General features: G+C 42.8%; 5 protein-coding genes across 9 annotated transcripts in view; 4 read left to right on the top strand and 1 right to left on the bottom strand.

Annotated features, from left to right (window-relative positions):
• Positions 1-10,521, top strand: part of nhsl2 (NHS-like 2) — a 25,747-nt gene extending 15,226 nt beyond the window's left edge. For both annotated transcript variants that reach the window (XM_044022321.1, XM_044022323.1), the window contains exons 5-10: positions 3,467-3,664; positions 4,584-5,649; positions 5,760-6,915; positions 6,995-7,304; positions 8,604-8,718; positions 9,363-10,521. In XM_044022321.1, the coding sequence (XP_043878256.1) occupies positions 3,467-3,664; positions 4,584-5,649; positions 5,760-6,915; positions 6,995-7,304; positions 8,604-8,718; positions 9,363-9,708 (3,191 nt within the window). In that variant the 3' untranslated portion in view covers positions 9,709-10,521. The remainder of the gene's footprint in view (positions 1-3,466; positions 3,665-4,583; positions 5,650-5,759; positions 6,916-6,994; positions 7,305-8,603; positions 8,719-9,362) is intronic.
• A 7,534-nt stretch (positions 10,522-18,055) lies between these two features.
• Positions 18,056-44,833, top strand: arhgap36 (Rho GTPase activating protein 36). Of its 3 annotated transcripts, none has more exons than XM_044022550.1 (12): positions 18,056-18,253; positions 34,982-35,138; positions 38,512-38,580; positions 40,656-40,951; positions 41,037-41,253; positions 41,347-41,402; positions 41,607-41,757; positions 41,841-41,989; positions 42,366-42,536; positions 42,675-42,763; positions 42,842-43,059; positions 43,454-44,833. In XM_044022550.1, the coding sequence occupies exons 1-12, from the start codon at positions 18,185-18,187 to the stop codon at positions 43,753-43,755; spliced, it is 1,944 nt and encodes a 647-aa protein (XP_043878485.1). In that variant the 5' UTR covers positions 18,056-18,184; the 3' UTR covers positions 43,756-44,833. The 3 variants fall into 3 exon arrangements, with proteins under 3 accessions (XP_043878485.1, XP_043878484.1, XP_043878486.1); XM_044022549.1 differs by having other exon boundaries at positions 42,839-43,059; XM_044022551.1 differs by lacking the exon at positions 18,056-18,253 and adding an exon at positions 27,766-27,886 and having other exon boundaries at positions 42,839-43,059.
• Positions 44,834-45,142: 309 nt separating this feature from the next.
• Positions 45,143-51,275, bottom strand: usp12b (ubiquitin specific peptidase 12b). The gene is made up of 10 exons (XM_044021958.1): positions 51,106-51,275; positions 50,225-50,305; positions 49,972-50,055; positions 49,569-49,698; positions 49,083-49,339; positions 48,606-48,682; positions 48,430-48,513; positions 47,795-47,992; positions 47,234-47,312; positions 45,143-46,483 (listed from the first exon to the last, which is right to left on the bottom strand). Exons 1-10 carry the CDS (start codon positions 51,151-51,153, stop codon positions 46,382-46,384), a joined length of 1,140 nt encoding a protein of 379 aa, XP_043877893.1. The 5' UTR covers positions 51,154-51,275; the 3' UTR covers positions 45,143-46,381.
• On the top strand, positions 51,257-57,941 carry rasl11a (RAS-like, family 11, member A). The gene is made up of 8 exons (XM_044021960.1): positions 51,257-52,569; positions 53,451-53,507; positions 53,590-53,672; positions 56,088-56,128; positions 56,208-56,337; positions 56,442-56,517; positions 57,130-57,206; positions 57,614-57,941. Exons 1-8 carry the CDS (start codon positions 52,407-52,409, stop codon positions 57,758-57,760), a joined length of 774 nt encoding a protein of 257 aa, XP_043877895.1. The 5' UTR covers positions 51,257-52,406; the 3' UTR covers positions 57,761-57,941.
• A 7,122-nt stretch (positions 57,942-65,063) lies between these two features.
• gc2 (guanylyl cyclase 2) overlaps positions 65,064-69,555 on the top strand; it is a 7,706-nt gene continuing 3,214 nt past the window's right edge. For both annotated transcript variants that reach the window (XM_044020310.1, XM_044020311.1), the window contains exons 1-16: positions 65,064-65,230; positions 65,758-66,141; positions 66,253-66,381; positions 66,470-66,649; positions 66,741-66,858; positions 67,167-67,468; positions 67,547-67,678; positions 67,758-67,861; positions 67,951-68,069; positions 68,185-68,269; positions 68,363-68,459; positions 68,554-68,676; positions 68,771-68,851; positions 68,934-69,110; positions 69,206-69,362; positions 69,464-69,555. The exon at positions 69,464-69,555 is cut by the window's right edge and continues 58 nt beyond it. In XM_044020310.1, the coding sequence (XP_043876245.1) occupies positions 65,830-66,141; positions 66,253-66,381; positions 66,470-66,649; positions 66,741-66,858; positions 67,167-67,468; positions 67,547-67,678; positions 67,758-67,861; positions 67,951-68,069; positions 68,185-68,269; positions 68,363-68,459; positions 68,554-68,676; positions 68,771-68,851; positions 68,934-69,110; positions 69,206-69,362; positions 69,464-69,555 (2,208 nt within the window). In that variant the 5' untranslated portion in view covers positions 65,064-65,230; positions 65,758-65,829. The remainder of the gene's footprint in view (positions 65,231-65,757; positions 66,142-66,252; positions 66,382-66,469; positions 66,650-66,740; positions 66,859-67,166; positions 67,469-67,546; positions 67,679-67,757; positions 67,862-67,950; positions 68,070-68,184; positions 68,270-68,362; positions 68,460-68,553; positions 68,677-68,770; positions 68,852-68,933; positions 69,111-69,205; positions 69,363-69,463) is intronic.

The following is a 69,555-nucleotide window of genomic DNA, read 5'->3' as shown; positions in this document are numbered from 1 at the left end:
TCTTATGAAGCTTTATCACAACAAAGCTGCACATGAATATTTTAAAACGAGCGAAATGACACTGAAGATGCAAACAGGCAGAGTGTGGTTTTACTACGACGCACATTCTTCATTGTTGCTCGTTCAGTTTGTTTATTCATGCCTGAAATTCTCACTCACTCACTCACTCACTCACTCACTCACTCACTCACACACTCACTCACACACTCACACACTCACTCACACACACACACAGATTTAGGGTAGAAAACGAACATTGCAGAGAGCAGATCTGACGTCAATAACATTTTGGTCTTCCGATCACACACACACACACGATGTCTCTGCTCGTCAGCCTTGTGTGTGTGTGTGTGAGTTGTTAGTATGCTGTGGTCATCCTCAGTAACATCATTCTGAATCTCCTGCTTCCACACACACACACACACACACACACACACACATCTCAACTGAGCCTCAGCCTCCTTTAGTTTGGATGTGTGTGTGTGTGTGTGTGTGTTGTGTGTGTGTGTGTGTGTGGTTTTGGCATAGCAACTGCTTCGTCACTGGCTGCCTCTCTCTCTCTCTCTCTCTCTCTCTCTCTCTCTCTCTCCTTCTCCTCATGTGAATCCATTTATAGTTAAATATCTCTATGTCTTTCTGCACCTCTCTCTCTCTCTCTCTCTCCCTCTCTCACCCGCTGTGTGGAGGAGAGGAAGGTCAGGTGATCATGACGCTGTCCTGTGGTTTTGTACTTGTGTCACATTTTCTGTCTCACAGACAGAAACAGAGACGGAAGTTTAATATTTCACTGTTTTCTCTGTCAAACAAACGCATCATAATATTCATTCATATTAATATTAATAAAATAATATTGAAATAAAATGGATTCTTGTTTTAGCTAACTCTGTAATGCTACACTACTGCAGTTTTCATTTTTGCTAATTCTGGCTAATGCTACACTACTGCAGTTGTCATTTTAACTAGCTCTGGCTAATGCTACATTACTGGAGTCGCTGTCATTTTAACTAGCTCTGGCTAATGCTACATTACTGGAGCCGCTGTCATTTTAGCTAACTCTGGCTAATGCTACACTACTGGAGTCATTGTCATTTTAGCTCACTCTGGAAACACAGCAAACACAAAGGCTGCAGTGTATAAAATACACAATGCAGCAGGTTTTATACATTAATGTAAAGGTTTTTATATATAAATTTAAAGGTTTTTATACATAAATGTGAAGGTTTTATACATAAATGTGAAGGTTTTTATACATTAATGTCAGTGAAAGATCCTATAATAAATGTAATACATATGTGCTCGAAGCAGTACGCCCACACACACACACACACACACACACTCAATCACTTGTTATTTGCAATGAATGAATGAAGGTCATTGAAAACATGAATGTGTCACATTCACTGTCAGAAAAAGAATATGACTTTTCTTCTTTTTTCACTGATTTGATGAAAAGAAGCGTGTGAGCAGATTTATCCAGGCTTGTTACCGTGACGCCCAGTCTCTCATCCCCTCTGCCTCTCAGGTAGCTCACAGCCAGCTGGCTGTTGCCATGGCAACTCGCCACTCTTCTCTCTCTCTCTCTCTCTCTCTTTCCTCCCTAAAAAAATGGAAAGAAGGAGAGAGAGAGGAAAAAAGCAGCAGCAGCGAAGGAAGAGAGAGGAAGTGAAAGAGGAGAAGCCTGGAAGGGACGAGTGGTGACGAGGTGATGGAAAGGAAAGGAGGATGAAGGAGGATGAGAGAACATTTTGTCATGGCTACCTTGGACCAATCTCCTTCCTCCTCCTCCTCCTCCCCGTCCTCCATCTGTTTGTCCCTGAACCTTTTTATTAAAGACTAGAAATGGATAAAATATGCGTCAAACTTTCACATCAACGAAGCGTCTTCTGAGCACCATGAGGATTTATCTAGATTTTCTGGCTGTAGAATTGTCCCTGAGTGAGTTTCTTCTGCCTCCTTTTTCCCCCCAAGATAACGTTCACGTTCCATATCTGCCAGTTATTTATTCCACCGTTCAGGAATTACGGCCCTGAGAAGCTGACAGAATCTCGTCCCTGATTGAATGCTCGGTCCGCAGAATTCCCGAGGTTCTACCGTAATGACAAGTATATGAGTGCAACGCTCCGTTTCTCTGCTTCCATTCGTCTTCTACCACTTTATCGTCCACAGGAGGCTTAAAGCTGCACTATGTGACATCTCTTGTGAATTTTCTTCTACTTAAAATGTGTGGAACCTAAACCTGAGCCCTGAGGAACGCCAGCATTCATCTTTAATTCTTACATTTCTCTTATACTTCTTTTACGACACCACACTTTTTTACGTTCATTATCTTCTGTAACATCACACAAAGATAATTAGCTTTTATTAGCTTTTGTCTGAATCACAGTTTTCACCGAGGTCGCATTAGCTAACTCTGGCTAATGCTAATCATCATCCACAAACATGATGTCAGTGTGTGTTTGGACGTGGTCCTGTCCAGGAGAGGACAGTCTGTGGACAGGACAGTCTGTGGGACGAACTGAAGAGAAAATGTGACCAATAAATGGTTGTCTTTTGTCTCTGAGCTGAAAAGTGAGGACAGATTCCACAGAGCGGATTATTGACGTCTTCAGGAGCGACAGCAGATTGACCTTTGAGGAGGAGAGGGTTCTGGAATCACACGTTCACATTCATGTGAACATTTAAAGTTTTCCCGTTGAGTAAAAAGACCGAAGTTATATTTGGAGATACGTGACGACTGAGTCATAACTCAGATGCAGCATGAATGAATGAATGAATGAGGCGGCTGCTCTGCTGCAGATGTTGAGTGGGTGAAACTGAACAGGAGAGAAAAACAGACTTTTGCTTTTCATCAGAGCACAAACAGGTTCTGAATGAAATCAGTGATGAAATGTCAGTGTTTTTGTCCCCGAACACAAGATGATTGAGTTTTAGTGGTTGTCTTTGTTTTATGGGGCAAAGAAAAAGAAAATATTCACATTTAAGAAGCTGAAAAATCAAAGAAACTTAACGGAGCGTTTAAGTTATTGAAAAAAACAAACCAATGCCTGGATTATTAAGACGTTGAATAATGAAATAATCGCTGCAGCTCCACTTCTTTGTTTCCTCCTCGTAACACACCTGTAAAAGTATGTCACGCGACTGTTCATGTGTTCACAGGAAGTCAGTTGTCTCCTCTGCTGTGTTACTAATGATATGGTGAAAAGTCTGGGAGCCTGAGAATGAACAGAAGGCGTTCATGGAGCTTTTTGTCCGCGGCTGATATTTGAGATAATAATAATGCGTTTCGCTGCGTCATCGTTTTCGAAAAGTTTCCACTTTTCTCCGTCCAGACTTCAGACCACAACGCCGCAGTTTTCAGACTTAAACTGAACCACATGTATTTCTCAATATTTGTGTTTTTAAAATGAAAACAGTCGTGTGGACGTCCCCGTGTCCCCGCGTTGACCTCTCTGCTCGTCTTCCTCAGGTGGAGCAGCAGCAGGAGCAGGAGCAGCAGGAGGAGGTAAATTCCACGGCGTCGACCTCCTCCAACACTCCCCCTCCCCGTCTCCGGGAGAACCCTCCCCCCACCAGCCTCACTCCCTGGAGCCCGTCACCAACACCCCCCACCAGAACCTCGTCCTGAGGAAGACGCACTCTGACCTCGACGCCACCTCACCTGCAGGTGTGTGTGTGTGTGTGTGTCAGACCCTCCTCCCCCCAGTGTTTTCTCTCCTAATTCAGTTTCTTGTTTCTCGTGCTGCTGGAGAGCAGATCGAGTTTCCGCTCACACAAACTGTGAACTCACTTCAACTGAAGGCTGAGAAGAAGAGAACGGACAGAATTTAACTTTCAAAATAAAACTGTTTAAAAAAAGTGTTTTAGCTGCAGAAACCTGACCTCATTTCTCAGGGAAATGCAGGAAATTTAGGAAACTCTTTTTGGACCTGGAATTAAATCCTTGCCTCAGGTTTGCAGTAACCTGTTTCTCTCAGTAGAGGGTGCTATTGCTGGCAGTGATCTGTGAGTCTGCAAAACTCTGCTCTGGTCCAAAGATCTGGACATATTCATTTACCCAATAATATGAGCCACAGTTTTCCAGTCAGACTCTGTCTTTTCAGCTTTTAAATACTGGGGGTGAAGTTTGTTTACCGAGGAAGAAGGTGACAGAAACTGTAGCTGTGACGAGCAAACAAAGCTGCTCTGCAAAATATGTGGTGGTTTGGTGCCAAACAGGACGGGAAACACATACGAAGACGTACAATCTCACTTTTCTCACAACTACATCACAAACTACTGTTAGGACCGCTAATGCTAATGCTAACAGTAGTTTATCTGCTGTTTGTATTAGCATTAGCGGTCCTAGCAGTTGTTTGTCCACCATTAGCTAATATTAGGACTGCTACTATACCATTGCTACTTTTTGCAGAAGTATTAGCAGTGCCATGCTACATGCTTTAGTGAGGATGTTCTTGATATTGAACAATATGTGGAATGAGCGATAAAAACAGAAACAAAGTCAGCAGACTTTATTGTTCAGCATCTGATAAATCATGATGCGTTCACCTGTAGTAACTCTCTCCATCTTATCTTTCACTTCACAGATAAACCCACAGATCAAAGGGTTTCAAGGAACCAGCGTCACCAGGTAACTATGGACCACTCTGGACTTCTGTGCTCAAACACGCCCTCCACCTCCTGGAATGGACCCAAAGGATCCACCTTTTCTCCTGGAGCGTGGAACGAGCCGTACAATTACAGCATGAACAAAGGACCGGCGGTTCCTCCCAAACAGCACAGCGTCATCGGTAACACTGGCGTGGGGGTGCAGGACGGTGTGATGTTGGTGAGGTCGGGACAGACGGTGAGCTCACATTCCAGTTCATTCACGTCTGTGTCGGAGCCTCTGGAGAGAGGAGGGACTATCATACCAGCATCAATGATGGGTAAACGGAGCGAGACAGAAGGGGCTGCAGCAGATGGAGGGAGAGGCGGAGGAGGAGGAGGAGGGGAGACTGGGAGAGGGAGGGAGAGGTCAGCACGTTCCATAGCAGCACAGAATGCCTTCAAGTTCCGAGAGCGTTCTCTTTCAACGCCAACGGATTCCGGTTCCTTTTGCTTTCCTGAGGGAGGTATGGATCATCCAGATGGACACGCTTTGTCGACAAGGAACGGGAATGTTTTGACAATGGCCGACCACCGCGAAAACTACGCTCTCCTCTACCCCAGAGGCAGCTCTGAGGACAGCGCAAGTACCGCTGACACAATCTCCGTCACAGCATCGGACTACAGCACAGAAGGCCGCTTGCGCCTACGGTCCCGCTCCATCTCACTCAAGAAGTCCAAGCGCAAGCCTCCGCCGCCTGTGAGGAGTGTCTCGCTAATGAAGAACCTTGGAGAAGCAGAGGGAAGGATCCACCACCATGGTGGACTCTATAGGGACGGTCGCCCGAAAAGCCTGCACATCCCAAGAGACCACTTCCCAGACTTCCAGCCGGACTTTCTCCTGCCCAGCTCCTCTAAATCAAGTGTTAGTGAGCGAGAGCTTGTTCGTGGAAGCAGCAATGGGCCGCCAATTCTGGAGGTCCAGGCACCAGAGAAGGAGGGAGACACAGAGCTGACCTTCCCTACTCACTGGCAGCTGGGGGAGTGGAAGAACGATCCCTACAGGTAGGAAATGATAGTGTACTTTATGTAAGCTGCAAGTACTGACTCTGTAGTATTCTTGAATTATGAATTATCTTAGGTAAAGATTAAAAATACTCTTGTTTCTTCCCCAGGTCTCTATCAGGCTCCAGCACAGCAACAGGTACCACAGTGATTGAATGTATGAAAGTCAGAGGCAGCTCCGAGTCTCTTCTGGACTCTCCTTCCACCTCAAGAGCCACCTCGCCGGCACAACTCTCCATTGAAACTGACATTAAGGCGTCCTCGCCCTTCAAACCCCCTGGAGTTATGTCCCCATCAAGTGGTTATTCTAGCCAGTCAGAGACTCCCACCTCGACTGTTCCTGTCAGCCATGCGGCAGGTCAGGGAATGGTCGGGACGCTAGGGTGCAAAATGCGCCCAAAGATCCCAGAAAGGAAATCATCATTACCGTCCCCCAAAGACCCAACGGTGAGGTCGAGGTTGTCCTTTGAGATGCCTGGGAATGCACATCTGGATCTGTCATCAATCAAGCCAAAGCAAAAGGCCAGTAGACGTCATTCTGACACGTCCACAGCGTCAAAACCGGGAAAAATCAGCCCTTCACAGACATTACCTGTGGTTTCCCAGAATGAGCTGAAGACTGTCCGGTTGCGTTCTGTGTCTCGTGGTGACTTAGAGGACTGTCCTGATGGTGCGTCTGACACCATTGAAGAAGAGCAACATGGCCGCGATCTGGGCGAAGATCCTAGTCCTCCGCCCACTTTACCAAAACCCAAACCACCTGTCGCAGTCAAGCCCCCTTTGCCAAAGCGGCCCATTAATCTTCTTCTTAAGTCTCCATCCCCCTCCTCTACCTCCCCCCTTGCCCTTGACTCACCTCCTGCCTCACCCATAGACAGGCCTGTGCCTCTGGGCAACATCTACAAAGTCATGAGAAAACCCAAACCCAAAAAAACACCTCCACAAACCTCGAGTACTTCTGTTTACCCAGATTTAAATCTCCACACCACAGCACAAACCGGCTATGACCATCCATTCCTGCCACTCCCCCAGACCCTCTTTGACCTCCCTCCTCTTCCAGATCCACAGCCACTTCTGGAGGACCCAACGCTAGAGCCAGAGTTTGAGGCAGAAGCAGACATACGTCTGAGGCCCGAGGATGGGGGTTCACTTCCTTCTCCGTGCAGTCACCAAGAGGCCCAGGAGCTGCAGGACAAGAGCAAGACGCTGCCCTCGAGGATGACAATGTCCTGTTTCACCGAGTTCTCAGAGAGAAAGAAACCTAAGGTCAGGAAGGTCACCTTCGTCAGTGAGTAAATCTTTGTATTGAGTTGCACTAAAACCATTTACATTCCTTTTTTTTTAGGTTCCTCCTCCGGTTCCGAAGAAGCCAAATGTTCTGCATCTTCCCACATCAGTCCACTCCTCCTCTAACGGCAGCACAGACCGACAGACGCCGCAGACAGACAGCCCCGTGGGCCTTCGGTCTCCTGTCGGAGCGTTTGCACCTGATGATATCCCCAGTGCTCCTTGTGTCCCAGATATGCCAGAACAAGAGGAGAACCACCTGGATCCTGACGAGGAGAGTTCAAAGGAGTCGTCACTTCAGTCGTCTCTGCAGGATTCCTCTCTCACGGAGCTGGAAGAGAAAATGGGCAGCAACAGGATTATGGCAGGTGAGATGATTCCCAGTGGATTTACATCGGCCTGCCCAGTATATGTTTTACACAATATTAATTAAGGTGATTAATCATTTTTTGAAAATATTTTTTAATTTTATAATTTTCTCCCAAAATGGCTGCGTAGCAACTTTCGTTTGAATTCGTGAAACCACAGATAAATGAGAAGATAATCTGTTTTGGATTTAAATTATTATATTTACATTTATTTAAAATTTTGGAGTAGCAGAAGATATTTTAAGTAGGTGAGACATTCCACCTGTTTTTTATTATTATGGATATATCGACAGCTAACCATGCTAGCTAGAAGTTCTTGGCTCTATTTTCTGCCACAATATAGTTAACAACTTGTAGCTGGCGTGGCTAGCTGTTGATATATCCAAATGCTGTTACTAAAAATAAAAGAACTCCTTATCAAAGACTACTGAATTATTTTACTCCACGCACATAAACTCCACTAATGGTTTAACCTTAATATAGCTAAATACATATGCTAACCATGCTAGCTAGACGTTCTTAGCTTTATTTTCTGCCACAATATAGTCAACAGCTTCTAGCTAGCATTGGTTAGCTGTTAATATATCCATTAGCTATATTTAGGTTAAAATATTAGCACAGTTTACGAGTGTGGTGTACAACATAGTTCATAGTAGTTTGTAGTACTTTGAAGTACAGCATATGTTGGTAGCTCCTGTCGTACCATAGCATTTTCTGTCTGAAGACTCAGTATATCTGAAGTTTAAACACGACTCAGCAATATTTTTTATGTTTTACCATCACGTCATATACACGCGTTTAATCGTAGCCTGGGAAAATCTTCCCCACTGTGTTTCATGTCGTTTCCTCCTGATTTTCTGCCCTGATGACATTTTTTCTCTGCTGCTGAAGCAAATCAAAGCCAATGACTTTGAAAATTAGACCGAATCAAAACACAGCGATCCCCACTGTTTGTGACAGTGATGCTGTTGTTCTGTGCGATTATCTCATTACCTGATTCCACGTTGACTTTCACTGGGAAAGACGCGGGTGTGTTTTGGTAAAACAACCAGAAAAACACTGACTTGTGTAATAAAAACCACGTCAGTTGAAGTCTACGATGTCACATGTTCACGTCTTTATCTCACTGTCAGACACACTTTTCCAACAGGAAACTGAAGTTTGTAAAGCACTCACTCTCCCACACCAAACCCCATAGAGAAAGTCAGTGATTTAAACATCACAGCACACAGGAGCTGTTGATCCACTGCTCTGTGCCCAGAATTTCCACGTCAATGTTTGTTTTCTTGCGTTTTTCAGACGACTCGGTCGGAGAGAGGGCAGTTCTCCACATCGCTGAGGAAACAGATGACGACGTGCTCGCCGGCACGCTGACGACACACACCACTGAAGACCTGTTCACTATCATACACAGGTCTGGACACACACACGTCTCTGTAACCAGTATAAACTAATGTCCTCAGCCGCCAGTGAGCTTATAATAACCTCCAGCGTGTGACGAGAGACACACTGTCCTGTTGGGAGGGCGTGAGGCGAACAGCCGCATGGTTTCCTAGCAACGACAGTGGAACTACTGCAGGACCAGCGGCCCTTACATTTTTATTCCTCTATCTTTATTCCTTGTGTTTTGTGTGGATTGTGAGGAGAAACGGTCTCTAAGCAACAAAGTGTTCATGTTTTTTCACACAGAGGCTGAAAATAGCAAGAGAGACGCAGAAGGTTTCACGTCTCTAAATTTAAAGCAGTTTTCAGACTCACACTGAGGCTTAAGTTTTCTCCAGAGTTTACGTTTAAATGTTTGTGTTTGACACTCAGGTAAGTGGGCGGAGTCTGGCTCACTCACCTGTTCTGAGGTTAAACTCTAAACTAAAAGCAGAAGAATCTGCAGAGGTCAGAGTTCATATTCGAATAGATTTGTCTAATGGAGTAATTTTCATCATAAATGTGTTTTTATTGTGTTTTATTTTGAAATTCTGTGAAATACCATCACAATGATTGTTATTGTGATTTGGTGATGGATTATCTTGACATGCTCTTGTGTCTCTTTCTTCTCTTCAGGTCCAAGCGAAAGGTTCTGGGCCGTAAAGAACCGTCCGACTCCTTCGGCAGTCGGCAGAGTCTGGTTTCCCCGGTGAAGCACGGCCCTGGCGGCGGCCCCGGCGGTGGTGGCGGCGACCTGAGGAACCTGACGCTGGGCAGCACTCAACGCTCCAGCTCCCGCAACGAGAACTTCATGGCCCTGCTCCAGAAGAAAGGCAGCAAGTCGTCCGGCGGCGGCGCCCGGGTCTCGGCCATGGAGCTCCTGAAAAGCACAAACCCTCTGGCCCGACGGGTCACCGAGTTCACCGTGGGCGCAGACGCGGGGGAGGCGGAGCCCGGGAGCGGCAAACCCGCCGATCAGTGAAGGGGAGGCGTCGCCAAACAACCGCGACAAACGACTCCACGACAGAGCGACGCCCTCCGACCGAGCAGATCGCTCCAACTCCTGACCGACCATTCGCTCTGTCCAATCAAACACGGGGGGCGGAGTTTTGGGCAGAATGGTCCCTCCCACGGTTGGAGCGCTGCGGTCAAACTGGTCCCAGTGGGAACAAGAGAACGTGGAGGGAAACGGCTCCGAGTTACACTCACTGGGAATTTTCTTCAGGTGGAGAAGACGCTGGGATTATTATTATAGCGTGGATTATAACGACGAGAGTCCATCATAATCTGGAACCAGTTCCAAATCAATTTTAAGAATCATGTAGAAGAAGAAGAAGAAGGAGGAGAACCCCCGTCCAGCCTGTAGCACCACGAAGAGGAAACCTGAGAATATTCCCAGACATCTGGGAGTCTGCGTCTTCTTCTCCTCTCCTTGGCGGATTATCACAGATTAAAAAAAAAAAACATGGAGGCTTTTTATTTTTTTCCGCCACCAAAGACGAGGCATGAGCATGTGACACGCGTGTGTTTGTTTTTTGGCTCGTGCTCCGGAAACACTGACGTGGATCTCGGCGCGAAAGACGTTCCCACGTGTGTCGTTTAAAAAAAAACAACAAAAACAACAACAACAAAAAAAATAATCCAACACAAGCACTTTTCTTTGTTTACACGGTGCAGTGAAAAAACAACTCAACATGTTTTATTTTTTATTTTTCGACGGCCGTTTACTGCACGTGTTCATGTGACTGTTGTGTTTGTAACGTGTACAAAGGTCAAAGGTCAGGACTGATGTGTGTGTGTGTGTGTGTGTGTGTGTGTGTGTGTGTGTGTGTGTGTCAGATGAAGTCACGTCTGTGGAGTTTCTCTCTTCTTCAGAGACCGTGAAGCAGATTAGATTTTTATTAAACAGGGTTTTTTCATTTTGTCTCTGGTGTCACAAACAGACCAGAGGGGACCTATGTGTGTGTGTGTGTGTGTGTGTGTGTGTGTGTGTGTGTGTGTGTGTGTGTGCGTGTGCGTATGAGCGCATTAAAGGTCCAATATGTGACACGTGATTTCCTGACATTCATCCCGAATGTTGCGTGTTGCACCTTTAGTTGTTGAACAGACGTTTTCCTCACCACGTCACGGAACCACAAAGGTTCCAGAACACGAGCGGGATCCAGTGGGATTGTGGGAAATCCTGGATCAGTGCATGAAAACAGTCCCAGGATTGTGATTGGCCGACAGATCACCATTTTACATGTAGCTCCTCCTCCTCTTTTCTTCCTCTCTCTTTGTTTTCAGTCTATGCATCTGAGGTCAGGACACGCGACGCAGCATGAATGTGAACGAGTGACTGTTAGAAAAAAAAAAGACAACAACACATTTCTATCTTCTGACTTTTCTGTGTCGCAGTTATTTTTTTATCCTTTACTTTCATTGACACTGTCCACGGGTGAATGACACATGAATGGATGAATGATACATGAATGGATGAATGACACATGAATGGATGAATGGATGGTTGGATGGATGAATTACAGATAGATAAATGGATGAATTCCAGATGTGTGAATGGTTGGAGGGATGAATGTTGGATGGATAAATTACAGATAGATGAATGGATGAATTCCAGATGTGTGGATGGTTGGATGGATGAATGTTGGATGGATAAATTACAGATAGATGAATGGATGAATAACAGATGTGTGGATAGTTGGATGGATGAATTACAGATTACAGTTGGATGCATAAAGTATTACAAATAGATGAATGGATGAGTTACAGATGAATGAATACAAGTATTACATATGGATGAATGAATTACAGATAGATGGATGGATGAATGGATGAATTACAGATGGATGAATAGAAGTCTTACAGATGGATGAATGGATGAATAGAAGTATTACAGATAGATGAATGGACGAGTTACAGATGAATGAATACAAGGATTACATATGGATGGATGAATTACAGATAGATGAATGGATGGATTACAGATGGATGAATGGATGCATTACAGGTGGATGAATGTTTGGATGGATGCATTACAGATAGATGAATGGATGAATCAGATCTAGGCACAAACAGAAACAGGTTTGAAACAGTTTTTTCATAAAGGATTTGACTTTTTTGGATGAAACGCTCACATGATCGTGACATCATGGTCACATGGTGGTCACATGGTGGTCAGGTGGTTGTGGAACCCTCGGCTGTGGATCAGGGTCTTCTGTCCTGCAGAAGTGAAACACGTCAGGCGGACGAGATGAAAACTTCCTTTTCGTCTCTTGACTCCTCGGCAGCAAACTCTCGCTCGGTGCTATTGAGTCACAGCTCCCCCTGGTGGATGACAACACACGCGGCAGCAGGAGCGTCCTGAAATGAAACGTTAACGAGGACTCGTCGAGTTTTAAAATATTTAGTGAATGAAAAAAAGACGAAGCTGTAAAAACTGTTTTTGTTTTTTATAACAATGACGATGATGATGATTGTTTTCATTCACTCACAAACACAACTTTTGCTAAATCGGGCCAAAAAACAACAGTAAAAGTGTAAAAAAGGAGAAGAAAAAGATGCATTTTATATTTATCTGAATCTATATAGAAAAATAGAAATAAATAGTTCTGCCCCGATCAGTGTTTATATGCAGGTGAACACCGTGTGGCAGTGTTGAGCTAAAATCAGAGGTAAAAATATAAAGATTTTATTTCATAGAAATCGAAGGACGATTTTATTATTATTATCATTATTATTATTATTATTATATATGAACAGTGAGGAGAGTCATGTGATCAAGAAAAACGTCCACACAAAAGAAATGTGGCTGTTTATGTTTGAAAACTTTAGTCTGGACAAACAGAGACTTCTTCCTGTTTGCACCTGAAAGTGATAGTCATGTGATAGACGAGTTTTCCCACGTTTTCAAATGAAAACAGCGTTGTGTGGACGCAGAGTTTCCCAGCGTTTTCAAATGAAAACAGCATCGTATGGACCCAGAGTTTTCCAGCTGTTTTCAGATGAAAACATGGTTGTGTGGACGCAGTTTTCCAGCTGTTTTCAGGTGAAAACATGGTTGTGTGGATGCAGTTTTCCAGCTGTTTTCAGGTGAAAACATGGTTGTGTGGACGCAGTTTTCCAGCTGTTTTCAGATGAAAACATTGTCGTGTGGACGCAGAGAGTTTTCCAGCTTTTTTCAGATGAAAACATTGTCATGTGGATGCAGTTTTCCAGCTATTTTCAGATGAAAACAGCGTCGTGTGGACGAGATAGAGAACAGAACAGAAGCTGTTTTTCAGAGCTGAAGACAAATGTCCACTAACTCTCTGTACATATTTTGGAACTTTGGTGAAAATAGGCTTTATTGCTGTTTTCATCCAGGTCCAATTTTTCCAAATTTCAAAATCCTTAATCCTGAACGTACAAGATAGAAATCGACTCTCTACAAAATTGTGCTGGCATTTTTCTGAACAGAAAATAATAATAATGTCTCTGCTACGTCATTCAGTTCTGATTCGACTCAGTCGCGTTGTTTTCCATGACTCCAGAGCTCCTCGTCAAAGTGGGCGGAGCCATCACAGAAACTGCGGTGACGAGTGACTTTGTAAAGCAGTTGTTTTTGGGTGTAACTGAATCCTTAGAATCATTAGAATCGTTTGAATCAGACGATATAAAAAAAGATTTATTCACAGAATCGTTCAGTACTGGAACTGAACTGAAATACCGCCAAACGTGATTGAGCTCACAATCGCCGGCTTCAAAAGCCAAAAATGTTGCATTTCCATTCCCGGTGTGAGAAAATGTCCGACGGCGGTTTCATCGAAATATGTTTTAGTCATTGATCTGTAAAAAACAAAAAAAAACAGTCAACATCGTCCTCGGTGTGAAGAGAGGGAAATATTTAAATATCGAATCTATTATTCTGTCACAAGGACGAGAGATGACGGAGGGGGGAAACGAGGCTTTTGTAGCAGAGGCTGGATTTCAGCTGAACACGAGGATTAACACGCTGGAATTTATTCACATTCCATCATCTCCTCCTCCTCCTCCTCCTCCTCCTCCTCTCTTCTTGTCAGCTGACTCAGTAATCACGTTAAAAGCTTTTCTCTCTCTCTTAAACGAGTGATGAAGGTGAAGGAGGAGGAGGCAGGAAAAGCAAAAAAATCATTTTCACAATCAGTGAAAAATATGAAATGATTGTTTTATACATAAAGACAGAGGACGTTAAACAAAGATAAAACCTGTGTTTATTTATGAAGTTCTATAAATATAAAACATACAGGAACAAATCAAACTTTCAAATTAGTTTATTTTAACTGTAAAGCTTTAAAATCAATACAAGTATTATATTATTTCATACGTCAAATAAAAAGTTTGTCAAATATTTTACTGATTTCAGGATGAAGATTTAAATCCATGCAGATTATACGAGCTGTTCACACATGAACCAGATTATATATGAACAAGGACAACATTTTTTTTTGTGTTTACAAACTCCAAACTTTAAGATGAAACTTTATTGTCCCAAGAGTCGATTTTATTTCTCAGACAATCAAGTAAAAATGTAGAACAATAAAAAGACAGAACTCAGGAAACAACAGAAACAGAATATCACGACTTTAATCGGAGCTGAAACAATTACACGATTCATCGGTTTGAAGCTTTTTTTCACGATAAAAACAACATTAAATGTGAAAATGTTCTGGTTTCTTTGCTCCATAAAAACAAAGAAATCATCCAAACGGAGTCATTTTGGTTTGTGGACAAAATAGAGACGTTCGAGAACATCATCATTTCCATGATCATTAGTTGCAGCTCTCGACACGAATGTGTAACAATTGTAGAGAAAATTTTAAATGAAAAAGAAAATAAATCAGAGGTCTCAAACTTGTGGCCCGTGGGCCACATTCGGGCCCTCCAGTGAATTTCCTGTTGTTATTTTTATGTTCTCTGATACAATTTACTCCATAAATAAATGATCAGACACTTTTATTTTGAAATTCTGTGAAAAATCCATCATATTTTTACCACCGCTAATAATATTTGTGTGTAATACAGTGAATACTTTAGTTGCTTTTTTCCTCCAAAAACGTTGGACTTCACTGTCCCCTACTGGTCAGTTTGATTTAAATGTTGAATATTATTATTAAGAAAAAAACAACAGTATTTATATTACGACACAACCTCAGCTGCAACAAATTAAATAAAAATAAAACACAAACTCAGTTTCCTCGTGCTCCGGTTGCGAGTTTTGACAGAATTTGAATTTTCCTGCACAGAATGTTCAAATGCAACATTTCACATCATTTTTTGGCACAAAAAAACAAACATTTCTTCATATTTTGCATCAAACAGAGTTTAAAGTTTATCAGATATTTTTCAGTTTTAAAAAGTGACAGAAACAGAAAGACAGAATGTTTTATTTCTTTACTAAAGATTTCTAAACAAACGCTCTGTTCATTTAAAAATAATAATAATAATAATATTAATAATAATCTGACGTGCTGTGACGGTAATCTCCGCCCCCAAAGTGTATAAAGACGCAGAAGTGACAGCGAAAGAGACAAAGTTATTGGAATTATTCTATTTTTGTTATTTCTCAATGAAAAAAGAAAACAGACATATTTAAAGGAATATTCCATGTATGTATTGAATAACCTTTTATGCCCCGCCCCCCTTCCCATTCAGTGGCGTGCTGTGTAGCTGCGAGGCGGCGTCACACACAAACTCTTCCCCCCCCCTGCAGCTCTGCCAATGCCAATGTGATGAAATGGAATTATATCATTATAAATAAATTATTTTTCTTGCTTAAAAAGAACAAGGTGGTTTTTATTCACTATTTACTCGTGTTATTGTTTGTGCCACTTGTTGACACTGTTACTGTTAATTCGTTTAATGATTATTTACTTTATTTAAATGATGTATTATGTTTGATTCTGCTATAAAACAAGTTACAAATGTATATTATTCAGTGTATAAATGATCATTCTTATTCAAAAACTTAAGATATATTTATTTATTAAACTTGAAGCTTGCTAGTAAGCTTCATATCTACATCTATATAGACCACATCATATATAGTATATGTATGTATATATATATATATAATGTCTTTTTACATCCATTTTAATTCTGCTGCTGCTGATTCAGCAGAATGTTTGTGTCAATTAGCATGCAGATTAGCAACATTAGCGACCAATATTGACTCTTTCATTTGTCTGTGTGTGTTTGCTTTAGGAAACAATGTTACACTTAAAGTCCAGGGGCTGTTTAGTTAGCACAGTTAGCACATATTTTAGCACAGTTAGCACACATGTTAGCAGCGTTCGCGCATACAGTGCATCTTTAATTTGTCTGTGTTATCCTTAAGAAACAACATGACACTTACAGTCCAGGGGAAATGGAAATGTGTATTTAGCACACATGTTAGCCCAGTTAGCATACATGTTAGCAGCATACAGTATGTCTTTAATTTGTCCATGTGTGTTTCAGTTAAAAAAACCAAAAACATGACACTGAGTTAGCACAGTTAGGAGCCCACAAAGGACAGTCTTTCTCTTCTTCTTCTCCCTTTAGGGGACACCACAGTGAATCATCCTTGTGTCCTTTTCTGTTACACCAGCTGTCCTCATGTCCTCCTTCACAATGTCTCTGTGGTTCCTCCTCTTTGCCTCCTCAATGGAACAAACTAAACAACAACAACTCAGCTGAAGAGAAGAGTGAGGTGAGACGGACTCATCTGTGACAACAATAACTGCACTGCACCTTTACTGTGTGTGTGTGTGTGTGTGTGTGTGTTCATTAAGACAGAACATGAAGCTCCAGTGAAAATGGCTGCTCTCATCATGATCTGCAGCAGAAACAAACTCAGGTGATTCATTTGCCTGCAGTGTGTGTGTGTGTGTGTGTATGTGTGTTCTTGTACGCCTGTCTTTGTGAGGACCGAGCAGATTTAACACGCTTATCGGGACATTTTATCTTTCCTTCTATAAAAAAACAGTTGAAAAGGTGCACTTGTGTGTGTGTACTGAGATGACGTCATGACAGAGTGACAACATCATGCTCTCTCACTCTCTTCTTGTTGTGCTCTAGAGCCATCTGCTGGACGGCCGATGTCAGTGCAGCCTGTTACATAACTGATCGACATGAGACTCACTAATCATAAATGGGATGTTTCCGATCACGCTGAAGTGTCCACAGACCTGCATTCTCTTCAATGGCCATCAGGGGGCGACTCCACTGGTGTGTATGTACTCCAAGTCAATGATTTATCACCTGTTTTATCAGTAAACTGTTAAATACTAGTTTCAGGTTTTCTTCAATAGACAATAGAATTATTATTATTATTTTTTACCTACAGAGAGGAAAAAAACTGATGTTTTACTGCCCCCAGTAGTTTAAAGTGATGGTGCATGGGGTAAAAAAAAAATCCCCCTGTAGCCACGCCCATCAGTGACATCCAAAACCATTGGACTATTACAGCTACTGATTAATGGAAGTTTTTTTTTTCTCTATCAGCACCCAGAGTGCATTGTGGGTTGGCAGCACGGTTTTAAAGGAAGAGGAATTTAAAAAATTGAAGTTTGTTATCTTAGCTTAGCTTAACTTAGCTTAGCACAAAGCCTGGTTGCCTCTGTAACCTGTAAGTGATTTAAAAGTTACATCAAATTAAATATGAAAATGTTTTTTTAAGTTTTGATCGGGTGAAATTATTATTTTTGGACATTTGTGAACTAAAACATCGTGTGACCCATCCACAGAAGCACAATGTGATCAAAAATAATGTCAACATCACCTGACCAATCGCAGACGTCCATGTTTTAATACAGATCATACAGTTTAAATGTGTCGACACATGGATGTTAGTGACGGTCGCGACCTGCAAGCACTTTACAGGTGTTGAGTGTGTGTGTGTGTGTGTGTGTGTTTAACGTTTAACGGCTTCACAATAAAAAAACAGGAGTTTCATTTCATTTCTGTCACTCAAGACTGACACACACACACACACACACCAGGGCCAAACTATCAACCTCCACTCTTCCTGTTTCTGACAGTGGAGAACACGCCATGTTATCTATGACACACACACACACACACACACCCACACGCACAAAATGAGTCAGATCACAATTGTTTTTGTCTTCACATTAAACCCTATTTATTTTCTAAAAATAAAGAATAAGATGCAAACAAACAGAACACTGGTGACGATTATAAAGATAAAGGAAAGAGGAAAAATAAGAGGAAGTGTAAGAAAAACAGAATAAGGGAGGGATGAGAGAGTCATGTGGTCGAGAGAGAGAGAGAGAGGAGGAGTAACATCAAGAGAAGAGAAGAGCAGGAGAGAAGGCGACGATCTCTGACACAGAAGAAGAAGATTGTTTTTCACACACTAACTTTTATTGACATGTTTTTGGAGTCTTTGGAGAACCTGTGAGGACACGCACACGCACGCACACACACACACACACACACTGATGGTCGTGCAGGATGGAGTCGTGCACATAGATCAACCTGTGCAACCAAACATGCATTTCTACTATGTGGTAGGTAGTATGTGTGTGTGCGTGCGTGCGCTGTTGTAAACTGTTTGTTGTTGCCGTGCAACCACACACGCGTTCATTTTCTTCTACTTCATGTGGCGTTTGTTGCAAACGTGTGTGTGAAATGATGCTGTGACGGACATATCATCAAAACCTCTAAAAATGACCATAAAAATATTGATATTGCAAATTCAAATATGTTTCAAAACACTGACTTTGGTGAGAGTCAAGTTCAAAGTGTCTATTTAAACGTAACTTATGGAAAGTGTCTCTAAAGGTTTCTAAGGTTTGATTAAGTGACTTTGTAAAGCACTCACTCTCCCACACCAAACCCCATAGAGAAAATCAGCGATTTTAACATCACAGCACACAGGAGCTCTTGATCCACTGCTGCCTCCATCACTAAGTTCAAATGTCTTATTTTGTCAATTCGGCTTTTGAAATCTTTCGTTATGATTTAAATCAGTGACACAAAGTGACCACACGAGGCAGCAGTAGACCAGCAGCTCCTGTGTCCCTGCGAGCTAAAATCACTGGTTTTCTCTATGAGGTTTGGTGTGGGAGAGTGAGTGCTTTTACAAACTTCAGTTTCCTGTTGGAAAAGTCTGTTTCACAGTGGGATAAAGACGCGATCATGTGACGTAGATGATCTGTTTTAGAGTCTGACTCTGTTTCTGAAATGTCCCTTTAAAGAGCAGCAGGACGACCCAGGAGTTTCCTTCAACATCTGAAGGGTCAGGTGGTGTTTTTGCACACCCACATTCTAAATGTCATATGATGTATCTGATATTTATTGTCCGTGTCTGTTCATGTCGTAGTTTGGGGTTAAAAACAATCATCGTCAGGAGGAAAGTGCAGTTTGTTCGTCTTCAGATGTTTGAGCCGCAGTTGTTTTCTCTGCTCAGATAATAAACTGTGATCGTCACACACACACACACACACACACACACACACACACACACACACGTGAGATTAGATCTCTCTCCACAAACACAAAGGAAACAAACTGACGCTGAAGCTCCGGGTTTTTCTAACGCGGTCGCGTAGAAACGCCGACTCAATTTCCTGAAGCTCACGACGAGTTTAAAGCACTGAAGCCTCAGGTTAATGACACCAGATAATTACAATGAAGAACATGTGTGTGTGTGTGTCTGTGCGTGTGCAGATGTGTGTGAGCTCATGTTTTTAAATCCCTCTTTTGTTATGAAAGAATAATCTTGTCGTTTCCTCTGCATTTCCTTGTTGTTTCCCCAACGTTTCCTCCGCACTTCCTCTTTGTTTCCTCTGTGTTTCCTCTGCACTTCCTCTGTGTTTCCTCTGTGTTTCCTCTGTGTTTCCTCTGCGTTTCCTCTGCACTTCCTCTGTGTTTCCTCTGTGTTTCCTCTGTGTTTCCACCTCGCTTCCTCGGCGTTATATACTCAAGCAGAGAAACATGACGTCTCATTTACGATCGTAACGAAACACTGATTTTAAATCATTAAACCACACACACACACACGCGCACGTTTAAAACCACATGACGACAAAACTGCGTCACATCCTCAAACTGAAGGTTATTTTTTCTAATTGAACACTTAAAGAATTAGGCAGAATCAAAGTCTGCGCTTTAAATGAAATCTTGTGTCTATAAAAAGTTGTTTTTGTCTGATCACATTTGAAGAACAATGTCCTTTTTTTTTTTACCACAGTGAAGTCATGTTTTAAATTGCTGCAGCGCCACCGTCAGGACTGTTTGATATCACACTGTGAGCAAAGTTTCCTTCAATTTCCTTTTCAAAAAGAATCAGAATGCAGCATAAAACCTGTGATTTAGGAGAACTGACCCTTTAAAATGACCCCGGCCCCGCCTCCTTCTGTGTTCAGTCAGTGGAAAATCCAAACGGCCCCGCCCACCCCCTGGTTCAACTCAGCCAATCAGAATCAATCAGTGACTCTCTTCATTAAATCAATGAGTTTCAGCTGAGGGTCTGGATTTTTTCTCACTTTCAAACACAAACATTTTTACACTTTTGTTTCTTTGAAGAAAAAACAACAGTGAGGTAAGAGTTTATATTTAAATATATAAAAAAAATGCTCAATGTAACTGTTTTAACGGCATGAAGTGGATCAAAACGGCCCCAAAAAAGAACATTTGAAAACGACATGAACGTCGACGTTTACGTGTCATAAAAGTGAAAGTCACGTCAAAATGTTTTATACTTGAAAATAAATATAAATAATAAAAACTAACCACAAAGATGTTAAAGCTTTAAAAAAAACGTAGACGTATAGATTTGTCATGATTGCTCTGTGTTTCCTTGTTGTTTCCTTGTTGTTTCCTTGTCATTTCCTGTTTGTTTTGGTGTTTACTGCAGTTTATGTCTGTGATGAACGACGACGATGATGACGATTGAAGATGAGGCTCTTTGTATTTTTCTGATATTGGAGAATTTTTTTTTTTTTTGCTGAGTCATGGTTGGCATGAGCTCTGGTGTGTTTGTGCTGCTGAGTCAGGGTTCCTGGTTTTCCAGTGTCGGATGCAAAGTGAAGGTGTGACGTAGAGGGAGGGGAAGGGTGAGGATGATGTAGGTCAAAGGTCAGCTGTGATGAAACCGGAGATGATGACACATATTAATAATATTCGGCAGGTCATAACCAACACAGTCTATGTTTGTTGAAATACCTGTAAAGAACCTTTACAACCGATATAATTCAGATTCTTTTTTTTTTACTTGTCAAATAGTGATCACAGCTCCTACCATGTGACTGAAAAACATTCTTATGTTTCACAAGGCACAAGTTATTTCATGAGGCTAATATTCGGCAGATCACAAACGATCTGCTTCACAATCCAATTTGCTTGTTGAAATACACATTTTCACTTGCCAAATAGTGACCACAGCTCCAGCTTTGTGACTGAGAGGTTGTTACCACTTCAGAATGACGCATTTTCATTCACGAGGCTCATATTTGACAGATCATAATCTAATTAATGTCAGTAAAGGGCTGTTACAACCAGTTTTTCACCTGCCAAATAGTGACCAAAGCTCCAATCTTGTGACTGACAGACTTTTTTTTCTCCCTCAGAATGGTTGGGTTCATTATTGGATGTTATAGCAGTCAGTCTGATATGACCTGTTAAATCCCTGTAAAAGCTCATTACAACCGGTGTAATTTACTTTTTAACTTGCCAAATAGTGACCAAACCTCAGTTTTGTGACTAAAATGTTGTTTCTGCCTCAGAATATCATGATTTCATTCGCCAGGCTCATATTTGACAGATCATGGTCCAATGAATCCTTTATGCCTGTTGAAATTGGGCCATTTAAAAACCGTTTTTAACTTGCCAAATAGTTACCATAGCTCCAGCTTTTACCTGTAAAGGGCTATGGCAATGAGTCAATTGCTCCTGTTTTCATTTGTGTTGATTGGTTTCCTGTAGCTTTTTGTTTATGCTACATCACATTTGTTTTCTCTGCTGATGTCTGAGTGTGCGTGTGCGTATGCGTGTGTGTGTGTGTGTGTCCTGAGAGGACCTTTTCTTCCTGAGTTACGACAGGAAAAACCGCAGGATTTTCACTCCTTCGCGCGCCGACTGTTTAGTCTCCGTGAAAATCTGAGGTGGGAACAGAAAGCCTGGAAAAATGAAAGAAACTTCCTCCATATTTTTCTTCAGTCGTTGTCTGTCTGTCCCTCTGTCTGTCCATGTACTGTCTGTCCCTCTGAATGATGACACCGAGCTGGTGGAACAGAATAAGAGTCAGAGAAACATCAGGCTGCTGTGCTGTGAACACTTTACTTGGTTTATTTGCTTTAGTTTCACTCGATTCCTGTCTAGTTGATGTTATCGCGTTAAGGAGACCGATTAGTTACACAAGCTACAGATAAAAGACAAATTCCGCGGCTGAATCACTGACGGCAGCTTTAGACTCAGTAAACCTGTTTAAGTCGAAGCGTCGGCGTGCGAGTCATGTGACAGAGTGACTGTCGGAGGTCACAGGATGTGTTCACGCGTGAAAGCGACACAAACGGCGCGGCTCCATCTTCAAAGTCCTGACGTTGTCCTCGTTTCCTGGTGTGTCCCTGCAGAGGAATCGCGTCCACACGCAGAGTCAGTCATGTGATAAAGAGCTGTCACCACGGTGACACTTCCTGTAACCCCAGAACCTGGTGTCAGCGGTGACAAACACTGACACTGAGGACTGTAGAGCAACGATGACGTGAAGTCGACACATCTACAGTTTCTATAGCTGCATTTATTCATAAAGACGTCTTTAAGGTCCAGAGATCTCAGGAAACTGAAGTTTGTAAAGCACTCACTCTCCCACACCAAACCCCATAGAGAAAATCAGTGATTTTAGCTCGCGGGGACACAGGAGCTGCTGGTCTACTGCTGCCTCGTGTGGTCACTTTGTGTCACTGAGGTGAATCTGAAGTAAGATTTTCAAAAGCCGAAGTGACAAAATAAGACATTTGAACTTAGTGATGGAGGCAGCAGTGGATCAACGACTCCTGTGTGCTGTGATGTTAAAATCACTGATTTTCTCTATGGGCTTTGGTGTGGGAGAGTGAGTGCTTCACAAACGTCAGTTTCCTGTTGGAAAAGTCTGTCTCACAGTGAGATAAAACAGAATATTTGATGGATCATTTTCTCTCTGAGCCTCAGAATCACCGCGTCCGTGCAAGGCAGAAAACAGAAATCAAATTTGAATAATTATTTGTAATTTTATTGACGCCAGTTTGTCTGTTTTTGTCTTTGCATATTTGTGCGTTTCCATGTCGACGTCACCTTTCGTTTTTTGACTGATTTCTCATCTCCTGACTGGTGCCATCGCAGGAACACATGTTTTCACTTATTCATCTGTCGGCACAGATTGATATTTATGGTCGTGACTGTAAATCCAGCAGACTTGTTTTCCCCTTTTTTCTTTTTTTTGTTTGACGACTGCTGCTTGTATTTCTTTAAAGTTTGGCTCAAACTTTGTCTCTGAGTAAATTCTCCTCCTTCTCATCATCTCTATCATCAGACTGATTAAAAAAAAACTTTCTTTACCCTCCCTCACTCTTTCTTTACTTGTTGTTTGCACTCCTTCACTTGTTTGCGCTCCCTCACTTGTTCTTTACGCTCCCTCACTTGTTTTCACTTACGCTCACCTCACTGGTTCTTTCACTTGTTTCACTTGTTCTGTTGCCTCACTTGTTCTTTACACTCCCTCACTTCTTTCCCTCACTTGTTCTTTTCCCTCCCTCACTTGTTCTGGCCCTCACTTGTTCTTTACGCTCCCTCACATCCCTCACTTGTTCTTTTACGCCTCCACTTGTTTGTTCTTTACTCACTTGTTCTTTACGCCCTCACTTGCACACTTACCGGTCGCCCTCACTTGTTCTTTACGCCTCCCCTCACTTGTTCTTTCCTCACACTCCCTCACTTGTACTTTACACTCCCTCACTTGTTCTTTACACTCCTCACTGGTTCTTCACGGTTCTCCCTCACTGGTTCTTTACTCTCCCTCACTGGTTCTTTACGGTTCTTTACACTCCTCACTGGTTCTTTCACTGGTTCTTTACACTACTACACTACCTCACTTGTTCTCACTGGTTCTTTCACTGGTTCTTTACACTCCCTCACTGGTTCTTTACACTCCCTCACTGGTTCTTTACGCTCCCTCACTTGTTTGCACTCCCTCACTTGTGTGCGCTCCCTCCCTTTGGTCTTGATATCACCACCGGAACGTTGTTTCCTCTGTGACGGCGTTGGCATTTCCTCTTCTCCTCCTCTGAAAAAACAAATGCACAAAAATGAGGAAGAAAACGTTAAGGAGAGACGGGCTGATGAATCCTTTCAAAGACAAAATTCCGTAATGTGGACAAATGAAAATATAACATGGGGATATTTTATTTTTACGTTTATTTCTGTTAAGTTCATCAGAGCCACTTTACTACTTCTTATATTAAGAAGTAGTAAAGTCGTAACTTTGGTATAAAAAACACATTTTATGTCATTCAACAGTCGTGAGGCATCAGTGGAGGAAGTAGCCACAGTTTTGTCACATGTGCAGAACGACATCACTGAGGACTATGTAGCCGGATCGTTTCCTCTCTCAGGCTGCAGCTTCATGACCAGGTCCAGGTTGAGTGAGAGCTGAAGGATGAGCTGAGTCTTCAGGTGGTCCATCTCACTCAGGAGAAGCGTTTCCTGCTCGGCAGCGTTTTTCTCCACCAGCCTGAGCTGCTCCACCATCTTCTGATGGAGGACGTCCTGCTCTGCTTGCAGGTTCCGGGCCAGCAGCTGGTACCGGGCGTTGGACTCCTTCTCTTTGTCGATGTCGGACTGAAGCTGCTCGGCCTGCTGTCTCAGTGTGGACACGTCAGCTCTGGACCTTTGCTCCTCTGAGGTTCTCTCTTGGTCCAGCTCTTTCTGGAGGATCCGCTTCTCCTCCTTCACCGTCCGTAGCTGCTCCATCATCTTTTGTCGGGCGATGTCATGTTCGTTCCTCAGGGTTTGCAGTAAGAGCTCATCTGACGCTTCGGCATCTGCGCGAGTCTTGATTTTATCCTGGAGTTCACGCTGAAGCTGCACAATCTTCTGCCTCAGTGTGACGAGATGAGCTTCGTCCTCGTTGTCCTCCTCACGGGAAGCTGTGACTGAGTGCAGCTCTTTCTGGAGACGCAGTTTTTCGTCTATCTTCACCTGGAGTTGGTCCCACATCTTCTCGCGGAGGTTCTTCTTCTCAGCTCTCATTTCCTGCAGCAGCAGCTCCTGGGACTCCAGGTCTGGAAGATCATGATTCTGCATCTTCAGTCTTTTTAGGAGACCATTCACAAAGATCTGACTGTCCTGCTCAAAGATGCACTCATACGCAGTTTTGGCTTTTTCTAATTCTGCCTCAATAATCTTATTTTTCTGTCTCTCCGCCTGGAGTTCCTCCTCCATCTTTGTCCTCAGGTTTTGGACCAGCAGCTGATCTTCTGAAACTCTCTTTGTGCAAGACTGGATTTCATTTTCATGCTCAGGCTCAAGGTGGTGAGTCTGTCTCAATGTGAGGATATCAGTCCTGTCCTCGGGCAGAGGTGGACACTCCTCAGATCTCAGGTCCTCAGGTAGAGGTGGACACCCCTCTGGTTGAAGGACAGTCTGGTCTTCGGGCGGAGGTGGACACACGTCTTGTTGAAGGACAGTCTGGTCCTCGGGCGGAGGTGGACACGCGTCTTGTTGAAGGACAGTCTGGTCCTCGGGCGGTGGACACACGTCTTGTTGAAGGACAGTCTGGTCCTCGGGCTGAGGTGGACACCCCTCTGGTTGAAGGAGAGTCTGGTCCTCGGGCAGAGGTGGACACCTCTCTGTTTGAAGGACAGTCTGGTCCTCGGGTGTCTCAGGTTCTGGCGATTCTTGTCTTGAAGATGAAGACATCGTCTGCATCCTCCTCTGTCTCATCTTGACTTTGTTTTTGCTTTTGGACATAGTTTGTTTGTGGACGACTTCTTTAGACGCTGTCTTCTGGCCGTGCGGTTTGGAAGACCAGGTTCTGAAGACCTGTTGAGGTGTTTGTTTGACTGCACTTCAGTTTGTTCCTGGTTTAACCTTTCATATGGACCTTTCAAAGCCAGGACATCAAAGTCACATCTTCATCTTCTGAGAGTGGATGAAGAAGGATGGGGGAGGGGCAGATGTTTTCAGACAGTGACGGAGAACTTTGAACAGTAGGGGGCAGCACTGGTGCACAGCTGCTGCCCCCTACAGTTCAAAGTTCTTTAATGTAGATCAAAGTACTTCTTTAATCCTTCATGTCCTCATTCTTCTTCTTCATCATCGCTGCTCTTAGTTGCTTTCTCATGTCTTCACTCTCAACCCCTCTCATCCTCATCTCCTCATCCTCTCATTCACTCAGCCTCCTCCTCATCCTCTCATTCACTCAGCCTCCTCCTTGTCCTCATCCAAGGTTATAAAAATCACTTTTTGTCCGTTTGCTGACTGTTATTTTTTTTTTTTGCTGACGATGTCGAGGAGGAAGTGGATAAAAAGTCATTTCCTGTGTCGTCACTGTGATGAGGTGAAAGGATAAGCCGGAAGTGACAACTAGTTACTGTAGTTAACCATCGCTAAACTGTTGGACTCTGCTAAACAAAGAGAAATGACCACGCTTGTGTTTCTGCCTCTCTGTTTGATGAATGAATGAATGAATAAGTCCTGCAGTAATGCAGTTTGGACTGTAGAGGGCAGTGTAGTCATTGATGTTGGACGTGTGTGTGTTTGTGTGTCTGTCCCTGTGTGTGTGTGTGTGTGCGTGTGTGCGTGCGTCATCCATCCTGTTTTTAAAGCCTGACTCGGCACAAATATGCAGCGGTACAACTCCACGCTTGACCTTTGACCTGGCCGTGTGTGGCACCGCCACAGGACGTGAACACGATCAAAGGAGAGAGACAGAGGATGTAACAATGTAGCATTTATTATTGTTAGAGGATTTTAACTTTAATATCATCCATTATTAAGACGTCGCAGATTATAATCCCTGTGAGACAGAAGTAACACAACAGTCCACGTCTCACTGACTTTAAAACCGTTTAATCAGGTTCATGAGTTTTAATCGGGTTAACTTGTGTTGTGTGGTCCAGAAGAATTCTTTAGATACTCTGAGTTAATCCACGTCAGGGATTATTAATCTGTGAACATGTGACAAAGTCAAACTCTAGATTATAACAAAGATCAAAGTGGGCTGTTTGATTGACAGCCGACACAAATACTGTGTGTGTGTGTGTGTGATTCTGCGTCTTCTTGCTGTCGTTTCAAAGCTCGTCCTGACTCTGATAATCTGATTATGTCAGCCAGACTCATGACCCCTGACCCATGACCCCCTCGGACCGGGGAGGTCAAAGGTCGAGGTGTCAGCTGCTGTTGTTTTGGGCTGCAGCTGAAGTGTTGATGGACATTTCACACACACACGCACATTTGAATTTTTTTACACAAACAAACATGTTAAGATTATTTATTATCACACTCTGAAGTCACATGACATCTAATACACACGTCTGTGACGCCTCTTTTAGCTAAGACACTGAAACTGAGCTCTTTACTTCCTACTTCCTACCCCCTCACCTTGCTCTCTCCTAGCTCCTATTCTTGCTCCCTTCCCCATTATTTCCTTCCCTTTACCTCATTACCTTGTTCATTCCCTCATTTCCTTACCCAGCTCTTCCTTTCTTGCTTTTTCCTTCCTTCCTTCCTTCCTTCCTTCCTTCTTTCTTCACTTCCTTCTCATAGAACTGTCTTGTATTTTTCTTCCTTTCCTGTGTCCTGGATACTTCTTTCCTTCTCTATCACCTTATTTCCTCCTCATCCTTCCTGTCCTTCACTCCTTTCCACTCAACCTCACCTGTTTTTCTTCACAACTTTTTTTGCTCTTCTCTTCTTTCACCTCACCATCATTTTACCTTCCTCCTCCTCCTCTTCTTCTCTCCTCCTCCTCTCTTGTGTTTATGTTGGCAGCTCGTGGAGTCAGTCTGCACTGCTCCTCCTCCTCCCTCCCTCTCTCTCCCTCTCTCTCTCGCTCTCTCTCGCTCCCTCTGTCTCTCACTCGTTCCTCTCATTCAGTTCAGTACAGTTGATGTTTGTGCTTTGGACCAAACTCTGGATAAAAGACGATCAGGAATCAAGTTTGAGTAAGTGACTGTCTGTCTGTCTGTCTGTCTGTCTGTGAGTGTGTGTGTGTGTGTGTTTGGCTGAAGTTTATCTTTATTATTATTATTGTTATCTCATTAAAAGTGTAACGATGATGATGATGAAGATGAAGAGCACATTCTCAGTTCTTGTTTTGACTCCGAATCAAACAAAGTTCAGTTCATGCTTAAAAATGTGACCTTTCATTTTCAACCAAAGTCCATTTTTCCTCCGTTGTTTTTAAACTCTTGACGCTCCGTTGCCGTGGTTACCAACAAATCCTCCTCCAGTCGTTCCGCGTCATCCCGCTCTCTCCACACGACTTTAAAGCAGAAACTAAAAAACTCAAATCTTCACGTCACTCTATCGCCTGTGAGAATAAGATATTTGTGGTGATTTAGATTCAGAAACTGAGCGCACACACACACACACACACACACACACACACAGTGACACACACACACACGCTCATAAATAAGCATTTAGCATTTTCCCACTAATCCACCAGTGTTCATTCACTGACCTATGGTTGAATTCCAGGTGTGTATGTGTGTGTGTCACTGTGAGTGTGTGTGTCACTGTGTGTGTGTGTCACTGTGAGTGTGTGTGTGTGTTGACGTAAGACCAGTTTCAGTTGCCCAGTCTCAAATCTTCAGCTCTGCCAAGGAGCCTATTAGCACCGTCTGTGTGTTTATATGTGTTTATATATGTGTGTGTGTGTTTATGTATGTGTGTGTGTGTGTTTTTAAAAAGTGTGACTCAGCGAAAACGACGTTCTCTCTCATTAGAGGAATAATAGAAACGGTCGACTGTGTCTGTGTCAAAACACGAGAGGGGAGATGAAAGGGGTGAGAGGGTGAGAGGGTGAATATGTAAATGTGCATGTTTTATTCAGCAGAGGTTACGTCAGCGCACACTTTCTTTCATGGACTACGCGAAAATGTCGTGACGTGTGAACGTAAAGCACGTTCATCTACAGCTAAATATAGTCTCTTTTTTTTTAAGCCTCATTCATGTGTTCATAAAAGCATGAAGTGTTCTCAGTGAAGCGTGAAGAAGAAAGAGGTCACTTTATGTAACAGTGTTACTTTATTGTCACGATCGGGCGACATGAGGAAGTACGCCACATGCTTTTATCTCACACCAGGATAATTATTATCATTATTATTATTATTATTGTTATTATAATAATTTAACTAGTTAAATTAACCAGTAAACTAACCAGTTTAACCAGTCTAACCAGTCTAACCGGTGCCTGCAGTGCTGTCAATGTAACAAAGTACAAATACTTTGTTACTGTACTCGAGCACAAAACTCGCGTATGTGTACTTTACGTCGAACTACTTTTACATTTCCTCTAACTCTCTCTGTTACTCGTCACTACCAAATAAAATAATAAGAAGAAGACTTGGTATTATGGTCTGTATTTACGTTATATAGAGCTTTTCTAGTCTCGATGAGCCGCTTTACACAGTACAGTAAATGATTATTTAATCTGATTATATTCTGTTCAGTTTATCTCTTTATAACAAACTGTTTACGACGCAGCGATAAACATGAGCTAACGCGCCAAGAATGCTATAAAGTGTGTGTGTGTGTGTGTGTATCTCCTCCTCGCCTGATGAAGTGATGAAGAGCATGAACGGTGATCGTTCACAGATGTTTCTCGTCCTCATCTTAAACCTCTCACCTCCTCTGTTTCCCTCACCCTCTCATTCACCCTCTCATTCCCACTTTCTCCAAAAACACCGAAACATAAATCTCAGAATTTATTTCTTATTTCTCGCTTGTTTTGACTGCGATGATTATTTAGACGTTAAGAAATTGGGATGATACGAGACAGAAAGGTGTATTTTTACATAATTATAATAACAGTTTTATGCTTGTAAATCAGGATGCTATTTAATCTAAAAATGCTAATTTCATTCATTTAATGATTTTAATTTCACGTGATAAACCCGCAGACTCACAGGTCTGTGGGATTATCACACTCAGGCCTGTGGGATTACCACCCTTAGGTCTGTGGGATTATCACCCTGTGGTCAAACGTCTTCAAGTGTGTGTGTGTGTCTCTGTGTGGTTTGACTTTTCCTCCGCTTAGATCCTGGTTTTGACAAAAGCCACAAAGACATAAATCCAGAGCGAGAGCCTCGGGGGAGGAGCCTCGGCCTCGCCGCTGTGGTCAAACATCTCAAACATCTAGTTTTTATCTGAGTAAACAAAGACCTCGTGTGGACGAGGGTTTGTGTTGACGTGAGAACACACACACACACACACACACACACACAGACTGTGTCACATGTTACATGTGGAAAATCAACACACAAAGATCTTTTTGAAAGCGTCTCATGTCTGAGTTTCCGTGTGACGTCGTTATCAAAGCGGAGAAACGATGCAAACCCAAGATCTTTCACACAAACAGCGACTATGTTCAGAGACGGTTCGATACATGGTTTTCATCCTTGAACCTGCGAGTGGAGGATTCTTTACATTCCTTCCTTGTGTGGACATTAGTCGTGAACACATGAACACGGACAAATCTCATTTGGAGGCAGATTTTATTCACCACACAAAAGACTCAAGTCTTCGAACATGTTAACATCTTCATCGCAACAAGAAACTGAAGTTTGTAAAACCCGCTCACTCTTGTATTTTATTGACTTAAATCAGTTTTTCAGGCTCATTAAGTTTCTTCTGTGTGTGAGTTCCTCACAGAACCACATTGTCAGAAAGGGTGAAGTCTCCCTTTAAAGTCTCACAGCAGCTCTGAACTCTTACTCTCATACAAATGTTTTAATAATGTAAACAACCAGTACATCGTAAAGACAGAAATAGACCACAGAGGTTTTTACCATTTTACCCATGAGCCTTGGCAGCTCCTCTACTGTAACTGAGACACAGTTGTTGTGGGTTTTTTAGTCTCCGTCCTCTTCTGTGTGTGTGCGTGTGTGGGGGGGGGGGCATGTCTCATGTCTATGAGGTCTGCAGTGACTGAGAGTGAAGTCTTATAGTGAGGTCTTGTAGTAACTGAGGTCTTGGCATAACTGAGGTCTTGCAGTGAGGTCTGGGCAGTAACTGAGGTCTTGCAGGAGGTCTCTTGTGAACTGAGGTCTTGCAGTGAGGTCTCATGAGTAACTGGAGGTCTTGCACTGGTCTTGCGGCAGTAACTCAGGTCATGCAGTGAGGTCTTGCAGTGAAGTCTTATAGTTAGGTCTTACTGTGAAGTCTCTGAAAGTGAGGTCTCGTGAGTGAAGCTTATAGTTAGGTCTTACTGTCTTGCAGGAGGTCTCTAACTGTGCGTAACTGAGGTCTTGCAGTGAGGTCTGCAGTAACTGGGTCTGAGGTCTGTAACTGAGGTCTTGCACTGAGGTCTTGCAGTAACTCAGGTCATGCAGTGAGGTCTTGCAGTGAAGTCTTATAGTTAGGTCTTACTGTGAAGTCTCGCAGTGAGGTCTCGCAGTGAAGTCTTATAGTTAGGTCTTACTGTGAGGTCTTGCAGTGAGGTCTCTCAAGAGTAACTGAGGTCTTGCAGTGAGGTCTCGCAGTAACTGAGGTCTCAAGAGGTAACTCAGGTCTCAGCAGTGAGGGTCTCAGAGTGAAGTCTTATAGTGAGGTCTTGCAGTGAGGTCTCAAGAGTAACTGAGGTCTTGCAGTGAGGGTCAGAGTAACTGAGGTCTTGCATTAACTCAGGTCTCGAGTGAGGTCTCGCAGTGAGGTCTCAGAAGTCTTATAGTAGCTAGGACTTGCAGTGAGGTCTCTGAGTAACTGAGGTCTTGCAGTGAGGTCTCAGTAACTGAGGTCTCAAGAGTAACTCAGGTCTCAGTAGTGAGGTCTCTGAGGAGGTCTCGCGAGTGAAGTCTTATAGTTAGGTCTTACTGTGAGGTCTTGCAGTGAGGTGCAGGCACTGAGGTCTTGCAGTGAGGTCTTGCAGTAACTGAGGTCTTGCAGTAACTCAGGTCTCAGAGTGAGGTCTCAAGAGTGAAGTCTTATAGTTAGGTGAGGTCTTGCAGTGAGGTCTCCTGAGGTCTCAGTGAGGTCAGGACTGACTCTCAGCAGTGAGGTTATAGTTAGGTCTTACTGTGAGGTCTCGCAGGAACTCAGGTCTCGCAGTAACTCAGGTCTCGCAGTGAGGTCTTGCAGTGAGGTCTCGCAGTTGTAACTGATTTTATTCACTTTAACTAAAGAAAGTAATAAAACTCTACGTCAGTTTAAATCCACATGTCCACATCTTTATCTCACTGAAGTACATCGGTGCGTCAACTTTCAGTAAAAGAGCAGCACATTCTTAACTAATTCCACTTCCAGCAGGTTGGTATTTTCCTGTCAGTTCTGAGGTGAAATACAGTAGATTAGTAACAGATTGTGTGGGACTTTAATGGTTTAAAGATCACTTATTGGAAAAGACGTGGCAGAGATTATGGTCAAAAATCTTTAAAGTTTCATAATCAGATGCCTTTAAAGCCACGTTATGTAAGATTTACGGAGCATGACGTTCTCTCTTCCCGCAGCACACGCTGTACTTGAACGCATCGTTCATCACTCATGTTCCTCACCAGACTCTGTCTGTTATTTATGACGATGAAAACGCAGAGTTTTAGAAACAGATGTTGAAACAAACGTACAAACAAGTTTCATAATCTGAGTTAAAGCTTTCACAAATGTGTTGTCCTGTTTCAGCATATATATAAATACATATATACACATAATTCATATAATGACTATAATCTCAGTTTCAGTGCAGTCCTGCTTTTAGGTTTTTGTGAGGGTTTTTTGCGTCCCGTTCTTTTTGACTTTAATCTCAGACATCTTGAAGGAATTATTTTGAAATTTAGTACAAACATTAGATAACCCGTCAGCGGTTAAATGTTTAATCCTCGCGGATGTATTATATTTGGAACCTTTGGAGGAATTCTTTTTTAAGTGATGGGGATGAAAAAGTGTTTTTTTGTTTTCCATCCACTTGTATTGTGAGTATTCGGGGGGATAAAAACACAGGAATTTGTTGTAATTTCCAGATTGTAATCTGCTAACATGTCTCAATGTCTCCCGTTACACCGCCCCCTACAGGTTTGACATGGTCACGATGGTGATTGACAGCGTATTAATGCAGATTCCTGTTGATAAAAGCTTTGGAAAAAATAGTTCAGTTCCTGAAATAATCTGTGTTTTGTCTTCCTCTGTTCATCTCCTGGGATTATTACTCTGGTTGTGGCGTAGTTTTCAGTCAGTAAGTCAGTGTTTTGACGTCCGTTTCCTGCTCACTGTAGATTTACATGCTGTTGCCGTCGTCGTCCTTTCTTGCGCGTCTTTTCGAGGCTTGGGATCAGTGACGTGTGTTCGTCTGCTTCTCGTTAACCTGCGGTCGCTGCTTTTATCTCTCGCTCCGCCTCTGTCACTGCGCTCGCCCTCAGGTCACGCGAGGAGAACAAATGAGTTGAGTCCAGTGTCTGGTAAACTAATAAAATCATCAAAATGAACTCTTATTAGTTTAGTTCTCTGGCATAAATGATGTTTATTAACGTGACTCCGTCTCCGTCTCCTCTGGCTGTGCCTTCACCGGATTTTGTCCACCTCCCACTTTGAGAAGCAGTTTTAATGCAAGACACATTTATTCAAACCCTGTTGTTTTGCAACATGAACTTTGACTTTTGAAACCGAATCTCAGAGTTCTCTGAAAACCGTCGCCTTTGTTGTGTGGAAACGTTTAGTGAAACATCCCAGAGTCGTGAAGAGAGCAATGTAAGGTTAAAGTTTGTTTTTTAAACTTTTGTCAAACTTTAGAGAAACAACTGAACAATGTGACTTTTGTTTTTATCTAAAGGCGAGATTTAGCTCAACATTCAAACTTAATATTGTATATTTTTTAGTCCAGAAACATCTTAAGAAAGAAAAATGCTTGTTTTCTGTCGACGCTGTACATTTAAAGTCGTTTTTACAGCTTGAAATGAGTTCACTTAAATAAACCGCAGTGACTGTAGCTTCACTCAACTTCAACACTGCTAATCGCAAAATTAGCTGCTAACATCAAACACTAACGCTATTGGATCTGCTGACGATTGCTGCTAATGTTAAACAACACAACAGCAATGATGATTATGTGCTACAATAGCATTTGCTGACAGTAGTTGCTAATGTTTCACACGCTGGCAGTTGCAGTAGCTGCTAACATTAGAAAACACCGAACCCAACTGCATGTAGCTGCAGTTACTGCTAACGTCTATGTGACAACAGCAATTAGCCGCTGCAGTAGCTGCTAACAACAAACAATATAATGCAACGGCATTTGCTGACAGTAGCTGCTAATGTTAGACACATTGTACATGGCTGCAGTTAATGCTAACAATAAACATTCATTTTAACAACAGTAGCCGGTACGTTAGCAGCTAGCTGCTGTGAGCTTTCCTCACCACATTGACATGAAAATAAACAAGTTTGTCGCCCCCTTTGGTCAATGAAAACCTCAACTAAACATCAAGTGACAATAAAAAATGATCATGTCTTTCTTTCAGTTTCAGTGAAAAATGGTGAAATTTAGATATTATTAAAGTAAAACTATCATGTCTTTAATCAAAAACAGTTAGACGAAGATAAGAGATTTAAAAAAAAACAAAAAACACACCGTATCCTATATTTCCTTCACCTAAGTCGAGTTGTTGCTCAGACTTTCCATGACTAGAAAATGTCCTCAGTGACCGTCCTTAAGACAAATGTCCTGAGGTTGGAGGAGAAATAATCACGATAAAATCCTTAAAATGGATTTTCTTCCAGACGATACAAACCCTGAGGCTTCATTACACAACTGTAAACACTTCACTCCATTCACTGAATGTATGGAATTTCCCTTTAAAAAGGACGTTTGTTGGACAGGAAAGACTTTCCCACGTGTCTGGAAAGGTTTGACTCTTGAGGGTTCTGTTGCTTTAAGAACTTGATGGTTGGTTGATAATGTTCACTGATTACAGCTGATTTCCTCTGCAAGGTTGTGGTTTTCAGTGAAGTTTGTTGATGAAAGGATGAATGCTGCTCGTGATGTCTCGTCATTAGTCCTCCACAATCCTTAATCCACTCTCCTTATTCATTCTTTCTGTCTCCCTCAGGGCAACCAGACGTGGGCGACCATGTTGGGTCAGAACATACGGTTGCAGCCGGTGCCGATCCAGAGTCTGTCGGAACTGGAGCGAGCCAGATTACAGGAGGTGGCCTTGTACCACCTAGAGGAGCGCGACTTTGACTTCAAGATCAGCATCCCACGAGGTATGAGGAGGACAATACTGGTGTTTGTGAAGATTCTACTGGTGTTTTTGAAGGTTCTGCTGGCGTTTTTGAAGGTTCTGTCTGTGTTTTAGGTTCTGCTAATGTTTTTGGAGGTTCCACTGGCCTTTTTGAAGGTTCTGCTGGTGTTTTTGAAGGTTATTCTGGTGTTTCTGAAGGATCTGCTGTCATTTCCGAAGGTTCTGCTGATGTTTTTGAAGGTTCTGCTCTTGTTTTTGAAGGTTTTGTCCATGTTTTAGGTCATACAAATGTTTTTGAAGGTTGTACTGATGTATTTGAAGGTTCCACTGGCCTTTTTCAAGGTTCTGCTGGTGTTTTTGAATGTTATGCTGCGGCTTTAATGTATTTTAACCTGTTACATTCTTCTGACCATTTGTCAGAAGAAGGCATTTCTGGCAGTTCTGGCAGTTCTTGCTCATGCGCTGAACATGCTGGTGTGGATTAGCGTAGCCTGTAGCATGAAGTCAGTTTATAGAAGAACAGCTTTGGTTGGCCACAGTTCAACATCTTCACAATCTGTACATAATTGGTTTAAACCAAAGTCCTTCTAAGAAAGTCTGTGTACTTGGCAGCCATCTTGATTAAAGCCTGCAGACTTTTATTTTTTTTTTTCTTGAGTTATAGTTTACAGTAACTACCTGTTTGTTTTTTCCGGTTGCCAAGCAACGAAATTTCGTTGCCAATTTCATTGTTGTGTTTTCTGTGCAATGACCATAAAAGGAAGTCTAAGTCTAAGTCTCTAAGGCTACTATTTCAGGACCAGATTTAAATGAATGAATGAATGTGGAAAGATGTTGAAAAACTCCATGTATTGAATCATCAGACAAATCAGATTTTTAAAAAGTAAAAGCACCAAAATAAAGTTAATCACTTTGGCTCCTCCCACCACAGCAAACGTGCGTCAGCAGCAACGACGCGATCGGTTGACACATTTTGTGTTTTGTTTTTTGGAGAGCAGACGATTGTCTTCTGTCTCTCTTCACTCTCTGCTGTGGATTTTTTGATTGATTTGGATGAGGATGAATGAGGACATTTTTTGACGTAGGTGTCTTAGTGTGAGTATTTTAGTTAACGTTGTTTACAATAAAAAAAACTTAAAATTAAAAATAAAAACATGAGAAAAGTTGAGAAATCAAGACACTGAAGTGGGACAAACAGCTCGTACATTCAGACAAAGTTTGTTTGTTTGTTTGTTGATGTTGGTGGGAAACTCTGAGGTCACAGAGGTCAGAGGTCACACTTAAAGAAACAAAGAACTCTTTTCTCAGACTCTCTCTGTCTCATGCTGTTGTTCTCTCTCAGGACACTTTGACCTTTGACCTGCTGTGTGTGTATGGCCTTGTTGTTACAGATAAACAGTGACTCTTAATCAGACCGCATCACCAGTCTGATGTTGTTGTTGTTGTTGTTGTTTTTAAATGTAAAAAAATTTATGTTAAAAAATGGGGGAAAATCTCTGGACTTAAACATGAATATTTGCGTTTTGATTCATTTTTCATCCTCTGAAAACTAACAAAATCAATGATTTTTAAATATGAATGTGCAGTTTTTCACGTCTTTATTTTCAGTCTGATAAAATATGAATATTTTATGAATTATTCGTACATTCACAGTTAATCCTGTGAGACTATATTTCCATGCTGCTGCTCTCTTTATTGTAGTTTATTTTTCTCTTTATTCCTTTGGGGACAAACGTATATAATCTGTGTTCAGTTCGTTTCTCATCCGTTTCTGCTTCAGGTCACAATGGAAATTCGTGGGAAAGTCCGAAAGAAAACTGTGATGTTTATAGTTTTCTTTTCTTTTCACGTAGGAAAGTTTTCTCACTTTTTTTAGAAATGTGTCCTTGAATGTTTGGTCCAAACGTCATCAAACTCGTCTCACATGTGGACATTTACTGTATGTGATCTATGGAGAGACAGCGTTTTTGCTGAGTCACTGTTCATGAGCAGGATCTTACATCTGAGTGACTGTTGAGTTGTGTTTTTCTTTTCAGACGCTCATTATCATGACTCACTCATCTGCTGGGAAACACTCGTCCTCGTCGTCTTCTCTGTCCTAACATCTGTAATCCCACCTCATTTTGTCCATGTTCATCATCTTCCTCTGATAACATGAGTTGCATCAACAAATCAGATTAAATCACGAAAACTTGAGGATTCAAAAAAGGAACACAACTAGAGCACCAAAATGTGCTCATAAAAAGTAAGCTATTAATACATTTAATTTTGTATTTTATCATTTTTTAAATCAGTCCTTTCCGTACATATCAAATACTATTGAATTTTTAAGTTTTGAGCCCTTAAATTGCCAAGTTTTTTTCACGATGCATCAAAAATAGTGATATGAATGGGTTTCAATGAGGACATTTTTTGTACCTATGTGTGTTAGTGTGAGTATTTTAGTTACCGTGGTTTACAATAAACAGCTCGTACATTAATTCCCCCTCCCTCTCTGAGCTCTCAGTCCATTCTTTGGTATTTTAGTTACCCTCCTTTTCTAGTTTTCCACTGTAGATTTTTTTATGTAGATCGTTTCATTGTTCAGTGACATCAAAACCGTTTCCATGACAACGGCAGCAGAGACAGGAAGTGGTGTGACTTCAGAGTCCACCTTTGTTCAGACGATCAGTCGACGGCGAGGAGGAGGATGTTTGTTGTTGTTGTTTTTTAAACACATGTAAAAAGACAGCATCACGCTGTGGTTCAGTGGTAGAGCGGACTGTCTTTCAAATGGAAGGTTGTCGAGGGTTCAATTCCTGGCTCCCGTAGTCTACATGCCAAAATGTTCCTGGGCAAAGACACTTAACACACTGCTCCTGACAGCTGTGTGCGAGTGACTGAGTGAATGAGTGATGTGTGAAAGAAAAAAGACAGATGCACTGAGTGAGCGAGTGAATTCCTGTGTGTGTGTGTGTGTGTGTGTGTGTGTGTGTGTGTGTGTGTGTGTGTGTGTGTGTGTGTGTGTGTGCGCGCGCGCAGTGGGAGGATCCAAAAGATTTGGAAATAAAGTTCTAATTTCCTGCAGTCGTGGGAATTTGACCCCCTTTGTTCCAACACACACACACACACACACACGCTAACCTCCACTATAATGTTGTTGTTTAATAAAAACAGACATGTTTGAAGAATCATTGAAACCTTTTACAATAAAAAAAACTTTTGAAGATTATATTTACAACACAATTCAATGAATTTGTCAAAAATAACATGAAAATGTTAGGTTGTGTTATGTTGGGACTGAAGATGGACATCAGCTTTGCCTGTAATCTTGCATATTCATTAGGTTTTCCACATGTTTATGCGGTTTAAATAAAAGTTATAGTTATACAGTACATGTTTTTTTTTCTCCACAGAAACACGTAAACGGAGAAAATCTCTGCGCAGGAAGTTTGACTCTTTTTCAAAGGAGAAGAAAGAACGAGGTGAGACAAAGACACAGCGTCGTCTCTGACTGTTTGTTTCATAATCAGTATACACTGTTAATATGATCCTACTGTGACTGTCCTCATCTGACCTTCAGTGAGGGTCACTGACCTCTGTCACAAACACTACTGAATCGCTCTCACAAACGCTATTGAATCGCTCTCTCAAACGCTACTGAATTGCTCTCACAAACGCTATTGAATCGCTCTCACAAACGCTATTGAATCTCTTTCTCAAACGCTGAATTGCTCTCACAAACGCTTATTGAATCCTTTCTCAACGCGAATTACTGAATTGCTCTCAAACGCTTACTGAATCACTCACAACGCTTATTGAATCCCTCACAACGCTACTGAATCGCCACAAATGCTACTGAATCACTCTCACAACGCTACTAAATCGCCTCACAAACGCTACTGAATCACTCTCATAAACACTACTGAATTGCTCTAAAAACGCTTTTGAATCGCCTCACAAGCGCTACTGAATCGCACAAACGCTTACTGAATCGCTCACAAACACTACTGAATTGCTCTACAAAACGCTTTTGAATCGCTCTCACAAGCGCTACTGAATCGCTCTCACAAACGCTATTGAATCGCTCTCACAAACGCTACTAAATCGCTCTCACAAACGCTACTGAATCGCTCTCACAAACACTACTGAATTGCTCCCACAAACGCTACTGAATCGCTCTCACAAACGCTACTGGTGTGCTAGCAGCGTTTGTGACAGCGTTTCCCGTGTGTGCGAGAGGTTATTCTGAATAAACGTCCGTGACGTCTCCTCATACAAGAGAAACAGAGTTCACACAAAGTTCTTTACAGTTAAACGTCTGACAGGAGTTTACACAGGAGTGTGTGTGTGTGTGTGTCTGCGTGTGTGTGTGTGTTCAAACATTGTTTAAATCTCAGAGGAGAAATAAAGTTGTGTGTTGACAGAAAAACAGAAGCGTCTAAATTTAACAGCCTGAGTCATGAAAGTCATGCAGCTGTTTTTCTTTCTTTTTTACTCTGAATCATTAATGAAACAAGTGTTAGAAAAGCATACAACTTTTATTAATCTTGTTTTTGAACATTAATAAAATAAATGTATGGCTGTAGAGAAAATGATAAATAATTTATTGTCTTAGATTTTGAATAAATAAAAAACCAAACAGATTTGAGATCTGAAAAATGTAAACAGTCACATTAAATAATAACTGTACAGACCATAATAATCCTGTATTTAAACCATTGATCAGTTCATATTTTTATTTTAGTACTTTCTGATTTCAACACGCTGTTGTTTATCTCTTAAAAACACATTTTTTAGGGATAAAATACTTTGAGAATATTGCAGAGGGTTAGTCAGCATAATGTCATGCTGTAAAGTTCACACAGCAATGAGTGGATGAACTGTCTCATCCACTCATTGCTATGTGAACTGGTGAATAAACTCTTAACCTCCTCAGTTATTTTAAGAGTAAATCCTGTAACTTTAAGGCTTTGTGTGGCGTCCTGCCATTTTACAAAGTGTGTGTGTTTTTGTGTCTCTCTTTGCCTGTGTGTGTCTGTCTTTGTCTGTGTGTGTCTTCCTGTTTGTGTGTGTGTGTGTGTGTGTGTGTGTGTTTGTGTATGTGTGTCGCTCTGTGTGTGAGTGTGTTGTTTGTTTTTGCTCAGATTAAGTTAAGTGTTTTCCTTTAGTTAAATACACACAGATCAGTTTTGTCTCGCACTCCGAGACAAAACATTTGTCACAGTTCTCTGAGGACGTTTGTGTGACATCACTGTTGTGATCATGTGACTCAGCCGAGCCAATGAGGGTTTTTCTGTATCAGTGTGATGTGTTAAAGGCCAAAGGTGTAATCTGCGTAATCTGTGCAATCTGTTCTCTCCGTCTATTATTGTGCAGCTCGTTAATCTGTGTGAGAACGACTGTCAGACGTCACTGAGGTCATTTTATCCTTTCAACTAGAAACCGACTTCACTCTCTGTCACAAACACGACTGAAACGCTGAGACAAACATAAACTGAAGCGAAGGTTGATTTCACAAAGACAAAGTCCTAAAGTTTGTCTTCTCGTCTTTCTCCAGAATCTGCTCCCAAAGCGTTCGGCGTCCCCCTGTCTCAGGTCATCGGCAACGACCGCGCGTACAAGCGTCGTCAGGACGCTCTGAAGGAGAGCAGACGAGACTGCCTGGACCTGGAGGCCAGCGTCCTCCGCTTCCGAGCCCAGAAACTACAGTTCTTCAACGGGAACAAACCTCCGGTCGCGTCCCCGCCGCTGGTCGGCGCGGGCGGAAATGCGACACCTGCCTCTAACTCTGCGGCAACAAACAAACCGCTGTCGCCAACGTTTCTGGACAACGTGGGCCGAGGACAGAGGAGGGTGAGACGCTCTGACACACGCATGCTCGTCCTCCATGAACTAAAGAGTTCTTGAAGATGTTTTTAACTCATTTTCTGTGTTAAAGGGAGGTCTGTCCGTCGACTCCATCTCAGACCTTGTAGAGAGTCAGTCTCGCCTGTTGGAGGCGCTGCAGCTCTCTCACCCAGCCGAGCTGGAGCTGAAGAAGTCCCAGAGCAACGGGTCGTCGGAGGGACGGAACCAGACCAAACTGAGCCTGAACCCCATCTACAGGCAGGTTCCTCGGGTGGTGGAGCGGTGCTGCAGTCACATCGAGAACCACGGTCAGGCGCCGCCGTGTCATTCGCTCATAAGCAATGATAAAGCATCAAAATGAATACATGAATAACACCTCAGTGTGACGTTTGTCTCCTCAGGTCTTCAGACTGTGGGAATCTTCCGAGTGGGAAGCTCCAAGAAGAGAGTGAGACAGGTGAGGACACTTTGTCCTTGCTGCTTTCACTGACTCAGTGTTTCCCCTCCCTCTCCCTCTCTGTGAGATTATAAAAATAATCTCCACGAGTTAAAACTGCTGATGTGGACTTCCTGTTTTTCAAAAATCTCATTCATCGGGGAAAAAGTGTCCTCATTTTATGACGAATGATTGAGTCACTTTGTTCTGAACGTGTGTCCTCAGCTGAGGGACGACTTTGACGTGGGCGTGGACGTCCAGCTGGACGAGGAGCACAGCGTCCACGACGTGGCCGCTCTGCTGAAAGAGTTTCTGCGGGACATGCCCGACCCTCTGCTGTCCAGAGAGCTTTACCCGGCCTTCCTGCACGCCAACCGTACGTACGCCGACGACTCAGCGTTCTTTAAGAAGAACCTCCAGAAGTAGAACGTGTTAACGTGTCGGTGTTTCCTCCTGCAGTGATGAGAGGAGCAGAGCAGATCAACTACCTGCAGCACCTCCTCTACCTGCTGCCTCCCTGCAACTGTGACACGTTGCTGCGTCTCCTCACCTTACTGCACACGGTGCAGAGCTTCGCTCAGGACAGCATCGGAACCAACGACGAGGAGGTGGGAACAACCTAAAGAACCTTAAGAACCTAAAGAACAACCTCAAGAACCTTAACAACAACCTAAAGAACCTTAACAACAACCTAAAGAACCTTAAAAACAACCTAAAGAACATTCTCAAGAACCGTAACAACAACCTAAAGAACCATAAGAACGACCTAAAGCACCTTAAGAACCTAAAGAACAACCTCAGGAATCTTAAGAACAACCTAAATAACCCTATGAACAACATAAAGAACCTTAAGAACCTTCTAACAACATAAAGACCATAAGAACAACCTCAAGAATCATAAGAACCTTAAGAACCTTCTAACAACCTACAGAACCTAAAGAACCTGACTGAAGCCCTTACGGTCCTGAACGTCTCTCTGTCCAGATTCCCGGGAACAAGATGACGTCAGCAAACTTGGCCGTGATCTTTGGTCCAAACCTGCTGCAGAAAGAACGAGGAGGAGACGTGAGTCCTCAGGCCATGGGCATCGAGGACAGCACGGCCATCATCAGCGTCACACTGGTCCTGATCCAGAACTACAGGAGACTCTTCACGGTATTTCACACACATATTCACTTCTTCTGTTTTATTTCATTTCAAACATTCTGACAAACAAAGAGTGACGCTAGCATGAAGCTAATATAGAGCAGAGGTGAAGCTAAGTTGAAGCTAACATGTGCTGGTCTCTCCCAGGTCTCTGCAGAGTTGCAGCAGGAAGTCCTCATGAGTCTGATCCAGACTGACCCGGACATCATTGACTACCTGCTACGCAGGAAACTCAGGTAACCACGACGACCACTCCACTCTCTCGTTAAAACCGCAGCTAACAGCTAACAGCTAACCGTGTGGTCCCTCAGCAGCAGCAGTCACGTGACCACGGACAGCAGCGGTCGCCGGGACACGGGGGCGTCGCTGGACTCTGTGGGGGCGTCCAGCGGGAGTCTGTCCCCCCTGGAACCGCCCTCGCCGCTTTTCCCGCCCGACGGCAGCGGCGTGGACGGAAGTTTGAGCAGCGAGATTTTTCTCAACGTCCTCAAACTGAACCAGAACCGGAAACGGCACGAGAGCAGATACGGAGGTAAACAACAAACAATTAAACAATAAACAACAAACAATAACAATAAAAACAATGTTTACGTTAAAAACTGAGTCATTTTACACTTTTCACTGTTTTATTTTCATTTATTTAATAAAAACTGAATAAAACGTGTGAAATCTGAGCCTCTGTGGAAAGTGTCAGAATAATAAATACTGCAACAGCACCACCTAGCTGTCACACTGTGTACTTACAGTTAGTAAGATTTGACTTCTCTATTTCAGTCATATATATGTATGTATGTGTGTATATATACTGTATATATATATATACTTATATATATATATGTAACTTCTTAAATGTGATTTTTTTTAGTTTCTGTGATTTTTCAGCTTCTTAAATGTGAATATTGTCTCTCTGTGTCTCTCTTGTCCAGGTGACGTCTCTGCAGGTAAATCCATCCGACACATGCGTCAGTTCCACTCTCATCACAACCTCCTCAGCCTCTCACAGCCTTCGTCCTCCTCCTCCTCCTCCTCGTCCTCATCCTCTGGACCTCTGGCGTCGGCTCTGAGCTTCAGCAGCTGCAGCTGCTCCAGCCTCGGCGTCTCCTCTGACAACAGCGCCGCCGTGTGGGTGCGCCAGGCGTCGCACGACGACAGCAACAAATCCTCCTCCTCGTCCAACTTCTGGGACTTCTTCACCGGGAAAGGCTCGAGCTCAGAGACCGTGGTATGACGAGGACAGATTATCTTGAGATTAGGAATTCTCGTGTTTCCACTGGGGTTTTTTTTGAAGGAAAAACAAACCAGGAAGGACTTTTTATTTTTTATTTTTAAACTCAAATTTTGTTTGTGTTTTTTTTACGAACGAGAAGCAAAAGAAGGAAAAGCGATGATGTGGACATTCTAATTCTAATGTACAGTATATATATATAAAATGTATATATATAATGTTGTATTCAGACTAACAGTAGCTGCATGAGCTTCACTAACATTCATCTGTAAAGACATCAATAATCAATAACCAAAGATCCCTGATGACTGACAACAAAAACATATACAAATAAACTTTAAAACAGTTTTTCCCGGTCAAATTTCACATTTCTCTAAAAACTTCCTTTCGCCTCCTTAACTTTGTCCAAAGTCGAGTTCCTCTGCAGATTTTTAAGAATCCAGGTTCATTTCAATCATTAAAATAATCTCCATGAAGCTCTGGATTCATTAAAGCACCAAATATTTAAATTTTAGATTTCGTATAAACATTGATTTTTTTTACAAATAGTTAATTTAACGTCATTAATATTGGAAAAAAGTGACGTTTACCTCACATCATAGTGACTTTTGTGCCGTAAATGAATGCAAATGTTTCTACTTTAGTGTTTAATATTTAACCTGAGTAAAAACAAACTACAGGATTTTTCTGCAGCAGATTATTTATTACTTGAAAACAAACGGTAAAAAAAAAGAGAAAAAGTTTTAAAGTGCAATGAAAAAAAAAAGAGATTTTAAAATGTGTGATTTCTCTGACGTTAAATAAACTTTCACTGAAACAAAAAGTAAAAAAAAAAAGTTTTGTTTATAAATAAACACGTTTTAGGGTTTTTTCAGTCAATCTGGACACAAATGTCGCTCCACTTTCCGCCACAAGAGGGAGACATTCAGACGTCAAAGCTCACAAAAGTTTCAACCCTTTCATGAAAAACAAGTGAACTCTTTAACCTTTGACCTTTAACCTTTAACACAGTGACTAGTGGTCATGGACTCATTTTTAAAATCTAATGATTCTGTTGATTATTTCAAGCATTTCTTTATTCATTCATTCATTCATTCATTCATTCATTTATAACCCAATAATGACTTCTGTGTTTATGTACAAATCGACACGTCCTTTCAAAATAAAACAAAAACAAGAGTCAGAGCTGCCGACGCCACAAAGGTAGACGTTCAAATGAAAACAAATATATATATTTATATGTAAAAAAAACAAAAAAAACAACAGGTGAAACATTGAAAAACATTTATAATATTTAAATTATAAAAAAAGGTCGACATTTGTTTGTTTTTGTGCTTGTTTTTTGTTCATTTAACAGAAAAAAAAAAAGATCAACTATAAATTTAAAACAAAACTTAAAAAAAAAAAAAAAAAGCAGCGCGGACAGGAAACAGGAAGTGGTGTTGTTGCCGTCTGAGAACATTTCAGATTTGGACTTGAACTCTTCAACGTTTTAATGTGAAACAAAACCAAACCGCGGCAGATGTTCACCTCCAACGAGAGACGGGGGTGAGCTTGTTTGAGAGTGTGAGGCAGCCCCGGCCGGGTGGAGACTCATCAGTGTGGCAGTGTAGAAACAGCTGATCAGGAGCGTTTGAAATCAAGCGACGTGAAAGTGTGATCTGTGTTCTCGGAATCACGTGGAACGCGCGTCGGATTCTTTTTTACATTCTCAGTAATTAACTTGTTCACTCGTTTACAACTTTTGTGTGCGTAAAAAAAACAACAAGAAAAAGACGTCGGATGATTTTAACACGGTTCACTCGGAGGTGAGGTCGCGCTCAGTTCCTCCAACTTCCGATGTAAATGGAACGCGGCGGTGTTGTTCAAGAAGAGAAAGAAGCCATTTTGAGTGTTAGCATGAGATCAGACACCGATCAATAAAACACCGAAACATTTAACATTTTTTATTCTCTGCAACTTTTTCATGCTGCGGGGAAAAAACAGGAAGTAAAAACAACTTCCTGTTTGACTGAAGAGACAAAGATTTTTTTGTTAATTTTTTTAAAGCTACAGAGATTGTCAGATTATTATTTTTAAGGCTCAATACTTAAAGATACATATTTAAATTTCACTTCCTGTGACACTTGTTAGCTCCGCCTCAAAAAATTTATTTGAAAAAAAGTCGACCATTTTGTCACCAAACTGCGATCTATGGAATTTATGGAATTTATGGCGAGTGTGTTAGCGTGAAGCTAATTTAGCGCGGTATAATATGAACACACGGGGGAAAGAAATGCTATGGGTGGTTACCATGACAATGACGATTCACAAACAGCTGACTGGTCACTCTGTGTCATGGCGACGGTCCTCTCGTCGTTCACCTCCAGAGCGGCGGCTTGGGTGCGACGTGACGTCACAGTGCGAAGCGAGCGTTAGCGTCGGCCATCTTGTTTTTCGTAAGGTGCTCGCGACGATTCTCCATTTTTTTTCTTTTTTTTTGTGATCCAGGAGGCGAACAGGTGACCTGCGCTTCAGTGCAAAGCTCCGCCTACAAGGAAATAAAGCCTTGGATACTTGTGTGAGCGTACTGGGCGGAGCCAGCAGCAGCCATAAGCCCCTCCCCCTCTGTTGGGGACTCGGCGTGTCTTCAGTCTCTGGACTGATAGAACAGGATGTAACCGGACTCTGAGTTCTTAGAAATGTCCGACGTCAGGCCGTAGAACTCCTCAATCGCCTGAGCGTCGATTTTCTGCGACAAGAGGCGGAGAGAGATGGTTAGCATAGCTTAGCATAGCAACTTAATGACACCAGGAAAAATGGAAAGTATTCACAGCTCGAAGAGAAAAAAATAATTGTAAATACGTAACGTTTATAATCCGACAAACGTTAGATATTTACAAGTATTCTGTCGTGGAAAACTCTGGGAACATGTTCATTGAGCAGGGGGCTTCCTAAGGCCCCGCCCACAGCTGCTAACAGCCACTTTCATCAAATAAATCTTAAAAAACTGTTTTTATTATCTTATGTTTGTGATTTGAAAGTAAACTGACATTTGTGATTTCTAGAGGTTTTTTAGTGAAGTTCAGATTTAAATGCAGGAGCTGCAGATAAATAAATCACAGTTCCACTCACACACACACACACACAACAACAACATCATGATTTTATGATGTAAAACTTCTAAACATCTGTTAAAAATGTTGCAGCGCGGCTTCATTTATTATTTCTGTTACCACAGAGATGACTCGGCAGAATCAGCAGCTGAAACTACTTTCACTGCAGACTTTAAATAAATCACAGAAGACGCAGGAGAACACATCGGCAACTTCATTTTGTCTGCCAGGTTTTTCCTCTTCACGACTGCGATGAAAAGTAAGAAATGATTTTTTTTACCATCATCTCCTGTTTCTGCTCAAGTATGTAGGTCAACGTGTGTGTGTGTGTGTAATCTGACGACTGAATATTTCAACAACGAGAGCAAAATAATTGTGCGTCTCACCTCTACGATGTCGTCATCAAACAGCAGCCAGAAGCCGTGACTCTTGACGATGGTGATGTAGTGTCCACGGTTTGGTCCACTGCAGGACAGGGAGACGCACAGAAGACCTCAGAGACGTCTTTATATACATTTTATTCTCTTATATATTCACTTAACGTCAAAGGGACGTTTGTAAAACCACTCACTCTCCTACACCAAACCTCATAGAGAAAACCAGTGATTTTAGCTCACGGGGACACAGGAGCTGCTGGTCTACTGCTGCCTCGTGTGGTCACTTTGTGTCACTGAGGTAAATTTGAACCAAGGATTTTTAAAGCCGAATTTTACAAAATAAGACATTGGACTTAGTGATGGAGGCAGCAGTGGATCAACAACTTCTGTGTGCTGTGATGTTAAAATCACTGGTTTTCTCTATGGGGTTTGGTGTGAGAGAGTGAAGAAAAACCAGATTTTGTTAAGAAGTTAAATTCAGTTTTTTTCTTGCGTGAATGAACCATAAAGAAGTAACTGAATGCTTTTCTAAAGTCTAAAGTGAATCATTTCATTTTTTTTGTCGCTGACCTGCCGCAGTGCACGACGACGGCCACCAGGTCGTACATGCGGTCGGGGTTGGTGGCGTCGCCGGACGTGTTGAAGAGGCGGAGCTCCAGCGGGAAGACGACGCGGTACGACAGCTTGGTGTAGCGGTGCAGCTGGTCCATGTACTTAAAGCGCTTCAAGTGGAGGGCGAGGATCATCGGCAGCTTCTTCACCCTCATCCTGACACACACACACACACACACAGAGTGACAGGGTGAGTCGATTCATGCTTTAATCTCCACAGCAGAAAACGGGATGCAGTCTCAATATTAAGATTTTTATGGTTGTTAAAGTTGTTTTTTTTAAATTTCTTTTAAAAACGAAACAAAACATAATTAAATAATATTAAATTCATTAAAGTTTAGGACTGTAATTTGTTTCTGAATTAATCTGAAACAGCCCCTGGCACAAATTTGTGCGAGGAACCTACTGTAATCCTTCAGATTATTATTCTAACCGTGGCTTTGGCGTCCTACTTTGGCGACAGTTACTGTTTAAGAGAATGTTGTTGAAATCAGTTTTCTGTTCAGACAGAAGGAAAGGAGAAAGGAAGGAAAGAAGGGAAGGAAGGAAGGTCAAGAGACTTTGTAGGCGATGACAGATGCTGCGTCACGTACCTTTTCTGAGCTTCCTGTTTGCTGCGACACTGTTCACAGTAATATTTATATTCACTGCATAACGTCTCTGTGTTGCTGAAGCCCCTGTTCACAGAACACACACACACACACACACACTGAGTATTATTAAAGGCTCATTGCTCTGATTTTCACACCAGGACGTGTCCAGGACTCACCTGAGACAGTGAGTGATGGACGTGTTCTGCTCCACGTCCACCGACAGATCCAGGAAGTCCTCGTCTTTACTGCTCACCTGAAACACAGGCGAGGACAGACCGGGTCACGTGAGATTAAAAAGACACAGTATCAGACACAGTTATCCACTCTACAAAAGACTTGCGTCATAAAGTCTACGATGTCTTATCTCACTGTTAGACAGACTCACTCTCCCACACCAAACCCCATAGAGAAAACCAGTGATTTTAGCTCACGGGGACACAGGAGCTGCTGGTCTACTGCTGCCTCGTGTGGTCACTTTGTGTCAGTGATTTAAACCATAACGAAGGATTTCAGAGGCCGAATTGACAAAATAAGACATTTGAACTTAGTGATGGAGGCAGCAGTGGATCAACAGCTCCTGTGTGCTATGACGTTAGAATCGCTGATTTTCTCTATGGGGTTTGGTGTGGGAGAGCTAATAACTGGACACGTACGGCCTCACAGTTGAGACAGCGCGTCTCGTTGGTCAACGTTCCCTGGAAGATCTCATGGACCCACGTCTGCTGCGTCTCCTTCCCTCCTTCACTCTCTCCTCCTCCCTCACTTCCTCCTCCTCCTCCTCCGTTCTGCAGCAGTTTTCCGTTTTGCTGCCTCTCCTGGCTCTTCTCCTCCTGCAGCAGGTCGGCGATGGTGTTGAGGAGGTAGTTGAGGAACTCGTGGGCGTCCTGCTGCATGTAGTTGTCAAAGAGCTCTGAGCGACGGGCGACGGGGGGGGGGAACAAGAGAAACGGAAAGAAATAAGAACACGTGCAAGAGGAGAAGCAGACGGACGGGGAACGAGGAGGAGAAAATAAACACGAGTCGAGATCACTGACATGTCTCAGCTGTGACAACAAACGCCTCCACTGTGTCACTCCAGGGTGACAGGAAGTGGAAAAAAAAAAGAAAAAAGAAGACAGACAGTCTCATGATTCATCTACCATTTTCTTTCCTCAGCCGCGAGATGAACTTCTTGGGAGGGATGACGCCGACTTTCTTCTTCTGCGTCGCGATGCTGTTGAAAAGGTCGGCGAGACACGTGAGGAGTGACTCCTTCCGCCGCGGCTGCACCTGCAGGAGAAGAAGAGAAGAGGAGACGTCTTGTGGTTCCTCTTCCTCCATCAGTGTTAATTAAACCACGGTAACCCACTCAAAAATGACCGCAAAACCACGGATATAAAAATAATCTGAAGGATTACAATAGGTTTGGGCCCAAATATTATTTTAACATGCACTTTTGTAAGTCGCTTTGGATAAAAGTGTCTGCTAAATGACATGTAATGTAATGTAATGTAACATGATTTCACAAGAGAAAACAAGTTGTCTCATCCCTCACTCACTCACCTTATATGCCAGCACCTTCTCCCTGAACGGTCGACAGAAGTACAGCGCCTGTAACACGGAGTTACAGTAACACGTGTTTCCAAACTGCAGACGACACAAGAGAAAAACACGTTAAAGGACGTCATCAATTAACAACTGAGAAGTGATCATGGGAACAATCAGTGTTTCTCTATCTTCTAAATAACATGTGTATACAGTATGTTGAATATAATCTACTGTGTCACTCGGTGAGAGAGTGAGTGTGGACACTTACGTTGACTAATCCAAAGTAGTGTTCATTCACGGGAAACTGTTCCGGTCCTATCTCCTTTTCCAAGGCAGAGGCATTGGCGCCCTGACGGCAGAGAGACGTTAAAAACTAAATCTACATTTACTTCACATATTTATTGTTTGTTTACCTGGTTTTCTCTTCACAACTTGAAAATAATCCCTAACAATCGTTACATTGAAATATCACAATATCTCGTCGTGAGACGCCAAGTATCAACGTATGGTTTTTTTAGCGTAGAATTTTTCAAATGATGTTACAAATAAACATTAAAGTTGATTAGCATAAAAAAATCTATTGATATTTCAGTCCACTTCACACTTAGTGCAAGCGATATGTATGGCAATGTGTGATATTTATGTCGTCCTCTCCTTGTTGTTGCATTTATTAGGCTTTAATTACATATTCATATCCAATTTTATAAAAAAAAAAATCAGGTCACTAATCTCGGTGAATATCGTCATCGCGGGTGTCCCGGCAATATCGTCATGTATCGTAAACCGTTTAGTGTTGGAGTGGACTGAACCATCTTCACCGGACTGAACCATCGTCACTGACAGTGACAACTTTGACCGTTGCTCGCAGGCTAAGCTAGCTCGCAGTGAGCCGCTGGTCCTTCGGGAGTTAAACAAACCACGCAGCGGTAAATAAATCAAACACACACAAACAAACAAGCTGTGTTTACACACGGTGACGTCATCTTCACAAAGTAAAACCACTGTGTCACTGCGCTAGCGTTAGCGCCACAACTTTCCCTGTTGTTATTATTAGCATGACGCTAGCAGAGCACCTAGCGCATTAGCATCCCGGGCAGCGCCGGACAGATCCGAACACAGCCGAGCGCGGCCGAACCGTCCGCTTCTTACCATCGTACAAATCGACGCGATCTTTCGGACTGTCATCAGTATTTCCATCCGTGAGCCGCCATGTTGGACCGAACCCGACACTGAAATGGACAGAGACACGTACAGAAGGGACACTGCGGCGGCAGAGACACTTCGTCTGTCCCCGGGTTACACTGCTGTCAAATCAAACATGGACGACACCCGCCGGCACTTCCGGCACGGCTTTTCAAAATAAGCTACGTCTGTTTTTATAATGTGTGCGTTGTCCGATAAATAAACTTGTTTTATTATAAATCAATTCAACAATTTATTTAGATAAATGTTATTTAAATTATATCTGTTCTAGTCAGTCACAGTCAAAGAATAAGTAGATCATTTAAATTGTGGCTCCACGTTTATTTTTTTATTCGTTGTCATGTTTTATTTTGAAGAATGAATAGGGCGATTTCCGGTTGTCTGGGTGATGTTTTTGTGTGTCTTTACGCAGCTTCCTGTCGTCCAGTTTGGATCAGAGAGGGAGCGTTTATTCGTTCGATTCTTCGCACGGAGACGGAAGAGGCGGGCGGTGTTTTCTGTTTATGTTTATGTTTGTGAATCTTTTACATGTTTTGCATGTTTTACAAGTCATATTTATACATTGAAAGTATTTAACGTAACTTTTACCTTTAGATAATAAAACATTATTGGGCTCTATTTCATAAATATAGGTTTAATATTTCCTCTCTAACACTGATGAGTAATAACTGACTGTTTATGCAACAGTGTAAATATAATTGAATGACCTAATGTTGTTTATTAACTTTATTCAGATACAAGTTTGACATTTTGCTGATTGTGATAATGAGGCTTCATGGCCTGAGTCCAGACTGGAAACATGATCTCACTTAAAGTCTGATCTCATGGGAATTTCAGAGGGAATGGTTTAAACTCTCCCACCTCCTCCTCCTCCACTTCTCTCTCCTCCTCCTCCTCTTGAGTCCAGTCTCAGTCCGTCCACAGCAGAGGAAACACTGGCATCCACAGCTGCAAACTTTTCCCTCCACTTCTTCTGTGGATGTGGATGAAAGTGGGAATGTTCTCTGGAGGGTATTTGGGAATGTCGTCTCCTGCGCAGAGATCTGGTCTCAGGATCCAGGATCAGACTCGGGATCTGGAGGAGCAGGGATGTTTTACTGCAGCAGGAAGATGATGGGAATACTGGAGTGATATCAGACACTCTCTCTCTCTCTCTCTCTCTCTCTCTCTCTCTCACGCACACACACGCATACACGCACGCACGCACGCACACGCGCGGGTCCAGGTTCTGGATCAGAAGGATCTAAATGCGGCTGCCCGGAGACTCTGCTGCTCACAGAACCATGAACAGCAGCAGCGGCTCTGGGAATTTCCTGCTGGTGCCCATTCCCGAGTATCCTCTGCTGGACTGCGTTCCCAACAAGACCGTGAAGATCGTGGTCCTGGGCGCGAGTAACGTGGGCAAAACCGGTGAGGCGATTTCACGGAAAGACCCTTTAATCTGGCTCCCGGTACAGAGAGGGGACGATAAAAACCGCGTGCAAGAGGGACGATGTTTTTGTGGGTTTATTGACTGAAAATGAACAAAAAAGTGACATAAAGTTACTTAAAAATGATGGAGATGTAATACTCAGCATGCACAGCAGGGGGTGACAACGCTTTCCACCTATTTTTTATTATTATTTTATTATGAAATGTTATTTATCTAAATTTAAATTGTTGCTTTTATTCAAAATAACTACTGGTTTCATAATTCTTATATTTTTTTTACAAATAAGTCTTAAAAATGAAACGTTAACGTAAAAATAACACGACTTTATGGCTATTTTATTCATTGACATTAGACTCCAATTCAAAGAGGCGTGTCCTGTTAAAGTAGTAAAAAAATTGGGTCACATGACAAAAGCATTGATATTAATATGCACGTCATGGATTCCTAAATTACAAATAATCCTATAAAATAAGTAAAAGCTTTAGAAACATGTTCATAATAAATGATGTCATTGGTTTGGAGTCAGTGGAGTAACATGACCTTTTATTGGATAAAAAAAACAATCATATATAGTAATAAGATGCAGTTAAGTGAAATACAAAGAGTTATAGAGTGAATTATTTATTGATTAAGAGCAGACTCAGAATATTGCGACACAGATTCTCAGCATTCATGAATCATTTTCTTCTGTTTGCTTGGTTTCTGTTGCCAGCGTTTTTCACAACCTCACAGTTAATCGTCAGGGAAACGGGAAATTCCAGCGACACTCGGGGGGTCAAATATTTGCAGGGTGATGATGGTGTGGGTCAGTGTGCTGCAGGTTTCACTCATTCGTCTGTTTCTCTCGTCTCCTCCTCAGCTCTGATCGTCAGGTTCCTGACGAAGAGGTTCATCGGAGATTATGAAGCAAACACTGGTGAGATTCTGTTTTCTTAAATATTCATCGCAAACATAAACAAACATAAACAAACATAAACACTGATGCTGTGACTCTGCAGGAGCGCTCTACTCCAGGAAGGTCACACTGGACGGGGAGGAAGTGTCTCTTCAGATCCAGGACACTCCCTGTGTCGCTCTGCAGGTAACGTGAGAGAACGTGAGGGAACGTGAGAGAACATGAGAGAGCATGAGAGAGCGTGCGAGAACAAGAGAGAACGTAAGAGAACGTGAGGGAACAGAACATGAGTGAACATGAGAGAAGAGAGCAAGAACAAGAGAGAGCAGAGAACGGAGGGAACGTAAGAGAGCAAGTGAAGAGCGGGAGAGAACGGAGGGAACGTGAAGAGAGCACGTGCAAGAACAAGAGAGAGCGTGAGAGAACGTGTGAGAACAAGAGAGAGCGTGAGAGAACATGAGGGAACGTAAGAGAGCACGAGAGAGCGTGCGAGAACAAGAGAGAGCGTGAGAGAACGTGAGGGAACGTGAGAGAATGTAAGAGAATGTGAGGGAACGCGAGAGAAAGTGAGAGAACATGAGAGAGCACGAGAGAGCGTGAGAGCGCATGATAGAGCGTGCGAGAACAAGAGAGAGCTTGAGAGAACGTGAGGGAACGTGAGGGAATATGAGAGTGTGAGAAAGCATGATAGAGTGTGCCTGAACAAGAGAGAGCGTGAGGGAACATGAGAGAGCGCGAGAGAACGTGAGGGAACGCGAGAGAGCGTGAGAGAACATGAGAGAGCATGAGAGAGTGTGAGAGAGCATGATAGAGCGTGCGAGAACAAGAGAGAGCGTGAAAGAACGTAAGAGAACGTGAGAGAACGTAAGAGAACGTGAGAGAACGTAAGAGAACGTGAGAGAACGTGAGGAGCGTGAGAGAACATGAGAAGAGCGCAAGAGAGCACGAGAGAGCGTGCGAGAACAAGAGAGAGCGTGAGGGAACATGAGAGAGCAAGAGAGAGCTTGAGAGAACTTGAGGGAACGTGAGAGAACATGAGAGAGCGTGAGACAACGTGAGGACATGAGAGAGCGTGAGATAACGTGAGGATGTGAGAGAGTGTGAGAGAACGTGAGAACGTGAGAGAACATGAGAGAACGTGAGAGAACATGAGAGAACGTGAGAGAGCGTGAGAGAACGTGAGAACGCGAGAGAACATGAGAGAACGTGAGCAAATGCGAGAGAGTGTGAGAGAACATGAGAGAACGTGGAGTGTTTTCAATGTACAAACTAAAGAAAAACTGCAAAACTCACATTTGTAAAGCACTCACTCTCCCACACCAAAGCCCATAGAGAAAACCAGTGATTTTAACATCACAGCACACAGGAGTCGTTGATCCACTGCTGCCTCCATCACTAAGTTCAAATGTCTTATTTTAGTGAATTCCGCTTTTGAAATTGTTCACTCAGAATGACCTCAGTGACACAAAGTGACCACACGAGGCAGCAGCAGACCAGCAGCTCCTGTGTCCCCACGAGCTAAAATCACTGATTCTCTCTATGGGGTTTGGTGTGGGAGAGTGAGTGCTTTACAAACTTCGTAGACTTGAACTGACGTGGAATTCATCTGCTTTTATGAAGACACTAAAATCTCTATTTATACTAAAAGGGTTAAATTTGCAGCTGTATTTGTTTGGTGAAACAGTTTCCTCACTTTAGGTTTATATCTCGAAGCAGAAACGGTTTAAGGAAGTTAAGTTTAAAAAAAACAACTTATCTGAGAGCAATTTGAAGTCAGAGGAAGTGACCTGAGGACGATCTCCACACACATGAGGACCTTAATGAGCGTAACGTGCCTCCAGGCTCCGTTTAGCCAGACCCTGGGGACGAGAGCGGAGACAGTGGAGGGAGTTCCTCCTGACAACACGGAGGAAGACGCTGAGAAACCTTCAGAGATTACAGAGAAATAATTACTAGATTAAAAAAAGTGTTTCCAGAACGGAGAAGGAGAGGAGTTACTGAAGATCAAGAGCTAAAGAGCCGAGTGTCCTCAGTGAACATCCACTGTCTGTCCTGGAACTCTGTTTGAGGACAAAGTGAGTGGAAGGAATGTTAAGTTCACTGGTTCCTGCTGTCACACCTGGGTGGTCCAGAGGGGTCAGGATTCAGAACTTTATTATCTGGAGCAGATGGTGTGTGTGTGTGTGTGTGTGTGTGTCTCGGCAGCTTTTCTTTATTAGCAAAGTTGACCACCACCTCGGTCCACCTGGTTAGGGTTCCTTTGCGATGTCCCTGCTGGTCCAGCAGACCTGTCCATGGTCCAGTTCTTACCAAAATGAGGTTGTCCTCCTACTTCATGTGCAGCTGCTCGTCTGTGTGTCAACTTGTGGACAAGACACTTTAACCCTGTGTCGCGAGATGTCTCAAGACACAGCTATGGAGGACAGACGTCGTAGCGTGACGTCGTAGCGTGACATTATAATGTGACATCTTCACGTGACGTCGTAGCGTGACGTCGTAGCGTGACGTCCTAGCCATAGACAACTCTTGTGTCACGTTGTGGACGTGCAGCCTGCTCTGGATCTGGTCAGTGAAGACCTGATGATTTGTGTCTTTTTGCAGGACGATGCTGAGGGTTTGTACTGTCAGGAGCAGATCAACAGGTCAGACCTTTAAATTACTAACTTATTATTATTATTATTATTACAACTATTAGTGACTGTCCTCGTCCTGAACTTCCAGGTCCATTTACTGGGCGGACGGTTACGTGCTGGTTTTCTCCATCACCGACCACAGCAGCTACAGAACCATCCAGCCTCTGTACCAGCACGTGAGACGCATCCACCCGTCAGGAAACATCCCCGTCATCCTGGTCAGTGTTTGAACGTTTGTGTCAGCGGCAGATGGCGGAACGTGACTCACGCTGACCTTAATCCCTCTGCTCTAATCTCGCCTGTAATCTGGAATCCCGTGCAGGTCGGCAACAAGAGTGACCTGCTCCGCGCTCGGCAGGTGCCCGTGGACGAAGGCGAGGCGCTGGCGGCTTCTCTAGGTGGGACGTCCTTCTCCTCTTACCCCCCCCCCCACCCTCCAAATAGTGGTCATGTGATGATATGTTTTTAAATATACACTAAAAAATTTTATAGAGATTGAGTTATGAAGTGGATTCATTCACTCACTTGGACGTCTTTAAATTTGGTTTTTGGGAAAAATTCGGATTTTTGGAAAACTTGAGATGAACTTTTTTTTTCTTCAGCTCAAACTCAAAAAGTTCACAATATCCGATCATAATATAGCAGTGATGGTAATTTAAAAGCATTTCAAACAATAAAAACACATTTATGATTTAAAATGAATCTAAAAATAACAAAAACAGTCACTCATGTGTTCATAATTAACTGTTATTTTTTTAATGTATTATTATTATCATCGTAAATGCAAATAGTGGGCCGTGTAAAATGGGCTGACGGGTCACATGTGGCCCACGAGCCGCAAGTTTGACACCTCTGCTCTGGACGCTCTATGAATGAATGAATGATTTCATACTTTCTCAATGCAATAAAACAATGACATAAATAAGAAAATTAAGAGTAATTGAAGTCACGTGACATTGTCCCCTCTGTGTACCGATGAACGAGTGAATGCTGTCCTCACTGTGTCACAGGGGGCGTGTACTTCGAGGCGTCGGCCAGAGAAAACCACGACGGAGTCCACGCCGCGTTTCTTCATCTGTGTCAGGAGGTGAACGCTCTCACGTCGTCGTTTATTAACGTCTTTATTTTCCCCCCACTGAGGTTCTGGGGACGGTGGTTTGGCTGCGGGTCCACCGCTCGCACCACCGCACCACTGCGGGGGCTTACCCCCACACACACACACACACACACTTCCTGTGGGATCTGTGCGGTTATATCGAGTCACATATTTATGAGTGAAGCCTTAAAAGGACTCTTCTGTATGTTTCTGTTTGCTTTGTTTAGACTCAACACAGGACGTGGGTGTGATTTTCACAATAAAAGCCTCAGAGCACCTTTTGGGGTTGTTTTTAGCCACAAAAAAAAACACCCTTTATTATTATTCTTGTCTTAATGAAAACATGAATCCCTGTGTTAATCTGAATGAAGCCACGTCACACGTTCACTGTCCCCCAGGTGATCCGAGCGCTGGGAGGCGGGAACGGCGAGAAGAGGCGGGGTGGCCTCCACCTGGCCCGGCCCAAGTCTCCCAACATGCAGGAGCTGAAGAGGAGGTTCCGGCAGGTTCTGTCATCCAAGGTCAAGTCTGCCACCGCCCTCTGATCGCGGGGGGGGCGGAGCCACAGACACGACACAGGAAGAAAAACGACAAAGAGCCATAAAAAGGCAGCTGGACGTTTGTCTCTGTCCGAGACGTAAAGCTGCGAACTTTACGACTCCAAACAAACTCAGTTATTTTTGACTTTTTCACAGAATTTTTTACTGAGAATTTTTTTTTATATAAATTTCTTCTTATTTTTTATACATGGCTTGAAACGATAAAGAAAACAAAGACATTTGTCGTATCTGAACCTCATTGATGAATAAATGAAGTGTGACTTTCTGTCGTCTCTGTAATAACAACACGGAGACAGGAAACTAAAGATTGGAGCAAACCGCAGATTCTGCTGCGTACGGAAGCCCAATCATGTCATAATTACATGGATGAAGTTTGACTTTGGAAAAATCATTCATTTTCATTTTTAAACTGAATCTGAATTATATTATTTAGGCTCATTTCTATTTCAAATTTAGATTTTTGCTAAAAAAAAATGCTTTATGGAATGGAAACAATCTCCTGAATTTGTTTCGAGTATATCAGAATACAGAGCTGAACTGAAGGAAATCACTGAGTGCAGCTTTAACAACGCTGAATCGTGGCAGTGTGAGGCTTCCGTACGTCTCTGACTCGTCTTAACGGCCGAGGTCGTCACTGTTTTCACGTTTACGAGTCTCGGCTTTACGTGTGATTGTCGCAGCGTAAACTTTTCCGCCCATAGCTCAACTCGCGGCGCCATAAATGAACGTGTGATCGTTTCCGAGACGCGGTGAAGACATTAGTTTACTGTTTTTAAACAAAAAAAAAACCTGGACGATGACGCCTGCTGAGTGAGTGTGTGTGTGTGTGTGTGTGTGTGTGTGTGTTCTGCTGTGCTCATGACCTCTCTCTGCGACACACACACACACACACACACACACGCACAATTCCCAGTAAAGACAAATTCCTCAGCATCTGGAATTTCTTTCATGGTCCGTGAACCGTCACTCTAACCCTTAATTTACCCACACACACACACACACACACACACACACAGGTCTGCTCCTGACCCCCAACTCCTGACCTTTGACCTTTAACAGCAGCATGGCTCCATCGCAGTCTGGAAATGAAGATAAGATAAATTCAATCGCCCGCCGCTGTGAGTCCAGACCGAGACAAAAATAACACACACACACTTAAGTGAACGGCCTCTTCTCTAATGTTCGTTTAATGTGACTTTTATTTGACACGTGACAAAGTAAAGAGACATTTGTGAGGCTACATTTAGAAAAATGGAACCTTTTTTCGGTAAACACTGTTAAAACCTTAGCTTTTAAAACAAAGAAGATAGCGTTAAAATAAACATCGATTGTTCAAAAACCATCGAAACAGTCAAACACTGAAGCCGTTTAAGAGAAAAAAGATCCTAATATGGAATAAAAGTTTACTCATGTGGAAAAACAGTGACACAAAAACAGAGGATTCATCTGCACAAGGAAGCGATCATTTGAATTCTGTGAAATATGCATAAAATACTGTATAAAATCTATAATGGCTGTGTCTGTTATAATATGCATAAAAGTTATAGTCATACATGTAAATGACAACATTCTAAATAAAGTTATTTCAAATTTAAAGTAAGTAAAAATGAAAATTAGGAACATTGCTGACTCACTTCCTGTTTTATTTTGAAATGATCCAGTTTGTGTTTGCGTTTTTTTTTGGTCTTAATCAGCTTCACCTGATCAGGAAGTTCTCTCCGGCCACAGCTTCACAACTGAGTGAGTTTAGCTGGTTTAACCAGTTAACCGGTTAACTGAGTTATGATGATGATGATGATGTCACCGTTTAGCAGCAGATAAACCTCCTGTTCCCCATAGCAACAAATGTGAGCTGAGTGTTCTGATCCACTGTGGGAAAACACTTCAGCGGCAGTGTGGACGACATGAACCAGCTGTGTGTGTGTGTGTGTGTCTGTGCGTGTGTGTGCGTGTGTGTGTGTGCGTTATCTGTAGGAGGCGGCAGGAAGTTCAGATTCTGTCTGGGAGGAAGTCAAGACCCTGAACCCAGGAAAGAGATGGCCGAGGCTCAAAGGGAGGACAGAAATGCTCCGGGAGAATCTAAGAAAGGAGAAGTTAAAGAGACAGAGTCGGTTGACAGGGACACAGAGGACACAGAGGACACTGAGGAGACAGAGGAGGAAAGAGGAGACAGCAGGCACTGAAGTTTAAATCCAGTCCAACAGATAAAAATGACAGCGATGCTCCGCTGCTTCATGTCACGTTAACTTTCAGCACCTGATAAAATCCAGATAAAAACCCAGAAATACTGAGACTTCCCGTCTCTACAGACCGACGTCCACTTAGGCCGAGTTCCCACAGAGTGGAACGACTCAGTTTGGCTCACAGTCCGTATGTTTTTGTGTTTACATCGGGAATAGTGACGAGTAAACTAGCTAGCCCTAAACCCCTTCCATTCTTTGACACGCTGCCCTTGAGGAACCAGAGTGAAATGGTACAGTCAGTAGAGTGGCTCCGCCCACGACGAGAAGACGAGACAGGCGTCCACAGTCTGTTCTCATACAAAGACTGACTTTGTCTTTTTGGGACTGTCCTGGCGTTGCATTCCTGTACCATTCCAGACTGTACCAGACTGTACCGTACCATGACGGAAACAAAGCATTACTCATGAAGGGAGTTGTGGTTCACGTCATTCGTCATCGTCCACCAAAGCTGAATCAATCTACAGATAATTATACGTTTTATACTTTTACGTTTGTGCAGATGCTCAGAATGAACCATTCAAACTTCTACCTACTCGCCTAAAAACCACCATCGTTTCATTTAAACACTTAGAGCGCTGGACGTCACATGACTCTCACTTTCTATGAGCCGCCATGTTAGTAAATCTAGTCCGAGTCCATGATTTGCTCCCATCCCAGCGACGTCTTCTTCGTTTCTCTGGATCTGTGGGGTTCTGCTAACATGTTAGCCTGTTAGCCTGTCTCCAACAACTTCTGTTGTTGTCAGCTGGAGAAGAGACAGATATTTTGTCTGATTTGTCTCGTATCTGGAGGTGAACAGCGCTGTTTCCTGCCAGAGGGGGAGCTACCTTGGTCGTGTGACGTCAGCTACTGGAGCTCTTCTACACTGGTTGCTAAAGTTTTCTTGGTTTAGCTGGGAAAACGATTTGTTTGACGGATGTTTCGTGGTCTTGTTTGGCAAAGTGTTGGTGAGCGCAGGGTTTGCAGACGTCGGTAAACCACACCAGAGTCACATGGTTTGTTGACGCAATCGTCCGCAACCTCGTCCCCTCACCAACGTCAGATCTTTGTGGAATTTGAGTTCCTGGTTTTGGGACACTTGTCTCAGTAAACACCTCATTGTCACATAATTATTATCACCTTTATTATTCACTTTAAACTGTTTTCTGGGGAATTTCAATCGTATATTTAGCATCTTGATTCTTCCTCATTTGAAAAAGCAGAAATCACAGAGTTAAACATTATCTGAGCTCTGTTTCTATTTTTGGCTCCAAAACTCCCAGTGGGAACGACGTTTATTCTCCCATTTCCCTTCTCCCTCACTCCTTCACTCCTCACTCCCTCACTTTTCTACTGTCCTAGCATTTGTCCAGACCCTGTGAGACCTTTACACCAAGTACCAACCACAGTTCAGGAGCAAATTCTGGTCCCAGTCTCTTTTTCTGCTGTTGTAGTTTCTCTCTCTGAACCCTTTGACCCCTGTTTGTCCCTCCTCCATCATCAGCTCTCAGCATGTTGTCAAGATAAGCTAATGGTTTTTAAAATGTCCTGAATCATCACCAAAAACTCTGTGTTGTAACAACTGTGAGGAATGTTATTTTTTAATGTTTTTTTTAAGATAAGTGACCTTTGACGTCTCAGGAATATTTTGTCGTAGGAAAATAAAATCTCTGTCGCGACGGTAGCTGATGTCGTTAATAAATATGCATTAAAATCAAAGACGAAAAAAACAACGAAGTTTCATGTGTGTGTCGACGAAAACCAACATGTACGCTAACACTTTCATGGCTGTTTGCTAACCATGTAGCTGCCAGTTAGCTTAGCTTCACCACATGTGAGAGCAGTGTAAAGACTTGGGACCGTGCGATAACAAATCTCTCTTAGTTTGCTAAGTTAGCAATGCTAACATTCTTACTTTATCTTATAGTTGTTTGCAATCATTTAGCTTTAAATTGTGATGTAAACAGCTACTGCCACAAATCACTGTTTGTTAAGATAGCAATGCTACTGCTCCTGACTGCTTGCTAACTATGTAGTGGCCACAATTTCTGTTAGTTTGCTAAATTATCAATTTAACTGTTTTAAAATGTGAAACACTCACGGTCAGCTAGTTTAGCTGTCAGCTTAGCTTCTCCACATATGAGAGTGACAGCAAAGGGCTCTCTTTAAAGATCTATAATATGCCAAGCTAACATTGCTAACATCCTAACTTACTACCCTTGTGGCTGTTTACAATTATTTACGTTAAAATGGTGTAAACAGCCAAAGCTAGCACTGCTACTGTTCCTGACTTTAACGTGTAAAATGCTGCTACACTAATGAATGTTTGCTAACTATGTAGCTGCAACTTAGCTAAAAGTTTGCTAACTTAACAGTCCAGGATCCTTCTGTAATAAATTGTGTTGTGTCGAGTTAGCGACGCTAACAGCATGGGCGTTGTGTAAAAATGTGAATTTATAGGAGCTCAGTTCCACTTACTGTTACTCTGAGTTTTTCTTTTCCACAATAAATCCCAGAATTCATAAATCCATCATGTGCCGCTCATCTCCTCCGCGCTGTGCTGGACACTTTCTTTGTTTTGGCAGACATTCAAAAACATAGCTTTTCATCTCCGTCGAGAAATTCCTTTAACATAAATCATCTTTGTAGTATATTAAATTGTTTGTGTTTTTTTAACTCGGATAAAAAATGACAGAGTTTATCTCATAAATCGGCTCAGATTGTGATAAAATGTACACATATTTATTTAGTCATTTATTCATTTGTCGTTTATTTTTGCAGGGTTAGTGCACAGCTAAATGTTCTCCAGTGTGACGTAGAATATAATCCCACTTCTTCGTTAATTAAAATTCTGTGAAGGTTGTTTGTCTGAACTTTATTCCATATGAAAGAATGTAAATATGTTTCTCTGTTGATCTGAACCAGGAGAGAAAAGTCTGACGATGTTGTGTTGCCACGACAAATAAACAGCAACGGTGTGTGTGTGTGTTCACCAGCCATTTGTGGACATTTTAAACAAAGTCAGCACCACAGCAACTCTCTGAAGTCCTTCGTGTCCATGTTTACTGGTGTCTCACTGGCAGTTAGTGTCAGCGTGGACACGCCTGTGTCCTTCTCCAAGATAAACAGGCAGCGTGAAGTCAGAGCGTGACTCATGAAGAGTGATTTATCAACTCACTCGTCCTCTCGGGAAAGAGCGAACTCTCTGAGAGGAATCTAAAGATTATACTATAACACAACTCTGAGGTAAAAGTGTGTGGGTGACTGTACAGCAGGACATCTCTTGGCCACTAGAGGGCAGCACAACCAGCTGCAAACACAACAATTTCAAGAACACAATGCGATTCTGCCCTCTACAGTTCAAACGTTTCCAATCACACTTTGAAGTCCCAAAAAAAATCACTCGTTCACTTATGGTTCTCTCCATTTTTAGTCGGAACTTGGAATTTCCAGAGGTCTAAGGACACCCCCCGGATTAGGATTCCAAGATGGCTGCCACCGCACAAACTCTGCTACTTTTACGTTATTTTGACTTGTGTCGTATTTTTTGTTCTCACCAACGTTTGAGGAAAAATACCCAGTTCTAAAAATGCTAAATGTGTTCACGAGCTAATGGCTAACTCTGAGGAGGTCGGAGGTCACTGCATACAGATTAGAGTGTATTAGTGTGTAGAAGTTATATTAGTGAACTTCTAGTTCTTCTCTTGAACATCTGCTAAATGTGTTCCACCAATCAGTGTTCTTCAGCACATAGTCCCGCCCCTCTAAAGTTCCTGGTAATCTGAAAAGTCCTGGAAGTAGTTTGAGGTCAAGGGAAAGTTTTTCCCCAGGTAATTTCTGTGGAAACGGTGGAAAAGATGATATGAACCCATTTAATTTTGAAAAAAGAAATCAGATTCTGTTCCACATTTTTAGAGATAAATGTTGCCTGGTCACCTCTGACCTCTGACCCCTGAACACTGTGGTGCCGGTCAGTCTTGAGAATGAAGTGAGTGGTGAGCGCTCATAAAGATAACGTGAGTGTTGTCATCACCTGGATATTTAGGCGGGAGGGTCTGATGATTCCGTGACCTGTGGATGAACTCCGACGTCCACTCAAATCTCCTCAAAGACAAAAAAAGTCACCTGAAGGACATTTTTTGGTGTTGGACCCCGGAATGATTTTTGTCAGACGTCTGGTTTCTTCTCAGAACGAAGACTAGTCACAAAATTAAGACTAGTTTTTGCCTCATGGGCAGAAAGTGCTGCCTCTTTTTGGAGTTCTGGCTTCTTCAGAGACACACATTTTCATTTTCAAACACAAAGGGTGAGAGTGGTAGAGTCAGAGAGTTCATATGTTCATGTGTCAGGAACATCTGGACCCATCGGTCACGGTTCTTCACTGAATGCCTTCAAAGTCCAGTACAGAGACGCAGAGAATGTTGGACGTGATGAGAGAAGATTTACAACCCGAGGCCGTTTGGAAACTTTCCATGAAAATTCTTCCTCGTGAAGAAAACACGGCAAATTCTTCTCTCCTGTTTAAATCAGAGCAGAACGGTGACTCAGCATAAATCCCTGTGTGAATTTGAGCGGAACGTTGACGTTCACATTGTGCAACGCCTCGTAACGTTTTATGACCGAGTCCAACTCGGTCCAGAACCTGGAGAGTCCTGTGCTGTGCTGCCCTCTAGCTTTCGGAGAAGCACTTTACCTTTTTTTTCAGATTTTTCTTTATATATATTTACAGTACATATGAAATATAAGAACTTGAATAAAAAAGTAAATCACATAGATTTCATGTTCATGAAGGTTTATTACAACAGTTTGTCAAGTTTTACAAGTTTTATTAAATTATTGATATACATGTTATTGTTTGTAGTTTTAATCATTAAATATATATAATGTTATATAATTTATGAACATCAAACCTGAGCAAACTGTATTTTCAATTTTATATTAATTACACTCATGAAAAAGACTTCTGTTTTGAAATGATTGATCATAATTGTCACTCCCACTGCTCGGTCATATGTTGTCCGCAGCTACACAGGATTTAGATTTGATATAATCTGACAGGACAGGTCACACACAGTTCTAGGTCATCACACACACACACACTCACACACGGATGAACGAGTTGTGGTTTCAAGTGGCTTCTTCAATATAAAATTAATTGTTTTGGATGTAAACAAATGAAAAAGTCATGAAAGTAAGAAGAAGAAGAAAGACGTGTTCATCTCACCAATGCAAGGTAGGAGATGTTTTAATTAATAAAGTAATATTATATTTCACTTCAACACAAACAAATGTAAGAGAGTGCGACTCTGTGACGACGCATCTGGAAAAGAAGACGGCACTAAACGTTAAATTCCACAGTTCTCCGGTCTGAGACTTGTGGATGGAAAAAGCAGAGCTGTGAGATTAATGTGAGCTGTCGGTCTGTGACGAGACACTGGAACGTTTACTGCGGACAGACCTGAGACGGCGGTGAAGACACAGGACACGTGGATGTGATGGGATTCGCACAGAAAACGCAAAAAAGTCCCATTTTATTTAAACATCGCTAATAAATAGCAGAAAACCGCCATCATCCAGGTGATTTTTACACAGGGATTATTTAATCCAGTACAGAGCAGATCTGATAATCCAGTCAAAGCGGACTGAGCCAGATCTAACTGAGAGTTCTTTCCAAACAAATGTTCCAGAACTGAGAAAACAGTACACCACTGTAGTGGTTCTTGGTATAAAAAGTCTGATCTAAACCCTTTGCTTTTCCAGAAAAGCGACATCATCACCTTCAGACCTTCATCCTCCAGGTTCTTCTGAGCTCTGGAGGATCGGGACCTCGAGATGAGACAACAGCACTGTGTCTTCATCTCCAAACCTCAAACATGGCAGCAGACACCAGACAAACATCCTCCTCTTCCTGTTTCTCGTGTCTCTACCCACTTTTCCCTCCATCACCTCCTGGCGTTCATCTTGGTTCTCCTGCCCCACCCCACTGAGGCGGCGTGGTTTCGGGTTGGGGTGGTGGGACCGTGGGAATGTGACCCTCTGTTTGCTAAAGCTCTTCCCAGTGTCGCGGCACAACTCGCCGTCAACCGCATCAACAAAGACCCGTCACTGACCTACGCTGCGACATTTGAGTTCACCGTCCTGCAGGTACGCGGCTTCATCATCTGCATACAGGAAGTCACTGCTACTCCAGCATAGAAACCAAGACCTGTCAGACCTGTTTCAATCACCATGTGGTGATGTTTCATTTGTCTTCAGGAACCGTGTGAGACATCGCGGGCACTGGAGGCGTTTGTGGGTTTCCACACTAAGGCGTCAGCGTACGTTGGACCGGTCAACCCCGGCTACTGTGATGCTGCATCTATGTTGAGTAAAGGCTGGAACAAAGTACGTGGGGATTACATTTGAGAAGCTTGTTACACCATTGAGGACATGATATCATGTCCTTTATCTTGTTTTTTCATTCCTCTTCCAGGCCTTGTTTCCTTGGGCTTGTGTTGGCTACGATCTGGACGATGTCCGGCACCACCCGACCTTCGCCCACTCCTTGGCGAGGCCCACTTGGGTGCTGCTAAGCATCATGAATTACTTCAGGTGGGCCCACATTGGCATCATCTCCTCCTCAGAAGGAATCTGGGTGGAAACGGCCACAAAGGTTTGAATTCAACTGTATGTCTTGTTCTTCAGGGAACCTGGTATTCCTGTTTCAGTCTGGTCAGTGTGTACATTCTCTGTGTCTTGGTCAGGTCGCTGATTCCTTGAGGAGTCATGGTCTGCCGGTCAGGCTGGTCAGTTTCATGGAGAACACACCTCGCGGCATCAGACGAACTCTGGCCAAGTTTCGCAAGAGGAGTGAACTTCGAGGTGAGTATTGATTACTGTTTGATTGATTACTTTTATTGTATTGGCCATTGCTTACAATCCTGAAACTACTCAAGAACTATTAACTTGTAAGGATCGTGGTTGCAGGACTTTGAAGTAGAACCTCATGTGGATGTAGTATGACATATTTATCAGGTTAAATATGTTAAACACTTTGGATGTTGTTTCTCTATTCATCTCCAACAATTTCCTTAAGTTAATCCATGAACTATGAAGATTTAAATGCTACTAGTTATGGGCAAAACGGGTCATGAATTAAAGCTGTTCTTTGTGACAATTTCTCTTCGTAGTTGTGATCCTGTGCATGCACTCTGCATTGATTGGTGGCGAAGTCCAGAAGCTTCTGTTAGAAACGGCCTACGACATGAACATGATTGACGGCTCCTTGGTCTTCGTGCCGTATGACACGTTGCTCTACAGCCTTCCCTACCGCAACGTGTCCTACTCAGCTCTAAAGAGCAACAGTAAATTGCTGCGGGCCTACGACGCCGTGCTGACCATCACTGTTGACTCACCCGAGATGTCGTTCTACGAGGCCTACAGAGACGCCATGGACAGAGGAGAGGTGGCGAGGACGCTGAAGCCCCAGCAGGTGACCTGTGGAACTGAACAATCACATACATGTTGAGATGTTGAGATGTTTGTCTTAGTTGAAACCTGTGTCCTGCAGGTGTCTCCTCTCTTTGGGACCATCTACAACTCTGTCCTCTTCACGGCTCATGCAGTGCATCTCGTCCGGCGTTCTGGGGAGTGGATGTCTGGAGGGAACCTGGCAAGACACACCCACCACCTGGCCTTTCAGGTACTTGGAGGTCTATGAATGTTGTTATTGTTCAGGGTAAGGATGGGTAAGTCCTCACACTGGATTTCAAATGTTGCAGGGCTTCAGCCACCCATTTAAAACCAATGGCTCTGGAGCTGCTCTGCTAAACTACCTCATACTGGACACAGACGGACTCTCCTGGGAGCTGAATCCAGTGTACAGGTACATAAAGACACAAAAACTTAATTTCATTTGAAGAGGACACTCTTGTCTTATTACACATTGATTTCTAATGATCTTTCTAATGACAGTATTGATATGGAGGCCGGTATGGTTCGCTTCCTGGGCCGAGACATCCACTTCCCTCGAGGCTATGGGCCCAGGAAAGACGCCTCCTGCTGGTTCACTCCTGGAGTCCTCTGCTCAGGAGGTGAGGACACAAGCACAACGATTAAGCTACCAATAATTAAGATACCGTAATTCCTCTGGATAATCTCAAGTCCCTGGGAATCGTGATGAATATAAACTCTATTTTTCTGATCCAGGTGTGGATCTCTTCACGACCATCGGCATGTTTGTTGGGTTGATTGCCTTCTCTGTTTTTTCTGTGGCGTTTCTTTATTGCATCAGGTAAAAAGTCAGCCAGAAGGATTGTTATATCCTAAATTTAAAACATATCAAGCTATCTTTAATTGTCTCATTTGTTGGTATCTTGTTGCTCAGGCGACGCATCCAACAGATTCGACTGGTTAAGGGTGCAAACAAGATCTTGCTGACTCTGGATGACGTCACGTTCATAAACCCATCACTTAGCAACAAGGTCAGGCCAAGTATCCCAGCTGAACGAGAAATAAATGTCTAAATAATTTTTTGTGATGCTGAGGTTCTCGTGTTCTGAACTGAACTCTGGACAGAAGCTGAGCCTGGACGACAGCAGAGCCAGCGGCATGAGGAGCGTGTCCGACAACAGCGTTGTCTCATCGGCCTCAACGATCACCCCGGCAACCTATGAGAACTCCAACGTTGTTATTTTTGAGGTGATGCTAATTTGCTTTTTGTCTTTGTTTTGCACTTTGAAAAGTTTCCTTCTGTATCTGGGTTTGACGTTTCTCTGGTGTGTCTGTCTCACAGGGTGACTGGGCTTGGCTGAAGAGGTTTCCTGACGGGATGTTCAGCAGAATCAACCCCAAAACCAGTGACCTGTTTGAGCTGGTGTGTGTTGTTATGGAAACAAAGTGGGTTTAAAGTCACGTTTAGTTTGAGGAACTTTGTCTAACCTGAACAAAGTTTGCAGATGAAGGACATGCGTCATGAGAACGTCAACCCGTTCCTGGGCTTCTTTCACGACTGCGGCGTGTTCGCCATCGTGACCGAGTTCTGCTCCAGAGGAAGTTTGGAGGACCTGCTGCTGAACGACGACGTGAAACTTGACTGGATGTTCAAGTCCTCGCTGCTGCTGGATCTCATCAAGGTTCAGTAACATCTGAATCCTTAAATGAATATGGAGACCTTTGATTTTAACTGTGCAAGTTTAAGCTATAATCCAACTTGCCGACTCTCTCTCAGGGTATGAAGCACCTCCACCACCGCGGCGTGTCCCACACTCGTCTGAAGTCCCGTAACTGTGTGGTTGATGGTCGATTTGTTTTGAAAATCACTGATTACAGCTACAATGAGGTGCTGGAGTCGCAGAGGTTTCCTTACATAGAACCACCAGCAGAAGGTGAGAGAACAAACCAGGTTTCTGAACCAGGGTTTCTCACAGTTTCTCTTTGAGTTGCTGCTACAGAACCAAAGTAAGACACTTCTCTGTGTTTGGTCCAGAGTTGTTGTGGACAGCTCCAGAGATCCTGAGGGCCGGACATGCGGGGTTACATGGGACTCTGCCTGGAGATGTGTTCAGTTTTGCCATCATC

This window comes from Solea senegalensis, linkage group LG3 (assembly GCF_019176455.1).
Source record: "Solea senegalensis isolate Sse05_10M linkage group LG3, IFAPA_SoseM_1, whole genome shotgun sequence".
In the NCBI taxonomy this organism is placed as follows: Eukaryota; Metazoa; Chordata; class Actinopteri; order Pleuronectiformes; family Soleidae; genus Solea; species Solea senegalensis.
Note: the sequence above shows the minus strand (reverse complement) of the source record. Positions and strands in the feature narration are given on the sequence as shown.

Excerpts from the sequence above, each read along its gene's own strand:
- arhgap36 (XM_044022549.1), top strand. The coding sequence starts at position 18,185 with ATGGTCGTGCAGGATGGAGTCGTGCACATAGATCAACCTGTGCAACCA. Across the intron at positions 41,758-41,840 it reads GGCCTTCCTGCACGCCAACC|TGATGAGAGGAGCAGAGCAG; the intron begins GTACGTACGCCG and ends TTCCTCCTGCAG. Across the intron at positions 42,764-42,838 it reads CTGCTACGCAGGAAACTCAG|CAGCAGCAGTCACGTGACCA; the intron begins GTAACCACGACG and ends GTGGTCCCTCAG.
- usp12b (XM_044021958.1), bottom strand. The coding sequence starts at position 51,153 with ATGGAAATACTGATGACAGTCCGAAAGATCGCGTCGATTTGTACGATG. Across the intron at positions 50,056-50,224 it reads ACTACTTTGGATTAGTCAAC|TTTGGAAACACGTGTTACTG; the intron begins GTAAGTGTCCAC and ends TGTCGTCTGCAG. Across the intron at positions 49,340-49,568 it reads GCGGCTGAGGAAAGAAAATG|AGCTCTTTGACAACTACATG; the intron begins GTAGATGAATCA and ends CCCGTCGCTCAG.
- rasl11a (XM_044021960.1), top strand. The coding sequence starts at position 52,407 with ATGCGGCTGCCCGGAGACTCTGCTGCTCACAGAACCATGAACAGCAGC. Across the intron at positions 53,508-53,589 it reads AGATTATGAAGCAAACACTG|GAGCGCTCTACTCCAGGAAG; the intron begins GTGAGATTCTGT and ends GTGACTCTGCAG. Across the intron at positions 56,518-57,129 it reads GGCGCTGGCGGCTTCTCTAG|GGGGCGTGTACTTCGAGGCG; the intron begins GTGGGACGTCCT and ends ACTGTGTCACAG.